This window comes from Notolepis coatsorum (assembly GCF_963971535.1).
Source record: "Notolepis coatsorum genome assembly, chromosome: 18".
Taxonomy (NCBI): domain Eukaryota; kingdom Metazoa; phylum Chordata; class Actinopteri; order Aulopiformes; family Paralepididae; genus Notolepis; species Notolepis coatsorum.
In genome coordinates, this window is record NC_140182.1 from 96,979,671 (window position 1) to 97,051,759 (window position 72,089).

General features: G+C 42.2%; 3 protein-coding genes across 3 annotated transcripts; all 3 read right to left on the bottom strand.

The window, feature by feature from the left end:
- Nucleotides 1-2,655: 2,655 nt before the first annotated feature.
- LOC311245456 (AT-rich interactive domain-containing protein 3B-like) lies at nucleotides 2,656-33,533 on the bottom strand (the record flags this gene model as incomplete). Its single annotated transcript, XM_084335298.1, has 9 exons — nucleotides 2,656-2,804; nucleotides 4,437-4,529; nucleotides 5,176-5,436; nucleotides 7,457-7,707; nucleotides 7,969-8,152; nucleotides 18,210-18,282; nucleotides 18,387-18,461; nucleotides 31,588-32,313; nucleotides 33,498-33,533. The coding sequence occupies 9 exons, from the start codon at nucleotides 33,531-33,533 to the stop codon at nucleotides 2,656-2,658; spliced, it is 1,848 nt and encodes a 615-aa protein (XP_084191424.1).
- Nucleotides 33,534-34,798: 1,265 nt separating this feature from the next.
- Nucleotides 34,799-41,072, bottom strand: LOC311245027 (cytochrome c oxidase subunit 5A, mitochondrial-like). The gene is made up of 5 exons (XM_084334783.1): nucleotides 40,918-41,072; nucleotides 38,700-38,816; nucleotides 37,586-37,707; nucleotides 36,309-36,426; nucleotides 34,799-34,952 (listed from the first exon to the last, which is right to left on the bottom strand). The coding sequence occupies exons 1-4, from the start codon at nucleotides 40,997-40,999 to the stop codon at nucleotides 36,313-36,315; spliced, it is 435 nt and encodes a 144-aa protein (XP_084190909.1). The 5' UTR covers nucleotides 41,000-41,072; the 3' UTR covers nucleotides 34,799-34,952; nucleotides 36,309-36,312.
- Nucleotides 41,073-54,861: 13,789 nt separating this feature from the next.
- On the bottom strand, nucleotides 54,862-55,494 carry LOC311245457 (ribonuclease P protein subunit p25-like protein; the record flags this gene model as incomplete). Its single annotated transcript, XM_084335299.1, has 1 exon — nucleotides 54,862-55,494. The coding sequence occupies one exon, from the start codon at nucleotides 55,492-55,494 to the stop codon at nucleotides 54,862-54,864; it is 633 nt and encodes a 210-aa protein (XP_084191425.1).
- Between the last annotated feature and the right edge of the window lie 16,595 nt (nucleotides 55,495-72,089).

The following is a 72,089-nucleotide window of genomic DNA, read 5'->3' on the forward strand; positions in this document are numbered from 1 at the left end:
GGTATCTGTTATAAGAGGCAATGGTGCCCCCAACTGGCCATGCACATGTGGTGCATTTAGATATACAGTACATTTTCTTTTTACAAAAATTGCACACATCAATGAAAGAGAAGATGATAAATGCAAACTTCAAGGAGCATCACATCAGTTTAAATTTTTCAAAGAGCCTAACGGTATCTTCCTCGGAATGATTGACGAAAGCAATTCCAATCATTTCCATGAATGAAAAAACAAATGGCATGGGGAACTTCGTAAAAACACGGAACACAGGCTTTGTAGGCTTTTTTTTTTTTTTTATTACTCATGGCCATGCCCACATAGGAAATGCACTGAGCAAACAAAACGAACAAAAAAAACAGGCCTCAACATCAAACTTGGATTTCACAGCGGTTCAGTTCCAAGACATTTGTGGTAATGTGAAAAAACGGGATGGCGGCCCCATGATTGTACAGCAATACTGATAGTGGTCGGAGAACTCTTCAGCTCACGTGACGCAGGTGACGCGCCACACGCAGCGCTGTGTTAAGCAGGCCATCGCATTGGTCTCTAGAAAAGTGAGGTTGAACTATTTCGGCGTTGTAAAAAAGAAAAGAAAAATTAACACGATCAACACCTGAGGCCATTTACATACATTCTTTGTGTTTGGATACAGTATGAAATACAATACAGCAAATACAGTATGCAATTGATTAATTAGCATGCCTGATTCTTTCACCCTGGACCAGAAGACGTTCCTGAGAAACTTGCTTCCCAACATGGAAAGTCAAAATGAGGTAATTGGTCTTATCACTTCCATTCAATATTAGTTGTGTATTATATAAGCCTTGCATTCCCTACTTTCATTTTTTTTTTAATATATATATACCGTGTATATATATATCATCTCCCGCATGTATGAATGTTTCACAATTCTGGGATCAGGCAAAAATTCATGAATCATCTTTTTGTACAATGTCAAAACCACATGAGCATCGATGAAAACATTTAACCAGTTTCTCTTAATACCCGTTTTGACTTTTGAGAAATCTTAAGCTTTCTGCAGGACAATGACAATATACATCATCCTCTAAACTGTAACCAAAAGCCTGCATTGCTTTTACTCCCACCATTCCTTTTGCATCCCCAGTTACAATGCTCACTAGGAGGGGTGCAGTATTAACACAGAAACATGGGCGCAGATGGGAGCTACGATAAAGTGAAAACTCAAAGATTCTAAGTTTAGTTTCTTTTTTGGTCATTATTAGCTGCTGTACGACGACTACAGTGTTCTGTTGGAGGCTATACAGGACTGGCTCGCTCACTACAGGACTGGCTCGCTCACTACAGGACTGGCTCGCTCACTACAGGACTGGCTCGCTCACTGCAGGACTGGCTCGCTCACTGCAGGACTGGCTCGCTCACTGCAGGACTGGCTCGCTCACTACAGGACTGGCTCGCTCACTACAGGACTGGCTCGCTCACTACAGGACTGGCTCGCTCACTACAGGCTCGCTCACTACAGGACTGGCTCGCTCACTGCAGGACTGGCTCGCTCACTACAGGACTGGCTCGCTCACTACAGGACTGGCTCGCTCACTGCAGGACTGGCTCGCTCACTGCAGGACTGGCTCGCTCACTACAGGACTGGCTCGCTCACTGCAGGACTGGCTCGCTCACTGCAGGACTGGCTCGCTCACTGCAGGACTGGCTCGCTCACTACAGGACTGGCTCGCTCACTACAGGCTCGCTCACTACAGGACTGGCTCGCTCACTACAGGCTCGCTCACTACAGGACTGGCTCGCTCACTGCAGGACTGGCTCGCTCACTGCAGGACTGGCTCGCTCACTGCAGGACTGGCTCGCTCACTACAGGACTGGCTCGCTCACTACAGGCTCGCTCACTACAGGACTGGCTCGCTCACTGCAGGACTGGCTCGCTCACTACAGGACTGGCTCGCTCACTACAGGACTGGCTCGCTCACTACAGGACTGGCTCGCTCACTACAGGCTCGCTCACTACAGGACTGGCTCGCTCACTACAGGACTGGCTCGCTCACTACAGGACTGGCTCGCTCACTACAGGACTGGCTCGCTCACTACAGGACTGGCTCGCTCACTGAACTACTCTGCACAAGCTGCTTTTGAAGAACCCTACTGAAGCTACCCGGTTAATCTTCTTAATGAAGCAGTATAAAACAATGGCGATTTAGAGTATTAAGCCCTTTTTTTGACATGAACATCCACTAAAAAAGTAGCTTCTACGAGGCACTAAAGGTAAACCGTTATCTAGTTACTTTGGAAGCTTTCCCACACTGATATTCACATCAACGTTCCCCTGATGTTGCTCCCATTGAAAACATAATGTACATAATGTGAAAATAAAGGACAAACGAGAAAGAAACAAATAAAATCACTAGAAGAAAAAAATAATAATAACTAAAAAATTCAAACTGTTTAAAGGTGATACATTTGATTTCCTAGGCCGATTTCCCAAAACGGGCTGAGGGGGGGGGGGGGGGGGGGGGGGGGGTATCGATTACATTACTTGCATATATGCAACATACTGTAGGTCAAGTTTGGACTACATATCAACACAGAGACAGTTCATTCAGTTCTTATTTGACAAGGGAGGTAGAATACATGACAACAACACATTTTGAACATCAGGAGTGAACCTCAATTTGGTCCCTTTGAGGAAGAGGGGGACGAGGAAGAGGAAGGACTGTGTGAGGAGGAGAGGGGGGTAAAACCACTGGTCCCAGCAGGCGTGATGTTCTGGGAGACCACAGGAGGGGCAGCAGGCGGCTTCTGAGCAAACAGCTTCCCTACAGCACAGAGATGAGAGGGTTAAATAGAGTGTGGGGGGGGGGTATTGGTACAGAAACTATCTCTGAACAATCCGGGTCAAAACCTTATGTTATAGTGATAGATTAGCCTCATATCAACAGTGGCTGCTGGGTTAAGTGATCGTTTGAACCATGATTTGAAGGTAGAACCCGCACGCTGAGGTATAATTTTGACTTTTCCATCCATGATGGATCTTTGTCAGGAATTGACCCGACGATATCCAGTTGAAGGAATTTGAGCCGACGATATCCAGTTGAAGGGAATTGACCTGACGATATCCAGTTGAAGGGAATTGACCTGACGATATCCAGTTGGACCCGACGATATCCAGTTGAAGGGAATTGACCTGACGATATCCAGTTGAAGGGAATTGACCTGACGATATCCAGTTGAAGGGAATTGACCCGACGATATCCAGTTGAAGGGAATTGACCCGACGATATCCAGTTGAAGGGAATTGACCCGACGATATCCAGTTAAAGAGATTTGACTAAATTATACCTGGGTGTGCGGGTTCTCAAGTAAAACATTTAATTTATTTTTTATATTAATATTAACTCTTTGCCCGCCAAACTCGAGAAAATTCGGGTTATCTCGCCATGTGTCGAGTGCCAGAAACCCGAGATTTCTCTGGTTTTGGTCCTTTGATATTTTCCTTTGATCCCCATTCTATACGGTCAGCCAGAGCCCTCTATGTGTCTCTGATTAATCTGCCTACGTTGAAATTGCAATGACGATCGAATCTCACCAGGTGGCAGTATCGCCTACCTTTTGAACTCAGATTGTCTGAACTAAACCGTCTCTGTCCTGCTCCCTTTCTTTCCTGACTCGCTCTGATCTGCAGAGCAATCTCTAGGAGATCTCGCCGCAAAACCTAGTTTCCTGTATACAAGTAATTACGAGAAATCGCGATCGCCGATGGGATCATTGGAATTATTCTTTTTAGAGTACCTTCTGGCTAAGGTAAGGTCTATGTCTATTTTACAGAACCTGAAACATGTTTCTGTAACGATCACAGTGTCGTATCTTACCGGACCTAAACCAATCTTTTAGTAACTATCGCATTTTGAAAAAAGACTGGATTATTTTGGAAATGGTGTGTAACAAACTACAGTGTGTAGAAATGAACTGATTAGTCAGTAATGGACTATGAACAATGCCTGCAAAATGAGCCATACTATTGTCTCCATAGCTATAATACAGAACACACAATGGGTCTGCAAACATCGCTAAAATAGTCAATAACGCTGGTGCCATTTAGTAAAGATAGCGAAAGCTGGTGGCAGTCAAAGAGTTAATACCCTTGGGGAAATTCAGGTGTCATAGCAGCTTGGGGGGGGGGGGGGGGGGGGGCAGGCAGAATAGGTAATAATAATAGTTTAGTCTTCTCTGTAGTGGTTTTGTTTATCTATTATTTTTTATTTTGATGAAACAGTGTCGTCTACTGCTGTACTACCAGCTGTCAATCATGGATATGGAAGTTACGCCCCTGCTTTCACTTCTGCTAAAAGGCCCAAAGGTGTTCTTCCCCAATTCCTTTGTGCCAAGTGCCAAACCTGGAGTGTCACGGTGGCTGAAGAGAGGCCACAACAGACATCTGAAGGGCTCACCTGAATAGAGCGTGCCGTTGACTTCCACTGACACACTGATGCTTGCTGCTGCTCCATTGGTGGAGATATTCACAGACAAGTCTTGTTTGCCCTCTGTGGTGAGAAAGAGAATTACAACTTTGAGACACTGGGAGACCAAACCTGCATCCGAATCAAGCATCCATTAATAAAACAATTCTTGTCCATCAATAAAACAGCATCATAATTCAATAGACGTGTGTGGGATTTAATCAAGGAGAAATAAAACATTACAAGCTAAAAAAAATATATATATGTATATATATATATATATACAGGTGCATCTCAATAAATTAGAATATCGTGGAAAGGTCAATATATTTAGCTGTATTGATGCAGTAATTTGTGCAAAAGGAGCCCCAACCAAGTACTGAGTGAACATACATGAACATCATTTTCAGAAGGCCAACATTTCTATATACATTTTTTTTTTTTTTTTTTTCAAACGTTCAAACTTTGAGATACTGAATTTTGGGCTTTCATGAGCTGTAAGCCATAACCATAAAAATTAAAACAAATAAAGGCTTGAAATATTTCACTCTGTGTGTAATGAATCTATAATATATGAGAGTTTCTCTTTTTGAATTGAATTACTGAAATAAAATAACTTTCCCATGATATTCTAATTTATTGAGCCGCACCTGTATATAGAAATAAAAGTAAACACTCCAGCATCATAAGAGAAGCGACAGCGTACTGCACAGTGTGTGACGTCACTAACCATGGCCATTGTTGAGTTTGAGGGCCATGGGGTTGAAGTGAGAAGCCATGGCCAGCAGGTTCTGCTGGAAGGCTTGTTGCATAAGACGCTGCTGCTCCTCTGCCAGCCGCGCCATCTTCCTCTCTGGACCCTCGGCAGAACCGAGCCCATGACCCAGCTTGTCCCTCAGCTGGTCCAGGGTGGCAGCTTGGGCCAGCTGCTGCCTCCCCAGGGCCAGGGCCATGGGCAGCCTATTGGGTAGCATGGGGGTGGAGGGGTCATCTGATACTGCAGAGGTTAAAGAGATCAGAATGTTAGAAGAACATCAACTAAACAATAACATGTGTCCACAGATGGTGTAGTAAGACCCCGGGCTCTGGAACCATCGGAACCCCTACTGGCATAGGACGACTGAATCCACCACCAGAACCTCCCCTAATCTCCCCTGTGTCTCCTCGACGCCGACACTAAACCACCTGCCTAGTGTCTGAAAACATTTGACATTAATATGCATCCATAAATAAAAACAAATCAATTTGAAATGTGCAGATGTTATATCAACTAACCTTACTGTCATGCACAACTAACCTTACGGTCATGCACAACTAACCTTACGGTCATGCACTTGTCCTAATATACTAACCTACATTGTAGCGCTCAACACTTTGATGAACATTGTTACTCAGCTGATAGAGTTGTGCCCTTCCTGATGACTTGTCGTACAGAACTTGTAAGTCGCTTTGGATAAAAGCGTCAGCTAAATGACTAAATGTAAATGTATATCAGAAAGAACCGTTGTAGACTGGATGAAATGTGTTGAAGGTGTGTGGAAGTAATACGCCAGCAGGGGGCACAAGATCCTACATTGGTCTCTCGTCACAAGGTAGGTAGTCACATGAAACAGAAGCCTGGTAGCAGGTCACCACATGGCTCTGGCATGAATCATTTACCCGTTAGAAAGCCAAACCAGCTTAAGATTTGATGAAAAAATTACTTCTCTTCCAATAAGAAAAGGACACATTTCAACTTGGAAATTGCTACTCATCGACCTAGAATGGAAAAGTGATTTTGAATTGGAACCCATTTTGAAAAGTAATTGTATTTGTATTTGAGTGCTTTATTTTTCTTCAGGAAGTATATCAATTTAAAAAGGTTATAATTTAAAAACTATACAAATCTAAATTGAACGCAGAAACTGGTGGCATTGGAGTGGTTAGAATTTAAATATTAAGTATTTATGATTGCGTATCTGTATGTAAACTCGATGTACTGTAACTGTAAAGGAGGTATAAATATAAATGAAGTATAAATAAAGGTTTGAAATTAAATAGAAAAAAAACAATAAAATTCATCCAGTGCCACTTTTGTTGAATAGAGAGATATGTTTACATCACCATGTACCAATCAATCTCCCTGACCAACACCCGGTATTTGACATTGTTGGACATTGTGTTTAAAATTTTCCATGTTCCATTTGTAAAAATAAATAAAATAAATAATTAATACATCGTCATTTAGTCATTCCAGCACATACCACAGTGCAGTGTGCATCCAACAGTTTGGGTTCAACCTATTAGCCTTTTAATGCTCAGTAAAATAGTAATGGTAAAAAGTTGACAGTTGTGAATGTTGACATATTATAGTACTTAACCCTTTATATGTTGCTAAATATAGTTCTATGAAAATAGCAAGTACTGTATTTAAATGTTAAAGCTTGAGTTTTTGTGTGGCTTACTATAAACCAAAAAAGCTAACTCTTTCTGATGTCAGACAGATGAAGACAACATTGAAATTAATTTAAAAACAAATATGAATCAATCTTTATACAAAGTTGTTAGTTGGCAAATGAGTCTGATTAATTGAGAAACTGCATGATATGAACAAGTCTGTTAGTTTTAAATGTTAAACATTTCTGCAAGATGACTTTGCTTCTGTCCGTTTCTCTTTCAATTCTGTTACATTACTGTATGCTGCACTCTACAATCTACATGCACTCTAGTCTGCTAATGCAATGCAAATGAACGACTAAGTGATCGTGTGTCTCCACGTCTCACTTTCTTTCTTTTTGTTTGTTAAACAGCTTCACCATTTAACAATTTGTTAAGTTGTTAAAGATACAGTATAAGGCAAAAAAAAATTATCTTATATATATATATATATATATATATATTGGAACCATTGTTATGAGATATTTATTATTATTTACTAGATTATTATTATCTATTTAAAAAAAAATGTAAGGACTGTTAACTGAGCAAGGCGTTCCATAAGTCATGTTAAGTACACACACACACACACACACCTGTGTTTCTCTTGAAAGATGGGCTGGGGGACGTGTTTAGGCCATTGTGTCCCGTGGAGGAGGCCTGTATCTTGGGGGAGGAGAGGAGGGGGTGTGGGCCAGTGGTGGGGGAGGGGGAGAAGCGGTACAAGCTGTTGGTGTAGCTGGGCCGCCGGCCCTCGCGCCGGTTACTGTCGATGGCAGCCTGGAGCTCACTGGGAGCGCTCAGACCCTTCTTCTCACACTCAAACCCATACAGGTACTTCATATACCTGCACACAACAGTTCAACACACTCAAAAACCTGTACAGGTACTTTTTCATATACTGTACCTGCCCAAAACAGGTCAGAACCAGATAAATCTAGATTGTCAACACTGTCAAAATGATGAAATTTCTTAGTCTTGAATAAATAAAAAAAAGTGGTGTTTTAATTTTTTTTTTTACACACATGTTTCACAGACTCAAGGTACATACTATGCATAATATGTCCCTTTTTATAGATTCCCTGTCAGAAACCAGAGAGACACGTACTGTGTGCGGAGGGTGAAGGCGGCACTGGTGATGGAGGTGGGCAGGTTGAGTCCTTTAGTGATCTCCCTCCAGATCTTTTTGTTGATGACCTCCACCAGGCCTCCCTTCTCCGTCACCAGCTTGTACAGCATGTACAGGTCCAGCACCTGCTTGGCCATGATGGGGATACGGTTCACAGGAGTTCCTGAAATGGTAAGAAAGGTGGACAGGTGTTATTAAGATAAACACAACAGAGGGGTTTAATTTTGTGTTCCGAGAGCCGACAAGACAGTCCATCCTTCTTCATGTTATTTAGCCTGATGTTAGAAAGCAGAGACCCGGGCAGACAAAGGGATGAGGAAAATACAAAAAAGAATTACATTAAATATAAATTGCCACAGACAAGATGTTCTTTAAAAAATAAACAATATCAGTAAAGCATGAGTCACTGAAACTGATGTTCCATAATTTCAAATCCAGATAATTAAGTACCTCAGACAAAGAACCACGTAAATCCATTTCAAGTTTTCGGAGGAACGTTTAAGGTTTATGTTGTATTCACTCATAGTTAAAGACAGTAGAGGTAGAGTAATTTATTATCTAAAGATGGTAAGTTAGAGTGTTGTGTTCACTCATAGTTAAAGACAGTAGAGGTTGAGCATTTTATTATCTAAAGCTGGTAAATTAGAGTGTTGTGTTCACTCATAGTTAACCATTTCACTGCCACACTACCAAACGGTTAACCCTTTCACTGCGACAATACACAGAAGGTTAACCCTTTACTATCACACTACCGACGGTAGTTAAAGACAGTAGAGGTTGAGTACTTTATTATACAAAGATGGCAATTCAGAGTGTTGTGTTCATTCATAGTTGAAGACAGTCATGGTTGCATAGTTTCTTGTTATATACTTCCTTGTCTACTTCACAGACAGTTACACTCGATGTGATTTAGATTAAATTCACAACTGCAAATACATAGGCTGTCCAATTTTTTTTAGAACTGGTTCTTCAGTGCAATGGTTCAATTATGGAATGAAAATGGAACTAGAGTGAAACAAGAGACGGGCAATATCGCTCGACTTCAATATCGATTCAATATCGCTTGACTTCAATATCAATTCAAAGACATATGTTTTGTATGTCTGTCCTCTTAATTTAAAGTGCCTGGTCTACTGAATGGGCAAAATTAGCAACTAAAAAATGATATATGTAGTTGACTGAATTTATTTATTCATGCATGATACTTGGTGCATTTAAAATGCACATTTCTGAAGAACTTAACAGAATGTGTGCGCATGCACTTTCGTATTTTAAATACGCTTTGGTCCAAAATCACAATTCATTGATCTGAACTGCTCATGAATATCCTCCCTTCCCATGGGGTAGGTAGACAAACGAGGTTCTTCTACAAACGAATGTGTACTGCTATCCACACACATGGATGGGGAGGAATGGATGCTGCCGATATGTTTAAATGATTCGGTCCACTAAGGGTGCAAGAGTTGGGAAATCTCACGATTCTAATTGTGGGTAATCGATTGAATACATGCACAGATTTGATTGCCATTTTGAGTTACTATTCCCATTTGACTGTGATAAGACACTTTATCTCAAAGAAAAATAATTGAAGGAATACATTTATTTTCCAGTTTAGTCCACTCAATAAGAAACATAAACGCAATAATTTGAACAGAAACATGTTACTGGTAGTCATCTGCAAAAAGAAAAAAAATATATATAGTATATACTGTATATAAAATAAAAATAAAATCTCTTCAGAATCGAAGAATTTTGAATCAGTAGATAGAAAATCCTTACGTTGATTTTGCACCCCCCTACAGCCTGAGGTTAAGAGGAGTTAAAGTGGGGCAGTTTGTAATCTGTGTGCATATACCTCACTAATGAAGCCTATTTGAAATGGATGGGGGTGGGGATAAATCCATACAACTGCTCTGCATTGCTTTTACAGCTGGGGGGGATGGGCAGTAGGCCCAGCAGTGCCTGCCAATCTAAGGATTGACAGCTTATCCTACCAATCCTGTCTTGGAATAAAGCCAATTAATGAAGGGGGCTCAACAGAAGTTGTAGGAATAAGATTATTTCTTACTTTAGATGACCACATGGCATACAGCCACCAACGCAGACATAAACACACTTAACCTGCTGTAACATCATCACAACAACAAAAAACAACAACCCAGCATTCTGTTGCTGAGGCTCCTTCACACGAGAGGGACGGTAATAACGGTGGTGGCGTTTTGTGAGAGTCGGGGGGAATTTCATGTAATTAGTATGTCAAGTACGTCAATTCCCCCTTTCTTCTCACATTATTTTGCAGCTAGTCTCCACCATACAACAACAGGACACAGTCTCTCTCAAACCCATTCTACCACCACACAACAGGACACAGTCTCACCAGTGTCTCTCAAACCAATTCAAACCTTTATTTATTCTTGAAAAGGACACTTGAGGTCATTCTCATTTTCAATGTCGTCGGACATTTCAATGGATAATTTTTTTTTTTCTTTTTTACATAATATATAATTATTATATATAATCTATATAGCACCTTTCACACATGGATCGCAGCCCAAAGTGCCCCACAGCAAATAGCATAAAATGAACATAGACATAAAACTAGCATACAGTTTAAATAGAATAAAAACAATGCATAAAGTGCAGACATAGGATAGAATAGGTATAAAAGACAATAAAAGTAGTGCAACGTAGAACGTGCAGACATAAGAATAGGCATAAAATAAGTACAATAAGTACAGTGTTGCTCGAAGGCATGTAAACCCCCCCGGAACAGCCAGTCCCCCAAACACATCAATCCCCACCACATGCTCATCCAAGACCCCTGATAAAGCACGTCATGAGTGACCGAAGGAAAACACAAACAGCCCGTGTGCCACTCACACCGCCATGCACAGCAACGGGAATGCCACCCCCGCGGGCCGCTACATCTCCCCCGGTCCCAGTGACCTCGCCACCACACAAGGAAACCAGCGAACACCGCGCCCCCACCCCCAAACTCTACAGAGGAATGACAGGTCATGCGCCCCAGGGCCTGCAGCCACGCAGCAAGGCAACGACTCCAAACACTCAAGCAGACAGACACAACAGCAGTCAAATGAAAAGACGGACACGGGCGGTCTGAGACGACACCGGGCCCCTGGGACAGGGACACCCCAAAACACAGCAGAAGCCGCAGTGAGCCCCCCCATGCAAGGAATCCCCAAAACGCCAGCGAACCGAGGGAACCCCAATGATGAAAACCAACCAAAATCCTGGGAAAAGCCCAGGAGAAGCCGTAGGCTCCAACCAAACCCCCCCCAGAGCTCTCCGCGCCCCAACGGACCCTGGCCAGTCCCCACCACTGAACTCCCCCAACACACACAATGCCACACGCCCCCCGATCCAACCACCACCATGTCCATCCGCCCGAACATCCAGAATCGGCACGGACACGGAGCACACGACCCGTTATCTTTCATCATAACCAAAAGGAAAGTCAAACCCAACTCTATACGCACACTCATAACAGAAAATAAAAAGGCAATAAATGATTGTGTGTTATGACAACAAAAAGGTAAACCTTTTCATTATCTAATCAGAAAACAATAAAATATGTGATGACATTCGTTAAAGGAACACACAAACATTTTGGGAAATTAGCTTACCGTCTTCTCCAGAGAGAGACAGGAAGATAGATACCAGTTTCCTCTGTGCGTTCAGTAGAAAGCCATCTGGCTGCACGTTAGCCTAGCTTAGCACAATGAATGGAAGCGAACAGTGCCGGTTAGCCTAGGGCCCTAGGCTTTGTCCAACTAACACCTCTACCGAAGGCCAACCGGCACTGTCCGCTTCCATTCATTGTGCTAAGCTAGGCTAACATGCAGCCAGATAGCTTTCTACTGAACGCACAGAGAGGAAACTGGTATCTATCTTCCTGTCTCTCTCCGGAGAAGACGGTAAGCTAATTTCCCAAAATGTTGACGTGTTCCTAAGAATAATTGAAAAACAAATGTTTTATGTAAGGGTTTGAAAACCTCTTGCAATGCATTCTGGGGATTCCGGATAATTGTGTCAAACTTTAGATTCAATTTATAAAACGTACGTTCTATGACACATTAGAAGCTGACCAAGCGGATGACACCCGCTGTTGGCATGAATGGGTTTGTTTTGGTTTACTGGAAGCCGAATCAAATCTGACTGGTCGACCAGTTAACATGAGCATGCACACATCCAGACAACATGAGCAGACAAAGGGGGGGGGGGGGGGGGGGCATCTATTAAAAGACGACAAACTCACAACTAAACGCCTGAAAACACCTCATTCTATTCGTGTGTAAAAAAATTATATATAAAAAAAAAAGGCTTACATCCCAATTCAGTAACCATCCACACATCAACAAATATTAAATAATTCTCAATTTTCCAACTAGGGCAAATATGAGTTACAGTCCCAGGACACTATACTTATGACTGATCCTACAGTTCACACTGAATTAGGAAAGAAGGCCTTTATGTTTTTTGCACCATCTGCATGGAATCTATCTATCTAGGTCGTCCTCGGACGGGCCCTCCATCGGTGCTTCCAGTCATCCCGATCCTCCATGCATCTGGCTAGCTCGACGGTGCTTTCTGTTCCCGCATCTCTCCTGAGTACGTCCACGTAGGTTAATGTGGGACGTCCTCGTGATCGATGCCCGTGTGTTGGTTCCCACAGCACAAGTTTGCTGGTTGGCATCTCATGGTGTCTCTGGCAGTGACCTGCCAGCCTCATTCTCCTGACTGCCACTTTATCGCTCACCTTTAGCACCCCCCCATACAAGATTGCATTAGTGACATGCTCATCCCTGTTGATGTTGAGCACCACACGCATCATTCTGGTGTAGCACCCATCCAAGGACTTCTGCAGGGTGGGCTTCAAGGTCCAGCATTCACTGCCATACAAAAGGACAGACTCAACTGTTGCATGAAAGAAGTTGAGCTTGATTTGCATGGAATAGTCTTGTCAAATTAACTTAAACTCCAGGATCTAGTCACACTTTGAATTAATTTAAAGGCATTTAAAGCTATAGAAGCAGACTCAATTGATGTTTCTAATTGTTTTAATTGAAATAGGATGACATGGCTTCCCTGCACCGTCAAACACATTTGATCTGTTTTTAATGTGTGTGTGTGTGTGTGTTACTGTTAGGGATTATTATTTTATTTTTACCTTTTTTTCTTTTCATGTCAACGTTCACACGCACAATATATGCTTACCTAGGATTTTACTTGATTCAACAACAAAGCAGCCGGAGCAATGGCAAGCCGAAAACTGTCGAAATTGTAGTTATTTGAAGTTTGGATTTTTTTTCTCACAACTGAGGTAGGTAAATTACATTTCTTGAGACTAAAGTACCGAAAAAAGGTACCGTTGGGTACCGGTATCGATTCACAGGTACCGGTACTGTATCGGTTCAAATGTGAAAGGTACCCATCCCTAGTTACTGTATGAAACTGCTGTAAAGAGCTTTTAATCTCAATGGGTCTAATCGGGTTAAATAAAGGTTAATGAAAATAAAATCAAACTAGAAGCCTACAGTAGTCTTTATGGCCGAATGTGCCATGAACAAGACTGATACAAGAGATGGGCAGGAGCCAGTAACATGTGATGTACAGAAGGGACAAGTTGCTGAACAGTAATTCTGTGTGTAGTGTGTACACATTTTATTTTGGTCTGGCCGAAATCTTACATTATATTAGACCGTAAAGAGAAGTCTATGACAGTCTGGTCTACTTGTTATTTTAGTCACTGTTGTTTTAGTAAGACATTGACCTTTATTTTTGAGTCAGTGGATCTGTAGGGCTTGGAATGTGTACACATTGTTGTTGTTTCCGTATTTCTTTTTAAATACTACTATAAAGTGTTTTTTTTTTTAAACAATGCACATTGCTCATATATGTATAGGTCAGAGGAAATGAGAGAAAAGAAGAGAGAAAGAAGGCCTACGTATAAAGTATTTACATCCATAGGTACATAGTATAACATGTAGGTTAAAATGTAGGATGCAACAAACAATAGTTGGACATGCGTTGTCATTTATAGCCTGAGGAAAACAATTATAAAAGCTCTCTTTTTCTTTTTTAGATCAAATATCAATGACATAGGGCGTGTCACATTATCGCAGCCTAATTTAACAAGTGTTTACTAAGCAGTTAGTGAATATGGTAATCAGCTTGGTCGTGTATTTGAAGCATGAAACCTAGGCTGGTGGTTTCCCTGCCATAATAAGAACAGGAGTATTCTCCTGTGTGAGGTCAATTTGAATCATTCATCCCTATTTGATATAAAAGTACCGTTTCATTCTCATGTTTACTGTACAATTAATGCGTTGAGTAAAACATGTGAAGATCAGTTGCCATGTAGGCTATGTTATCCTAGAAAATATTGAGGGGATGAGTTAAAAGTATTACGCACGACGCATTTTCAGACTAGAAGATTGAGAACACAGGAATTCCATGAGCAGCCCACCAGCAGAGATAATAAGGAGGAACCATGGTCACTCATCACCATCTTCTTCTTGGTGTGTCCACAAGGCAGTCAATTACAAGGCTTGGCTAGACGTGGTTCAACCACAGCTGAACACATTGCTGTCCCTTCTCATTGAACTCTGCCAAGTCTGATGCTGTGCAGGGCTGTTCTAGCAGGGGGCATATCAGGACAGGAGGTGCTGCATGGTCTGCGTTTCAGTGCCACAATCACAGACAACGTCCCCATCATTTGTATCCCCATTTGGCGAGAGTGGCTTTTGAACGTCCAACACCAGATCTTATTCCGTTTAGGCATTTCCACACTGCATAGTTGGCGTCTGCTCCAGGGGGCAGTGCCTCGCTCGCCTTTAGCTCCATTGTTGTCACTGGTGGGAGGTTATCAAGTCATCACTATGAATGGAGCAGGCTCCCTGCAGGGAAGAACGGGGGTTGTGAAGGAAATCTCTGTGTAACCAATGGTGGCAAGTGGTCTTGTTGAAAAGATTTAAATGGATTTCATGAATGTATTCATGTTCACACTTCACCACCAGTGAACAGAAAATGTATCAAGAAAATGGGCTGAATATAGATGAAAACCTTTAAAATAAGATAAACTTGAAGGTAGGAGAGAAGTAAGTTTAGGTGATAAAAAAAAACAATGGAACACAATTGCAGACAGGCAGAGAGACTCTCAAAAAAGCATTGTATGAAGAATCTAAACATTTTTCCCTCCAATCGATGCTGTAATAAACAGAGGCCCACCCCTACTTTATCACAAAGCCCTTATTACACAAAGTACAATACGCTTGTAGTTAGTTGTCTAAATGGACACATTCAATTGATCTCAATGAAGCCATTGAGCTCATCATGTAACTGACAGACATAATGTGTTAATATGATGAAGGCACAGAGGGGGATAGTTTGAGCTCCTTCAACGGCTCTGGGTCTGGACACAAAGTTAAGCACTGAGCCAGATATCTACCAAAGCCAGATGTCTAAAAATAAGAAGCTAGTAGGCAATAGCTAAAAGCCCCACCAAGATGTAAAGAAATAATGTGAGTTGCACATTATCATTGAAGCCAAAGTTGAGACCATTATGGTCCATACTGTAACTACCATGTACCATGAAAGACTGATCCACCACTACAGGAATCATCTTGATCCACCACTACAGGAATCATCTTGATCCACCACTACAGGAATCATCTTGATCCACCACTACAGGAATCATCTTGATCCACCACTACAGGAATCATCTTGATCCACCACTACAGGAATCATCTTGATCCACCACTACAGGAATCATCTTGATCCACCACTACAGGAATCATCTTGATCCACCACTACAGGAATCATCTTGATCCACCACTACAGGAATCATCTTGATCCACCACTACAGGAATCATCTTGATCCACCACTACAGGAACCATCTTGACCTTGAAAAGGGAAGATCCCGCACACCGCTCTTGTTCAGCATCACAGCTGATTGCTCTAGCCACCCAAACAACTGCCTCTTTGCACTGCTGCGGTCAGGCAAGCGCCCATGGCCAGCACAGAGAGACTCAAAAGGAGCTTCTATCCCCAGGCCATCAAGATGCTCAATGACTATGAATCACTAACCATCCAGCATTCAACACATGAACTTCATAGTAATCATTTTAATAAAAGTATACTTTTGGGGAAGTTGGGTTTCATTTACTTCATCCACAACATCTTCTTCATGTGTGTTCATATTTTGATGAGAAAGCCATGACAAGATTGTAGGGCTATTGATATTAACACTTTTTTTTTTATTTTGTATTATTGTAAATTAACAATTAATCGCATTCACTTTTTTACCCCAACCGCCTTCCATAGTTTTGACATGCAGCCAGGAGGCTGGTGTGTTTACTGTAAATTATGTAGTGATGAGTAACGCTAAATGGTTCGAGCTACATTAAGCTTGCTGATTACGGCAATGTTAGGTAGTGGCACAAGGAATACTAGTAAAAATTAGGGATGGGCATTTGAAGGCATGTCAATTAAAAAAATACCTACTTTTAGAATATTTGAATAACGTGCCCATCCCTAGTAAAGATCCACAGAAACAGCATAACGGCACCGCAAGCTTCCGCCATTTGATTTGATTGACATTTGATTGACGTAAAATACCAGAGCATTGAAGGTCGCGGTTCAAAATCTAAATGTATTGAGAGATGTCACTCATGGAGTAGGTACGTTTTCAGGGGAAGAGGAAACAATGGATTTATTTATATGAAAATAAAATAAAAAAAACTTGACAGTGATAAATAGATGAGAACTAGGTAAAATTATAATTGGATATAATAGAGGAAAACACCTTTTTTATTTAATGGAATCTTTAATGATCACTGTATATGAAGTGGACTAGAGCCTGTGTGATAGGTGGGTATAAGAGTGTGTGTGTGTGTGTGTGTGTGTGGTGGGGGCTGGCTTACTTACAGTTGCGTTTTAGCCCTCTAAAGTTTAATAGTGCACTGGCGTGCCAGCCGACATCACTGGCATACAGGGAAATAAATATTGCTCTATAGTTAAAGGAATACTTCAGATTTTTGTACATTAAGTTGTATGAAATACTTGCCAGTAGTGTAGTGGATGCAAAGTATCTTACTTACCAAGTCCCGTGGTCGGAGTTCTGGTCGTTTTCCGATCGAATCGGAAAAGCAAACCGGGTCTTGAAACCATATAGTTTTAATCCACACCACAAGATGCAGGCAGAAGGGTTATCAACTCAAAACCATTGTCCTCTACTTTCCTTGGAAAAAAGCTATGTATTACTAGTACGCACTGGAGCCATTATAATCACAGGTAATGCAGCCTATCCCCGTTTCACAATTCTGGAGGAGCGTGGTTTTGTTTTGGAGGTGGCTACCCCTTTGCCTGCATGCTGTCGATCTTTTGGTTTCATGACCCCCTTTCTGCCATTTGCTGCCCGTCTAAAGCTTCCCAGCTCACTCGGAACCCGTCCAGAACTCCAGACCACGGGACTCGGTAAGTAGGCTAATAGCTTTGGCTTACTGGCACGTATTTCATACAACTAAAATGTCCCAAAAAAAATCTATCCCTTTAAGCAACATTTTTACAGGAAAAATCGGCATAGCCATTTTCAAAGTGGTCCCATGGCCTTTTGCACAATAAAAAGTGGGCTCAATTGAACCACAGGAATCTCAGTCATGACCACTTTCTGCAGGACCCATGCAGGTTAGCAGCAGTTTAATGCGATGTTCCGTCTAATACAAAAACATGGCCCAATGTGTGGAACCACACGAGACCCGTCAATGGTAAACACTCAAGTGTCAAGTCAAGTCATGTGTTCCTTTATTAATCCCTTTGAGGGAAAGTTCTGCTGTCTTAGCACTGTTGGAGGTACAGGCAGAATAGGTATAATAGAAAATAGAACAAAGTAATAATGGTGATAGTGATAATAGTAGTGAATGGCAGGATTCAATCAGTCAGTAGTAATAGTGATGATAGTATACATGGTCCATAACGTAACACACTGCGCCAGAGTCCGTGCAGTGTTTATTATTAAGAGTCAGACAGTCCTAAGAGTTCTCAAGTTCACCAGCCGTTTGCCACTAAACTAATCTCAGATATCACCAATTTATAACAGCGAGGAATACAATGGGGAATCGTCTCACATTCCCAGTTATGCAAAAGCAAAACTGTTAAGATATACAGGTACTATCAGAATAAAAACTAATAAATTATTTACCTCGTTTTTGCATAAAGATGAACAGCTGATCCAGAAAGTCCTTACGGTTCGGGTCGCCATCCAGTTCATAAAGCTGTCAATTGAAAACTGGTGTCAACATACTAATGAAGTTTCAATCTGTAATAATTTCAGGCGTACATTAGCTTGTTTCCGTTTACAACCATCAGACCAACTGACCTTGGCAAAGTCCCTGGATGGCTCTCCTCTTGCTCTCCCTCCTTCATTCTCCTCTGTCCAGCCAGTACTTCCTTTCTGTAAACAAACCCATGGGAATAGAAGGGCTCAGTAGAGGTTGGGTGTTTATCCTCTACTACAGAAATTCTTAGTCGACTAACAAGTCATAGGGATTTTGTCAACGAATCGAGAGGTTTTATATACATTTGTAAAATGACGTCAACGCATTATTGTCCTTCCAGAAAGGAATGCAATCATGCAGACAATACTTCTTTAAAAAGGGGAATATCCACTGCAAAGCGACATTAAACTAATTTACGAGATTGAGGCATAACGGTTGTATGTGGCGATCTCTGGTCAGAAAAACTGCTAATTTGATAGAGCCAGATGCAATGACACATAGCGATATACATCACTAAAAGAACTACAATGGCCAGGTAATGTGAATTTCCTGATACCTCGACCTCTCTGGATCAGCTTTCCGCTCTCACAAGGTAACATACCTTGCATTCTAATTTTACATTGTTATTTAGCCGACGCTTTTATCCAAAACGACTTACAAGTTTTGTACAACAAGACAGCAGGAAGGGTACAACTCTATCAGCTGACTAACACTGTTCATCAAAGTGTTCACAGTTGAGTGCTGGAGTGTGGAGTAGGTCTGAGGCGGCCAGAGGATGCAGAGCGTAGGGGTCTTGAGGGTGTGTAGTTAGAGACCATTGACCGGAGGTAGGCGGGAGCCGCTCCCTTCGCCGCACGATATGCCAGGTCGAGGGCCTTGAAGCGGATTCGAGCGGCCATGGGGAGCCAGTGCAGGTCCCTGAGAAGTGGGGTGACATGGGCAGACTTTGGTAGGTTTGAGATCAGGCGGGCCGCTGCATTCTGAATGAGTTGAATAGGCTTGGTGGCAGTTGTCGGAAGGCCAGCAAGCAGTGTGTTGCAGTAGTCGAGGCGGGAGATGACTGTTGATTGGACGAGGAGTTGGGTGGCTTCTTTTGTCAGGAAGGGGTGGATCCTTCCGACATTGCTCAGGAGGAATCTGCAGGTTCTGGTTGTCGCTGTGATGTGAACGGAGAAGTTCAACTGGTCGTCAAGGACAACACCAAGGTTCTTGGCGGTCGGGGACGCGGTCACAGTTGAATTCTCGACTGTGATTGAAAGGTCGGTCAGGGGGGAGGATTTGGCCGGCAGGTGAAGCAATTCTGTTTTGCTTAGGTTCAGTTTGAGGTGGTTGGACGTCATCCAGGCGGAGATGTCGGACAGACAGGCCGAGATCCGCTCAGAGACGTGGATATCTGAGGAAGGGAAGGAGAGGAAGAGTTGAGTATCATCGGCATAGCAATGATACGAGAAGGCATGAGACGTGATAATGTTACCCAGAGATTTAGTGTAGAGGGAGAAGAGAAGGGGTCCAAGGACCGAGCCCTGGGGGACACCCGTCCGCAGGGGGGCGGGTGGCAGACAGGGTCCCTCTCCATGATACTTGGTAGGAGCGGTCATTGAGGTATGATGTCAGCCATGTCAGCGCAGAGCCAGCCACTCCCATTCCTGCGAGGGACGCGATGAGATTTGATGGTTGACTGTGTCGAAGGCTGCAGATAGGTCTAGGAGAATCAGGACAGTAATGATACTAACCAGTAACTAATGAGTAACCAGAAGTAAACTCTGACCCTCCCCTCCTTGTGTGTGTTTGGTGGGAGTGGCAACCTTTGACTGCCGTTGTTTGTTGTCCTTTTCAGCCTCAGTGTAGTTCTTTGTAAAGCCAGAAGCTGGAGCATGCTCAGTAGTTCAGGGCTATATCCCTGGCCTGACGATATGTACAGGGCTGTCTGTGGGCTCATTTTACTCTGTAGTAAAGTAACTCCTCTACAAACACAAGAGAGACAGAGTGGAATTCACCTTTAAATCTAGAACTTAAGAAGAAAGCATATTTGTGAACATTCTACTTGATGATACTACATGATACATAATAATAATAATAACCTTTATTTGTATAGCACCTTACATATAAGAATTGCAGCCCAAAGTGCTTCACAGCAGTAAGAATAGACTTAAAATAGACAGAATAAAAGCAATGCAGAAAATAACAATACAATTATTGACTACAAATATTGTTTAAATCTCCGTCTTGTCTAGCGGTCGCAAAACATGTTAGTTTGAAGTAACTTTTTTTGTCCGTTTTGATTGATTATCCTCCTGTCAATCTGAATTCCATTGTATATTACCCCGTTTGTTCTTTTTTGTATTTCCTGTAGTATATTGTTAATCCTGGTTTACACTCATCCACAATATTTAGCGCTGCGCTTGTGTCATTATCAGTCTTTGTGTTCATTAACTCAATAGGACAGAATACGCTGATCCTGAGATTGCGTTCGTCACCAATGCCGGAGACGCTGGATTCGCCTGTTCGAATCCAGCTCCCGGCGTTGTCACCAGTTTGGCTGGCCGTTCACACTAATACAATTGGCAGTATTAGAGGGTGGGAAAGCTGGAGGGGTGGGTCCGGGTCGTTGTAAACAGCGACTCCTACAGTTCGGTTCGGGCGCCTGCTCAGCGCGGATAGGATATAAGGGGGGGTAGTGTGATCCTTCCACACGTTACACCCTCTCAGTGAGAGTCCGCGCTGCCAGGTGAAAAGAAGCGGTTGATTGGCTAGACGTGTGTCGGAGGAAGCACGTGATAGCCTCCACTCTCCCAGACCGACTGTGGGGGGTAAGTGCGCAGCGACCAGGAAGGGGATTGGGAATTGGCATAACGACTAACATTGGGATGGGAGAAAATCGGAGGAAAAAGGAGGGGGAAAAAATAAAAATAAAAGAATACACTGATCCTCTCTTTAGGGTATGCTGAATCGTTTTTCATCAAACTAACTTTTAAATATATCCGTCCCGGACCCAGATATTGTGAATGTTTATCTACCAAGATCACAAGCACACAAACTATTTCTTGTATATTGAAGAACGGAAGAGGGACCATATTAGTCCTATTCTAGTCTCTCTCCATTCACTACAGGTACAGTATAGAATTCATTTCAAGGTTCTCCCGGGCAGGCCCCCTCCTACATCGTTGTGATTTTACAACCTGCACTGATCTGTACTGATCTGTATCTTTGTTCAATGTTTTTTTGTTATGTTTAATGTGCTTTATAAATACATTTGACTTGACTATTGTTAATCCTGGCTTACAATCATCCATAATATTTGGTGCTGCGCTTGTGTCGTTATAAAATGTCTAGTAGTATAAATCCAGGTTTCTTGACCTTCTCAAAACCTTGGTTAAGCATGAACAGGGACCAGACCCTGATATTGTGAATGTTTATCTGCCAAGATCACAACAACTATAAAACGTGTCGTCTTTGGGATCATACGACGGGAATCCCAAAATTCTAGTTTGCACATGATACACAGGATGCGCCCCGGGCCGATGTAACTATTGGTTGAGGGGCGCAATATAAATAAATGTATCATATCATACTAGAGATACTAATCATTAATTCAGCATAAATAAATAATAATCATCATTATCATCATTGCCCCCTACACTGCTTTTTCTGTCTACAATGGTCTACTATCTCTGGGAGGTGATCTGCTGCCATTCCTAATATAACTTTTTGCTCCAGGGTAACAGCACTGACTGGGCTGCAGCAGTATGTGTAAATTCTCTCCTAAACTAGTGTGTAAAGTTGACACTAGACACCAACTACTAAAATTGGTTCCACCACGATTATTTGGGGGCATATCCTAACTAGTTTGGACATAAAGCCATTACTAAGGCAAGTGGCCAATCAACAATCAAAAGATACAGAATCCCATCGTCATGGATACAGTGTGCATTCACTTTCTGGCTGGCATGAGCCACTTGTTGTAGCACAACATCATAGTAAACTAAATCAATACTGAAATCACATCAATAAATTAGGTCTCTACTGGATTACGGTGTTGCAGAATGCTGTGTGGCAGAAAAACAGCAGTTTTATAATTATGTGCGTTTTATGATTTACACCTACCCTATAGCCAGCATGTGTAAGTCTTCAGTTTACTTGAAGAATTACAGGTCCATAAATATTTGGACATTGACACAATTTTGGCTCTGTACACTACCATAATGGACTTGAAATGAAACAATCATGAATCAAATTGTCACTTTTAATACTGGGTTGAAAATCCTTTGCAGTCAATGACAGCCTGAAGTTTAGAACCCATAGAAATCATCAGAGGCTGGGTTTCATCCCTGGTGATGCTCTGCCAGGCCTCTACTGCAACTGTCTTCAGCTCCTGCTTGTTCTTGGGGCATTCTCTCTTCAGCTTTGTCTTCAGCAAGTGAACTGCATGCTCAATTGGATTCAGGTCAGGTGATTGACTTGGCCATTGCATAACATTCCACTTCTTTGCCTTAAAAACTCTTTGGTTGCTTTCACAGTATTCTTCAGGTCATCATCTATCTGCACAGTGAAGCGCCATCTAATGAATTTGGCTGAATATGAGCAGATACTATTGCCCGAAACACTTCAGAATTAATCTTGCTGCTTTCGTCAGCAGTCACATCATCAATAAATGCAAGGGAACCAGTTCCATTGGCAGCCGTACATGCCCACGCCATAACACTACCACCACCATGCTTCACTGATGAGGTGGTAAGCTTTGAATCATAATCGGCTCCTTCTCCATACTCTTCTCTTCCCATCATTCTGGTACAAGTTGATCTTTGTCTCATTTGTCCATAGGACGTTGTTCCAGAACTGTACAGGCTTCTTTAGATGTTTTTTTTGTGCAAAATCGATTCTGGTCTTCCTGTTTTTGAGGCTCACCAATGGTTTACATCTTGTGGTGAACCCTCTGTATTCACTCTGGTGAAGTCTTCTCTTGATTGTCGTTTTGTTTTGTTTTGACACAGATACACCTACTTACTGGAGAGTGTTATTGGTCTGGCCAACTGTTGTGAAGGGGTTTTTCCTTCTTGGTGTTGCCGAGCTCACCAGTGCATTCTTTCTTTTTAAGAATGTACCAAACAGGTTGATTTGGCCACACCTAATGTTTTTGCCATCTCTCTGATGGGTTCGTTTAGACTTTTCAGCCTATAATGATGGTTTGCTTCACTGATAGTGACAGCACATTGGACCTCATTGAGAGTCGACAGCAAGGGATTCCAAATGCCACACTTGAAATGAACTCTAGACCTTTTATCGGCTCCTTGTAAATGAAATAACACACATCTGGACAATTACCGTTGGTCCATTAAAAATGGAGGCACATATAGAAATTGTTGTAATTCCCACACCGTTCACCTGAAAGTCTGCACTTAAAGCACATTTTTAAATCCATTGTGGTGGTGTACAGAGCAAAAAGGATGAAAATTGTGTTGATGTCCAAATATGCATAGACAACTGTATGTTGTAATTTACCTCTGTGGTGCAGCCACTTTAATTTCAGTAACGCGTAAATCACAACTTAGTGGGAATTGGCGTTATGACCAGGCTAAGTTTGAACCCACACACAGCTGGTGCAACAGGCTGCTGGGCCTCATGTTGACACCTGGGGTGTCAATGTCATGGAAACCTGTTCTCCACCACCATCTTGTCTGTTTTTGTGAACAGCTGGACAGTGTACGAGTCTCGCTGAGCTGATATCATCTTAGCGAGAGGCCTCGATGCCAGTGCATCTATTAAATAAATAAGGTTCGTTATTGAATCCTGAGATTAACGAGGAGCAACATGCTCATTAGGCTTTTTTTTTTATATGACACGTTAAGCCTCTATCACCGCCAACCCCCCCCCCCCCCCCACGATCCCATCTGACAGTTAAAGGTTGAAGAATGTGAGAGGAGAGCAGTGGGAGGGGAGTGTGCAACAGTGTGGAAAAACCTGCTGAGATGCATTGTCCTTCTAACCAGCACCAGGAGGACTGTCATAACACGTGAATTAAAATTGGAAAATTAAAGATGATTGGTAGAAGAAAAAAAATAAAAGGGTGTGCCTTCACCGTTTAAAAAAAAAGTTAACAGAATTACATTAAAAATAAGGTAGGGATACGTTATTCCTACGGTCTCTTAAATGTATGTGTCCATAGCAGACATTCCTATTATTATTCTTTTTTGTTTGCATTGTATGTGATCTCGTCAATGTGCCTGCTTAAAACAAGTTCAAGTTGTTTTATTTGTCACATAAAAAAAAGGTACATGCACATTATATTGAAATGCTTGGTTCTGTATGACCCTCCAGAGATTGTGCTTCATACAGTAAAATTGTCAAAGAAAGCTTTTACTCTCGAATAGAGAACTACACACAATTATTATCTCGTATTGTTCTCTGAACCCAGCCTGTTGTCATTGTTATTCAGCATCATCGCTCACTTACGCTACAAGCACAGTTCACATATAAAAGAAAATATGCACTCGGCTTCTTCCCCCAGGCCATCAGAACACTGATCTCTCCACAGTCCACACACAAGCACACAACACACACATCCTCACTTACACTCTCTCACACAAATACATAAAAAAGGTCACTTTAAAAACAGATCTGTATATTTGTATATATTACTCATTGCCTTTATTCTTAAGCTTAGCATTGTATTTTAGTCGTATTACTCTTTTTATCATGTCTACTACTTTATTATTTGTATTTTTGCACAATTGACGCGGGCATGGCCACCTACATTTCACTGCATGTGACAAATAAAACTCTTGAATCTTGAATGTGCACAATGAACATGTGTTTTCCCCCCCTCTTCTTTTCCCCCACACACACATTCAATTCATACACTGTGGGCTAGATCCACAAAGAATGGATTGCACGGAGCAAGTTGCACCCTTACTTACAATTCATTATGAATTAAAAATGGGGGACCCTGATGTAAACAAGACGAAATTCTTTCTCTGGTCTGCATCCCCTTAACAAGTGTGTATTGAGCCACTCTGTATTGTACCCATTCTGCAATCTGTTAATAAAACTTTCATTCAATCAATCAATCTGCACGGTGATTGATTGAATGAAAATTGTATTACCAGATTGCAGAATGGGTACAATACAGAGTGGCTCAATACACACTTGTTAAGGGGATGCAGACCAGAGAAAGAATTTCGTCTTGTTTACATCAGGGTCCCCCATTTTCAATTCATAATGAATTGTAAGTAAGGGTGCAACTTGCTCCGTGCAATCCATTCTTTGTGGATCTAGCCCTGTGTGTTATGAGAAAATACTTTGTTACTCCTTGTTTACTTGCTAGAAACTTTCCATTTGTTAAAGCGGCAGGCAACTTTGGAGGAATTAGCAAGAGTACGTTTACCTGCCCAGCAGAACTAGAGCAAGCTCTGTGCAACAAAGGTTCTCCAGACTCCCAGAGACACCAGCAGCTTCAAGCTAAACATATTTCCCAGCCTCTGATGAGCAGGTGGTTTTGCACAGTGTGTACTTTTTGACGAGGAACATGCCCATGAGCAGGTGGTATGCCCATGCGACCGTGGGAACACCACTTGACAGGGCAAAAACATCCGATGATGCAGGGAGCATGTGATGGTTTTGGCCAATCAGATGTTTTTGGCCAAAGCCAGCTAAGTAATCATCTTTGATTCTATTTATAACCGTTTACACTAGAAACACCATTCATTTGCAAAATGCTTACATCGATGTTTGCATGATGCTAATGGCTGCATTTACACTTCTCAGTTACAAACACACACGAGAAAGTCACCTTGGTGGTAGTGTTGTTGACACGTGCAATGGCTCTAGCTTGGCTACTCCCCCCATCAAACAACCCATTGATGGAGAAGGTAGATATCTCTGTCTTTTTAGTCAAGTGAAAATAAAACCCATCCCCCTCTTATTGATGAGCAAGTGAGACCTTCTGTGGATCCATTAACAAAGACCTTTCAGTTAATTGCTCACAGGGCTTTCACACATCTAGCCCTGGGAGTCCAGATAGTAATCAGTATAGCAGAATAGAGAACGGTATTTTTGGTTTGGTTTGAAAACGGGTTGATACTTTTGAAAATGTTTAAATCTAAATTTTTTTTTAATCTTAACAGTGTCGAGTTAAGGAGACTGTTTTAAAATTTAGCTGAGTTTAGTGCACATATGGCCCTGGGATAAAAACGAAACTTCAGTCTGTTAGTCCGGGTGGGCATGACGCTGAAACGCCTGCCCGAGCGCAGCCGCACGAGGTGCTTGTTGCCCGGGTGGTTATAGTCAGCTAGGTCAAGAATAATCAGTTGTTTATAGTCAGCTAGGTCAAGAATAATCAGTTGTTTATAGTCAGATTGGTCAGGAATAATCAGTAGTTTCAAGTTTGTGGTCAGCTAGGTCAGGAATAATCAGTACTTTATAGTTAGCTAGATCAGGAATAATCAGTACCTTATAAACTACTGATTATTCCTGACCTAGCGAACTATAGTCAACTAGGTCAGGAATAATCAGTACTTTATAGTATAGGTCAGGAATAATCAGTAGCTTTGCAGACACTGGCTATGGAACCTCTTGGTTTTTCCTTAGTAAATGTTGATGTGAACAACGGGAATGATCGTGAATATAGTAGTAGAGAAAGCGGAGAAAGCCTTTATTTCGATGATCCATAATCATCTCACTATAACCACAGGGGGGGGGACACACAACATTTTAAAATCCAAATCAAATAAATGGGCCTCCTCTGTCAAAATAATGTATTTGGCACCTTGCTGTTCTGTGGGCTTTAACCGTGACCAGATAGGTCTCTTTATCCGCTGACCAGTCAGATCTCACTATGATAATGCTAAAAAAAAATGGTAGTCCAGCATAGCATATTGTAATCCACATTTCTTCAATTATCCAATTCGAAAGTAAGATGAAAATAAAATAGATGAAATAGATGAGTACAAATAAAATGTTTTTTCCAACTAAGCTATTCACACAAGTCGTGGTAAAGAAGAGTGGTGTGTGTGATTCAGCTGTGCTGCTGGCCCATCTAGTAGGCCACTCTACAAAAAAAGTTTTAAGGAAACAGCCCTGATTTCAAAACCTGACCTCAAGCAAGCTGTAAGGGATTAGACCTCATGCAAAGAATTGAGACATGAGGGAAACACAAACACTTAAAATTTTAGGCAAAGTGGCAAATGGTTATAACAGTGTGAAAAGAAAAAACAAGAGAATTTATGCAATTCATGTTTAGGGTCAAAGACAAAATGTAGATAACACAAGCATGACTGCCGTTATCATTTGTTTTATTGGGAAGCACCAGGTTTCCTTATGTATGAAATGTGCTATAAATGTAATTACTTGACGCGGTTGCTAAGCAGATCCGCACAATACAACCTCTTCTACAACAATCCTCACCGCTAGCCAACACATGTTGACATGACAACAGGAAATTAATTGACACAGTTCACAAATCATTACCGGTATATGGGCAGGAGAAAACACGTTCCCCATGTTCTCCCATGCCCCTTACGGAGTTATACTAAATGATCATTCTGATTCCGTCACAGAACTTGCTGTGGTTGGAGCAAGTAGGGTAGGCAACCGTCTCCAACAACTTGTTGGAGTTTGGAATACAATTGCTTTCTCTCTACCCATCACTATTCTTTCTCTTCCGAAAGAGAAAGACTGATTTGAATGCTGCCGAAGGTATGTGTGCCAAGCTGAAGGGGGGGGGGCATTCTTACTCCAATAGCAGTATAATCGCTATTGATTACTTACAGCTGAGTCAAGCTGCCATTAAGGGTTGCCAAGCGACAGCTAAATTATGCAAGGGTGGCCAATGAGCTGAAGCTAGAGCAGCAGTGAGTTGTTCTGGGCCTGACAAGAAAATGGCACGCTAAAACTTATTTAATGTTGAGTGTGGGGTTTAGCCTCTGGCATATGATCAAAACCAGTGATACAAAATAGAAAAGCAGACAAACGATAATAGACTAAAAGCAGGAAATTAGGAATAACCATTAGAAATAAGAGAGTGACATGACGGATATTAGTTTAATTATTTTTGTCAATGTTTAATCAGTTAATTCACTGAAACTAAAAAGGCAATTTCCAAAAAAGAAAACATTTCATTTACATTACATCTAAATGGGTAATTTTGCTTTCATTTCAATCATTTGGACGAGTAAAATAATGTAGGAAAGGGAGCTGGGCATTTTTACCGGTTTGTGGACAAAATAGACTATTTTAGTAGACAAACATCTATGGTTATTTAGTGAAATAAAGAGTTTCTTTAGTCAAGGCCCTAAACAGAACTAGGCCGCAGAGCACCAGGCCTAACTGCCCCTTTGGCCGCAGCCAGGCCTCATTAATTACAAGGGGCCTGTACAGGGGGTAACGCTGCAGGAACCAACCGGGGCAGCCTCCATAAAGATGTAAAAAATAAAAGACACCCATGTGGAAAGAGTGCCGTTACTACTAGTGCAGTAGGGCCGGGGCGATATGGCCGATAATATCATATCAGAATATTTCTCTTTGTTCCGACAGTATTTTGTTTTCCAGTACAATGTGATACGAGGTCTTTATCTTGTAATGTTCAGTTAAAATGGTCCGTTTCCCCTTTACGTTTCCAATACTGCTTTTACTTTTCTTTTCTTACATTGTGGGGCGACTGTGTAGTAAAGATCCATACTTTTGCATGGATCCATGACAGTACACCATCTTTCAGTATACCTCCCAGTTGTAGTTGTAGCGACCACTGTGAACCGTATTGGAAGGCATGCAAGTAAAGCCTTGAACTTGTTCATTATATCATATTTACATTATATATTTATATATATTATATTTACATATAATGCGGTTACATTAGGGCCAGTTTCGTTTTCAGTTTAGCCAACGTAGCATTTATTTTTCAGCCAAGAAAGTGCAATAAACAAAATGGATACATTCACTGTGTGTTCTGGCTCTCATTTGTTGATGAAACAAAACCAACAACAATACAATTTACCACCAAGAGCGGATAGTTTAGTCTCACATGCTAATGTGAATGGCATTCTCCATGTATATAGTTAGCATCGAGGCTATTAACGTAGTAACGTTAACGCTAGTAGAAATGGATGAAAACTTTATTTAACAGATTGCAGAATGGGTACAATACAATACGGCTCAATACAAACAATTGTTAAGGGTATGCAGACTGTTGTAGTTTGGAGTACTGGGTTCCTTATAACAATAACTTGACAACACGTTGGTAGCCGCAGCTACTTGGGACAGCTCTGCTGTAAACACTGGAAATAACCGTGCAGGTCTCTACTGCACATGGGGCAGAACGGCTCCGTATCCGGCTTGCGCAAATTACATGGAACCATTGTCTGTGAGTTTCGGCGAGTTTCCAAAACGAAAACACCTTTTGAGCGTTGCCACTAGGAAAACGCGTTTTCCTGCCAAAACTGCGTTTCTTTTTAACTTGGACATGCAAACGTAATCATTCAAAAATAGAACGTTGCTGTTTTATCCCAGTGTAACCATGGCCTTAGTCAGTTACGCACATGTTTCTGTATTAGCGCTGATATCACAGAGGCGCCATTTTGCGAGTATAGCTAACTGGAACAACGTGGGCTAACAGGACTGAAGTCATAGCCCCCCCCCCCCCCCCCCCCCCCCATCTGGTGACCCAATGCAACAGGTTAAGCCAGAGCCAAAGTCATGTGTATGAAGCTACTAGGCCCCTGTGAACCCCTGTTCTCGGTTTGACCCCGTCTAGTATGTGTTACACCTCTCAAAACAGCTGCTTTTGAACAAGGTGGTTTGGACCTTGGCCAATACCAATTACCTTTGCCAGGAGGCAAGGACCCCTTCTTCATATGTGGCACACAGAGTAAGGGCCCTTTAAGAGCACAGCTGAAGGACGGATTCCCAGTCAGGCCAGTTAAATAAGCACTGCTGTTGGGCTCTCTGCCAAAAGGACACGCTCCTTCCTTCACGTGTGAGAATGCATGCAGTGCAGAGTGGTGGCAGCGGCAAACCAAACACTCAGGGACAAGTCGGCAATGACAAGGGGACAGAACATGCATACGAAAAGGAAAAGAAAACCACAGATGGTCTCTCTCCGTAGCAAGACGGTATGAAGCACAGGCTCAGTTCCAACTTTAAGCCACACAACGCAACCTTAAAATGCTGCACCGACAAGCCACGGTGGATGGAAATTATAGCACAAAACTAAAATATTTATCCGTTAACAACACATTGACCGCCAGCAGCAGGGGGCACTGATCCCCCTTCAGCGCCAGATCTTTATTCAATGGATATAGTTTTAGACTGCGACATTTGCGAGTGCTTAAAATATATCTTATATTATATCTATGGGTCTAATAACGCCGTCGACTGTCGGTGAGTTGCTTCCAGTCAACATGCCCAAAACAGATTGTTTTTTCATCCGTACATTTCCATTTTATACCATTTTGAATAGAGTATGGTTTGGGTGCTTTTGAGTAATTCCAGGAAAAAGACGAGAAAAAGGCATTTTAGTGTAATCCAGTCATCACGTTGTAATGTTTCGGCTGATTATCTAACCATCCTGAAATCAAACGCTAGATTATCATTATTATATCTCATCGTGCATACATGAAATGGCCATCGTAGCGCGGCGCTCCCCCCCCCCCCCCCCCCAGTCAACGGTAATAAGCACATACACCTACACACAGATAGCTTTGATTGCGGTAGAAAGAAATATCAGATCAACGCAAGGTTTCATATATAGAGTCCTTACCTGGTATCTGATTTAATGCAAAAAGAAGAATCCAATTATCTGATGGCCATTCCAGTTATCCACAGCGATCATGTCCCCGACATTACCGAGCGTTACACACGGACGGGCGGGGTTAGTATTCCATGCCGTCGTTGTAAAGGCCTGGCTCGCCTGAGTATTTAAACCGCGCCCGCCCGGCTCAGATCGGCTCCTAAAACACACCAGCCCATTTCCAATGGGATGCAATAGCTCTGCAAGGCAGTAGAGGGCGGTGTTGACCGTCTGCCAGGGTCTGAAGAGTATACAGAGGCTGCAGCTATGAATTATGAATAGATATAGCGAATAAACTAAATAACGATCCCAAAAACGAGTGCGCTGAACGCATGGGGGGCAATAACGAGTTAACTCGTTTTTGGCGCAGATTGTGTTAAGGACGATCACAAAAGGATGTGATATTCTGATTCTTTGTAACCAATATGTTAATATATTTGTGGCAAAGTGCTATGGACCAAAATGTTAAGACATGGCCAAAGAAAATGATCTGCCCCCTCCACAGACATTAAAAACAAACGTACCTGTTTGAAAAGCTCATCATAGCCCCAATCTGTGAATCCATTGGGTGAGGTGAAGGAGTGCTGGCTCACAGGAGATGGCAGGTCCTTGTTTTCAGGCTCCTGCTTCACAGAGGGAGGTGGGGAGACACCAGGTGGCTGCTTGACAACAGGCGAGGGGGACGTGGAATAGGGGAGCGAGAAGGTGGAGGCGAGATCCTGCTGGAGTCTAGGCTTCTTGGTCAGGTGCAGTGGCCCGTCCTCTTCGTCTTCCCCCTCGTCTTCATAGGGGAGCGAGAAGGTGGAGGCGAGATCCTGCTGGAGTCCAGGCTTCTTGGTCAGGTGCAGTGGGCCGTCCTCTTCGTGTTCCCCCTCATCTTCATCTTCTTCAACCTCTGCCATGTCCTGGTCGTCACCGTCTTCCTCTGAGCTTCCGTCCTCGTCATCCATCTCTGGATCCACATTGCTCAGATTTCCATCCACCATGTGTTGCCTCGTTTGATAAGTCTCTCCATCTTCCCTTTGGCTGAGGACCCCGGGGTCCAGTCTGGACCCAGAAGCCCTGGCGGAAGCAACATGTTCGGCGAACAGGAGCTGGGCCTGACGAAGGTGCTTCTCCTGCCGGTCCATCTCCAGCTTGGCCTCCTGCTGCCTCTGGAGCTGCTCCATCACAGCCTCAAGCCTCACTCCAACCGGGCTCCCCTGGTGGCAAACCCCTCCTCCGACACCACCATCCTGGGGCAAGCTGGACTATATGGGCAATAAAATTCATTGAGGAAAAAACTATTATTTGGAGATCAAATGTTTTGTCCTTTTAGCCATGCTTAGACCAATGTGACTTTCTATCTTCCCTACAGTAATGTTGCATTGACTGTGATGATCCACTAGTAATAGTTTTAAGTAGGATTCAAACAGGCTGATTTGATTACTAAATTGTGGTGATAATGCATGAATGAATGAAAACTTTATTTAACAGATTGCAGAATGGGTACAAAACACAGTATGGCTCAATACACACAATTGTTAAAGGGATGCAGACCAGAGAAAGACGTTTGTCTTGTTTACATCAGGGTCCCCCATTTTCAATTCATAGTGAAATCAACACCTTGTCAGTCATTCAAAACATAACAGTTTGCTTTTGGCTCCAAACAAATTCAACCTCAATCAAGTGAACACTGCCGACAGCCTGCCTCATACACATGGTGAGTAGAGCAATATGGCATAACAATGTTTGCTGGCGTTTAAATGGTATTTTTTTTTTCTCTTTCCCTTCCTTACAAATATACGAATTAACTTAGGCCCACTTTATTTTGAGAATATGTCTATTAATAGGCCTGCATGTCGCATGTGTGGGCTTGTGATGACAAAATAGAAAATGAAAATCGAGCGATTGAATTGCCGTTCAATTAAGACGAGCCTCCAAATCAAACAAACAATCGACCAAGTTTTGTCGAGGAAGAAGAAACTCTTAACTGTTCAAAGCTGATAAATGCTAACGTAACGTGTAGGCTACGTTGATTTGTGGGGAAAACACAGATATTCCATAATATAACTACGGCTACTCAAATTAAAACAGAAAAACCTCTTCGGTAAAAAGAAATCCGTGTAGACGATTCTCCCTAAAAATGTGTAAACTATTCCTGTAACGTCTTCTGCACGAATCGCTGCTTGCTTTGTTACTGTAACAAACTCAAGAGTAGCTTTGCCCAACAACAGTCTGTCGACACACTCACCATTTGCGTCTTTGAATGATCCATCACCACCACCTACAGACCTTATCTAATCCTTACGTCTTTTGACCTAGCAAATAAATCTCGTTGCATGACCAATTATTAGTCGACTTAATTCTTCCCGACTAAATGCAATTTAAAGTCCCAGCAGTGACGAGGTAGGAAACGACTGAGGCCAGCAGAGGGGTAAATGACAAAGCTCACCTCCTCCCTGGTCACTGCGCATGGAAACTCAAACATCTCTTGATTGTCTGTGGCTGAGTGGCCTGCAGCTCTGCTGCTACACCCTAACCTACACCCCCAACTTAGATGAATGAAAAACCCGCCCCATCCGTAAAGCTCGTAAAGTGGGCTTTATGCAGCCCTGCCCTTGTCCCCCAGATTCCACCCACTCTCAGTCCACACACAGGATGTTGGAAATGTAAACTTACAAGCGAATCCTCTTGTTATTGCTATGATCCTGGTGGTCAGTTCACTCAAATATTTTAGCATAACAACTCTCCCAAAGCTAGTTTAGCTGCTTCACAATGACAATACAGTACGCCGCCTACCTCCTGGAGTGTCCTTGATCTGGCCAACTGTTGTGAAGGGGGTTTTCTTCACCAGGGGAATAATTCTTCGGTCATCCACCACGGTTGTTTTCCGTGGTCTTCCATGTATTTTGGTGTTGCAGAGCTCAGTGCGTTCATTGTTTTTTAAGAATGTACCAAACTGTTGATTTGGCCACAGATAGTTTTTGCTGTCACCTTTTGCTGGGGTTTTCATTTTTCAGCCTAATGATGGCTTGCTTCATTGATAGCGATAGCTCTTTGGACCTCATTGAGTTGACAGCAAGATATTCCAAATGCAAATACAACAATTTAAATTAACTCTAGACCTTTTATCTGCTCCTTGTAAATGAAAAACGTTCTGATATGGAACTATTAGCACCATCATAAGCTTAATTGATATACAAGTTCAGTCAAATATAATTCCAGTCAGCATCTTATTAATTTTCAATGTAGCAGGGCCATGGTGCATTGTTATGACATCACAGATTCGAAACAGTTCTCCCATTTCTAGTTTTGATATGTTTTAATGCCCCCCCCCCAATAATTAATTTGAACTCAAGTTGAGTGGCAATCATCTTTAATGAACTTCTTGCAATACTCCAATCAACTGGTGGTAATAGTAAACCTATAAGCTCATAGGTGTCGTTCATACAAGTTAATTTCATCCGCATTCTGTATATTTGTCATGAACTGAAATAAACGTGACATCCTTTTCAGAATGAACTATAGTAAAAAGATATAATTTTTTTTCTTCTTTTTTTAAACATTCGTGGCTTAATGCTGCTCTCTGGTGGCAAAACATAAAAATAGCCTGCATGGTCAGATACAGTAATAAGAGGCATACTCCACAGTACAGTATTAAAACATATGGTACAGTTTGATGAGTTTCAGGATGACACAACTATACACAACTTAAACTGCCCCCCATTCTCCCAATCACGTGTAGACGCTCGATAAAGATAGATTTTCCTTTATTAGGTTCATCAATATATTACAAGCAACCGAACTTAATAAAGGCCAAATTAAATATCACACACAATATATACGAGGCATTGATTTATAAGTACAGGGTGTCCGTGTCCGGGCGACGTCCACGGTCAGTAGAGAACTGGAAGAGACACATGAGACAGTTAGAATGAGATCTTCTCATGAGGCCCGTCATGGAATGTTTAGAATGACCATTTCCCCTCCATTCCGAAAGAGACAACGGTTGCTATGGGCCGATATGAGAAATATATAAACGAAAATGTAATAAATTGGTGTCTTATTACTGGATTGTATAAACAAGTCACAGTGGAACAGTAATATCAGGCTTTTCCAGTGTTTTACCTACTCTACCACTGCACAGAAATTAGGCGTTTTCTTTTGAAAGTGGTTACCAGGGGAGGAAATTAGGCCACTTTACCCGCCAAATGCGGGTATTTTTTACGTTTGGCTGGTAAAAAAAAAATCAGATACTCGCCAGTTGGCTGGTAAGCCAAAAAGTTATCGTAGTTTCCTCCCCTGCTGGCGAGTATACAAAAAAATAAAACATTCTGCAATCACTGCACTGGCAAACGGTGCGCGTCTTCTGAGTGTTCGCTTTAGTTGACAGTGCCATGAGAGCACTGCACAAGACCACCCGCGGACATATAATGTTTAATAAACGTTTGCGCAGTACTGGCCAACCCGCGGACATATAATAATAAAAGTCCCGCGGTACTAGGCTAGCCATCAGGAGCACTCGCAAACAGATAACGTTAAACACAGCAGAAGATGGAAAACAGACAGACTGACCAACGGGGAACTGCATCCAACCCTAGTACAACCCTCGAGTATAAGTTACTAAGGACACATTTAAATCACAGAGGTGTAATGTTAGTCTACTGGAACTGTATACAGTGGTTAGCTTCTAGTTAGCATTTTAGCTATAGCTGCTTGCTAGCTAACGTTAGCCCCGTGTGCTCAAAGCAGCCAGCTAGGTGTATCTGTTATGACTATGTTTCCAAAAAAGCACCGGACTACGACGTAAGGTTAGACATTTTATTTCATGCTCAAAAGCCCCTGGCTTGCACATCGCAGTCACGAAAGGGGCTAGCTCAACCAGTGCACTGTGCACAACAGCACACCAACCCAACTGACGTTACCACAACACTTGACGGTACTTCACAGCACTGTCATAAGACCACCGTACTGTCTTAAAGGCACAGTGTGCCTACCCAGATGCATACACAACATTGACGCGGCTTGAAGTAATTATCACAATTAGCGATTTTTTTCGTCTGTTAAAAAATCTGTTTGGCTGGTAAAAAAAATCAGATACTCGCCAGTTGGCTGGTAAGCCAAAAAGTTTGTTTCCTCCCCTGGTGGTTACCAATGGTTAAAGGCAGTCATGCTGGAGGAAATAACTACACAAACATTCCCTGCAAGGCATACATTTGATAGGTATGAAAATGTTTGCTAGGCTGTCAATCTCAACACCTACCGGTCTATACTTTGTCAATGCCCAGTTCTTCAGGCGTGGCGATTCCAAGCTCATCTAGGGTTGGCCGCAGCTCTTGAATCAAGTAGGGGTAGATTTCTTTGTGGGGCCCGGATTTGTCCTGAGGAAACAGCAGTATGTGATAATAATCGTCTACAATGTGTACATAGTCCATTCACCATAATCAACTACATGTACATTCACTCAACATAATCATTCAAAATTCAAGATTTGTCATATGCAGTTAAACCGTACAATGGAAATCTTACTTTGCTAGTGCCCCCCTTCACACAGAATCACAAAATAGACTTAAACTAAAATTTAAATTATTGAGGAAGTTTAATGGTAAAATAAAGAATCTTAAAAAAGTAGAAAAAGAAGGCACGAGTGACATAGTAATAGTATGTCTACAGCATGTACATAGTACACTCACCATAAATCATCTACAATGTGTAGTACATTCACCATAAGGCCTAACAAAAATAACAGTTGGTTTCAGGTTGGTTGTCAGTTTGGCCATGGGTAGGTAGGGAATTTTTTTTTATTTTTTTTTTATTTTATTCTTTCCCACGGCGACTATGGATAGGGAATTTCTTTATTTAATTAACCCTTTCACTGCCACACGACAGAAGGTTAGCCCTTTACTATCACACAACCGACGGCGATGCTCCATCATTAGCATCATTAGCTCCGCGGATGCGGAGCTAATGATGCTAATGATGGAGCATCGCCGTCGGTTGTGTGATAGTAAAGGGCTAACCTTCTGTATTGTCACAGTGAAAGGGTTAACCGGCTGTCGTGTGGCAGTGAAAGGGTTAAAATGTTCACAACAACATGGATGCATGTACTCTGCCAGCATGTTTAATATCCATAATACTAAATGTTTGACTAAGATTTCTATGAAACTTTATTCTAAAAAAAAAAAAAAAAAAAAAAAAAAAAAAGGATTTTTTTTTTTTTTAATATATAATTTTTTTTTTAAAACTCATAAAATATATTGGGTCGCACCTAAATCGGCAGGGTCGGTCGGCAACCTGAAACCAACCATTATTTTTGTTAGGCCTAATCAACTACAAGGGGTGTAACAATATCAATACAGAATCCAATATTTGAAAAAAATGTATGTTCAATGAAATGTATTGCAAATCAAATTGTGACCTCAAAATGCAAAATTCTATTGCATTTGAAAATGTGTGCATCGCATTACACCCCTAACATCTACACTAAAGATGCTTTTGGAATCAGTGGTTGTAACTTCTGAGCAGTCATTCAACTCTCACCTTGACAGCTTCCAAGATTCGGATGGCACTAGCCAGATCATTTAACCTCCGACAGGCTTTCAGAGCAGCTTCAAGAATCTTTGGTTCAGGTACCAGATCATACCCGATCAATGTGTTCATTCCTGAAATTACATCAGCAATTGACGTTATTAGTCAGAAATGCATGGCAATAAGAGCTTGTTTTAGCCTCCTTTCCTACATTACAACTCTACTTCACATTAGCAGACATTTCTCCAAGCTTAGAGGGGCAGCTCACACAGCAATAAAAAAAAAAAACGAGTTCCCCCTTACCCAGAGCGCTATCTATCCATCTAGATAGTTTGTTTGCCGATTTCTGGAGATATCTGCCATAGAAATGTGTATGCTGTTTTCTACTGAAGTACAAAATAACATTTTTGGAGGTACTTCGGTAGAAAATAGTGCCTAAATGGAACTGTTCACAACAGGGTCTGCAGATTATCTTGAGTAACCGTGTCCTGATTTCTGGAAAGACACATTTTTTTCAACTGTATTTTATTGTGCTTAGTGCGAGATACATGAGTTTTTCATATGTATTGCTTTTTTGATGCTTTGAGTGCCATTCAGCTCCATTGTATTGGAGTGAAGTTACAGTTGTTCAACATTTATCAATCAGCAGTTAAAATGCAGCCCCATCATCTTTCTGACAGAACTCTACTAGTCTGATCAGTCTAAATCCCCACAGGCTCCATGTAACATCTGTATAGTCTGGGACGGCTGTTCATTTGATATATTAATGAATTACCCTCCATCTGTCATTCAACACTATTAATGTCCAACTGTCATCAGATCTTGCTGCTCTCTATCAACGGTTGGTTACATAGTCATAATCTTACCCTCAATATCCATCAACCTATAGAAATAAATAAACATTTTGAATAGTGAAACAACTCTTAGGACACTGACAGTACCCATGGTGATTTTATTGTGATATGGGTAAATATCACAGGATACAAAATGTCAATTATCATTTCTAATTCATTAAATTTGAGATTTGATCATGGGTCTGAATATCTTTGCACAGCATTGCATCTTCTCTTCACCTCCTAAATTAGATGTTTGTTGTGTCACCTATTTTTAATATGAGCACAGGTACCTTTTCTCAATTCCCATGCATCAATATCTGGCTTGTTAAAATATGTTATCCAGCGGGCATCAAACTCCTCGTCTGTCTCCTGCTTCCCATGCGAGTAACACCTCAAGGCCAAAGGAGCTACAGAATGAAAACAAAGATTGCATTACAGGTCAAAAGGGGGACATATTGTAGTCCTTTTCAACAAGCGAATATAGGTCCCCTAATCTAAACATGTCTTTGTTTTTTGCTGGAAAAGAAAACACTCAAGAGATTATTACGCATTCTAGCAGCCTCTATACGAATATGACAATTATCATACATCTAGCAGTGGTGCACAAGCCTGTACTGTACTGTCGAAAGAAATTCAGATCAAACTGTCAGACTAGATGTTGCAGATAAAATGACTAAAGATCCAGCAATAGCATAGCAATTTTACCATTAACATTTTTTGTCAGAAACACATTAGGTTCAACTTTAGGTAGAAAAGAGAAGACTTATGGCGAGCCGCCATTTTGTACATTAGAGGCAGGGTTCTTGTCACAACTGAACTGCATAAAAAGGCACAATGCACATATTTCACAGTGTTGGGACAACACCTCTTCTGTTCAAAACAAAACCCCTCAAAACAATGCAAAACACAGGAAAGCAAGTTTCACAATGGGGCCCCTTTCAAAAAGGTACCTGCAGTTGCATCCAGTGTCAACTATTATGGAAGAGCAAATAGCACATAGTCAAAGGTATCTACCCCCAGTGAAGCGGAAAAGGTTGCTTGCTGTGTCTAGAAATGTATTCCACTTGGCCCGCGTGCCAGTGCACTTACATGACCTCAGGGGAGCATGTCTATGTTCCCCGGGTCCTATGTTCCCCGGTAGCGATAGATAGTCGGTTATGCTTAGAGTGTATCTTTAGAGCAGGGTGATAGACCACCAGCCCTGATTCCAAACTCTAACCTTAACCAACTTCGAAAGAGTCGCCAAGCTTAATCAGTTCGAAACAAGGCGGACATTAATAAAATGTTTAATCAATCAATCAGGGAACATAGAACCCGGGGAACATAGGGATGACCCCGACCTCACTACCCGTCTGGGTAACACTGACTAAACAGGGCCCTTCAACTTGTCATATTAAAACTGGGACACAAGGAGGACACATTGAAAGTGGGAAAGTTCTTCGCCAGCCGCAAAGACAATATAATCAGATACAAATATTAAATGCAGCGTTGGATACGTTGCCAAGTCTGACAAATTCAATAAATCTGGCCTTACGTTAGAGGGTTAAAGGGTCACGTCACCAAAAAACAATAACTTTATTTGTATAGCACCTTTCACACAATGCCGATTTATTTGGCACATAATCTCACCAAAAAATTTGGCATACATTCATTTAGTCTAACAAGTTATTGAGAGTTTAATGTCCTCCAGTGATGCCATCGGAAGACGCTGAATTATTGTGTTGTGTTGATTAGGCTATGCTTATTGAAATGATGTTGTATCACGGCATCATCTAGGCTACATCATTTCATTGAAATGTACTTAACACAAAAACATGGATTCAGTGTCCTCTTGATGGCATTACTGGATGACATGTTCAAACTCTTAATAACCAAACTAAATCATTTTGGGATGTCTTGAGAGTTGAGATTACATAAATCAACAGTGCTTTTCAGTGATAGGACAATCAATGTCGTCTGAAGAGTGTCATTAGTTAGCCAACACAACTGATGTCTGACTATTGTTTACAGTACTCAAATAAACAATATGGCTTAGTCATGTATCTATATTCAATTATAACGAGAATAAACCATGTATTGGCCATTGTGTTAGCTTGCTTACTGTGTTAGTAACAAGCTCTTGGCTGTAGCCAGGTTATCCTCCTAACTAACGGTAACCAACAGGTTAAGCTAGCATTAGCACAGGGCCCGAGCCTAACAAGTGGGTCATGGCAAGGACACCGGTACAATTCATCACAATACTCGAACGTGGTTTGAACAATACACACTCCTGTTAAGTAAACAAGAGATATACGACGGTACCAGAACCAGTTAGCGTAAGTAATCCAACGGAGCTTAATTTAACTGTGTATGGAACGTTTGTTGTACGTTAGCTGAGCTGTTACAACAAGCCAACTAGCTAGCTTGCTAAGCGGTTAGCCAAAAAAGAGGCGTCGCAAATGTGCCGACAGTCTGACACTTTATCAGACAATAAATCAGTGAAAATGTTGACTCAAAGTGGATAGATACCTTGACATGCAGGCCGTGCACGTGTTAAACTCCGGGCACTACTAGAGAGTGAGACTGAGAGTCGGACGGCGGCTCTGAACATGATGATGTGGATAAAGTCAGCAGCACCAGCAGCAACTAGCTAGCCAGCTGGGGGGACGCGCACGGATGGGACTTCTTCTTCTTTAATGGGTTTAATGGCGGATCGCGACCACAAAAGGCGCATACCGCCACCTACTGTACGATCCATTTTACAATGTCTTCTTCTTCTTCTTTGGAATTAATGTCGGGTCGCAATCACAAAAAAGGCGCATACCGCCACCGACTGTACATCCCATCAACTGGCCGGATAGCGTGAATACTTTACCCAAGTCAGTTGTCCTTCCGCGTTCGGTTTGCGCGCCCTGATTGGCCTCTCAGCGCCCAATCGCGTTAGCCTACACAGAGCTAGCAGAGTATCGGGAGAAATGTAATATTACTGTGAAGATAATCACGTCTCTGCAGATTGATTGATTGATTGAAAACGTTATTAACAGATTGCAGAATGGGTACAGTACAGTACAGCTCAATACATACAATTGTTAAGGGGATGCAGACCAGATAAAGACTTTCGTCTTGTTTACATCAGGGTCCCCCATTTTCAATTCATCGTAACATATATGATTGATTGATTGATTGAAAACTTTATTAACAGATTGCAGAATGGGTACAATACAGTACAGCTCAATACACACAATTGTTAAGGGGATGCAGACCAGAGAAAGACTTTCGTCTTGTTTACATCAGGGTCCCCCATTTTCAATTCATCAGGACATATATGACATACATGACATACAGATAGTCAGTACTGCTACATCTATACATTTATGATGACATACCAGATTTGCAAATACAGTACTGTTTGTGATACAGAAGGAGTCAAGAAAAGGGAGTATATACATTTGACGTAGAAACTGTACATTGGAGGAGGTTGGGTGGGGGGGGGGGGGGGGGTACATTGGGATATTGACAACCATACTGGGTAATTTACATTGGTGGTGGTTGGGGGGGGGGGGGGGGCACACTGTATAAACAAGCAAAACTGTACATTGAGGGGGGGGGGGGGGGGGGACACTGTACAAACAAACAAAATTGTACATTGGACTATTGACAAAACCATACTATGTAAATGACTGTACATTGGAGGGGGTTGGGTTAGGATATTTACAGGGGCCAGTGTTGAATTGCAGTCTCCCGTAGGTGTCCCTTGAGAGAGGTTTTGAAAGTGGGTAGTGATCCACATTCCTTTACAGCTTTGGGTAGGGCGTTCCACATTAATTGCGAAACGTGTTTAGTCCCTTATTTGAGCCGAATCTGGGTTTAACATGATTTGTGGAGCTCCCTCTGGTGTTGTGATCGTGGTATTCACTGACCTTTGGGAAGTATTTTGACATGTACATGGGTACCTTGGTCGTGTAGTGTATCTTGTAGACCAGGCCCATTGCAAGTTGCTGTACTCTGTCGTCTACTCTAAGCCATCCTAGGTTGTCAAAGTGGGCAGGGGTGAGGTGGGTTCTAGGAGTAAGGTCAAGCAGTAGTCTGACCAGTTTGTTTTGAGATGTTTGTAATTTTGTTTTTAGCGCCTTTGAGGTGCTTTGGTACCATGAGGTGCAAGCATAGTCGTAGTACCCCTGAATGAGTGCTCCTGCCAGAGTCTTCAGGGTATTCTTGTTTACCAGAGAGGAGATCCGGTACAAGAATCGAGTTCGTTGGTTGACTTTTTTTATTACATTGGATGCCATTTTGTCACAGGAGAGATTAGCCTCTAGGATGGAACCCAGGTAGGTAATTTCATCTTTCCTTGTGACAATATTGTCACCCACTGTAACTGAGAAGCCGTCGGTCTTGCTGAGTTTGTTATTTGAACCGAAGAGAATGGACTCTGTTTTGCCCATGTGTAATGATAGTTTGTTATCAGCGAGCCATATGCAGATTCTGCCTAGTTCCGAGCTGAGGGTTTTTTCAACCTGTAACTTGTTCTTGTCAGAGACCAGCATGACATACATGACATACAGATAGACAGTACTGCTACATCTATACATTTATGACATACCAGATTTGCAAATACAGTACTGTTTGTGATACAAAAAGAGTCCAGAAAAAAGAGTATATACATTTGACGTAGAAACTGTACATTGGATTGGGTAGGTGGGGGGGTGGGGGTGGGGGGGACTGTACATTGGAGGTGGGGGGGGGGGGGGGGGGGGGGGGGGGTAGGAGTGGGGGGGAGGTTGGGTAGGAGGGGTGGGTGGGGGACACTGTACAACTGTACAAACAAAACTGTACATTGGAATATTGACAAGACCATACTTGGTAATTTACTGTACATTGGAGGGGGTTGTGTTCGGACATTTACAGGGGCCAGTTTCGAGTTGCAGTCTCCCTTAGGTGTTTTTTGAGAGTGTTTTTGAAAGTGGGTAGTGATTCACATTCCTTTACAGCTTTGGGTAGGGCTCGCAGTTAGTTGACCATGGAGATGGTAAAGTACTACGGATGTAAAACATTTGGAATTGTTTACAATAAAGCTGTGATTGTACAACTTCAAGGCTCCTTTCGATCGCCGTGCTGCTGCTAGGAAGGAGCAATAAGAGGAAAACAATGTCAACATAATTGTACTTACAGCTGTTGTGGTGTCCACAGTCTGATCTGTTTCCACAAGAAGAAGGTTTTGATCCAGATGTGAAGTCTCGGTCTGCGTGAATACTTTACCCAGATGAATAAATACGTTATCTATATTGATGCATGTGATGCCGATTGATATGAATAGTGCGTTACGTTAATATAGAGATGAAAACAATACGTTATTTATATTGATGTGATGCCGATTGATATGAATAGCGTGTTACGTTAATATAAACAATACGTTATTTATATTGATGTGATGCCGATTGATATGAATAGCGTGTTACGTTAATATAGAGAGATGAAAACAATACGTTATTTATATTGATGTGATGTCGATTGATTTTTTTTCAGACACCGAATTTATAGCATTGAAAATAATTACTTTGAAAACATGTATCTGAATTTTTTCAGACACCGAATTTATAGCATTGAAAATAATTACTTTGAAAATCATGTAACTGAATTTTTTTGCTCCGAATTTACTTATGTGAAATAAAAATTCAATGTAAAAAATTCGAATGCATAATAAAATTCAATGTAAAAAATTCGATGCATAATTGCGGTGGATAAAATTCAATGTAAAAAATTCGATGCATAATTGCGGTGTATAGAATTCGATGTAAAAAACCATCATCCGGGCTACCCAGACAGGATAAGCAATCGAGCCTGGATGCAATCGAACTGACTTCTGGCCTATCACTGCACAGCTTTGTCAGTCATGTGATCACACCAACCCGGGAGAAAGATGGCGGTATATATACATACGGTGGGGAGAGAATATATACATACGGTGGGGAGGAGACTGTACATTAGGAGGGGGTGGGTGGGAGAGAAATATACATACGGTGGGGAGAGAATATATATATACGGTGGGGAGGAGACTGTACATTATATGTATATTTCTCTCCCACCCACCCACCCCCTCCTAATGTACAGTCTCCTCCACACCGTATGTATATATTCTCTCCTCACCGTATGTATATATACCGCCATCTTTCTCCCGGGTTGGTGTGATCACATGACTGACAAAGCCGTGCAGTGATAGGCCAGAAGTCAGTTCGATTGCATCCAGGCTCGATTGCTTCACATTCGGGCTTCCTCGGGCGTAGTGGGGCTTTCCTGCTCCACATTTGTGGCAGGCAGGTGAGCCTCAGCGGCGCCCGGAGGGGAGTGCGCGTCGCTGGGCAGTTCCCCCGCCAGCGGTGCTCTCCGGCTGTGTAGCTGGATACTATTGCCGCGGGAGGCAGTCGGCTGGTCCGACGGTCTCTTTGGTGGTGTCTTGCGGCGCAGGCTCTCCGCCTCTGCTCGCTCACGTCAATTGGCGGTGAGTGGCGGGGGCGGACGGTCTAAACAGATGTGTCAGTTGTGCGGGGTCGGCTGTTCAGGCATACGGCCCCGCAGAACAGTCGGCTCCAGGCGAGGATTCCTCTGTTACCTCTCCATCGCGTCCGATACAGCTACAGTAGCTAGCCGTTAGCCTGTAGCTAACCATTAGCCGGTAGCTAACCATTGGCCTATAGCCAGCCATTAGCCTGTAGCTAGCCGTTAGCCTGTGGCGTCCGATGGACAATTAGGATTGCATGGAGGGGGCGGGGAGTTCTTGTTTGACGGCCCACGAAGACAGAGCTCTCTCCCCTCGGGCAGAGTGTGCTTTGTTTTCCTGGGAGCCCCGTACTCCGAGTCTGGGTTCAAGTCCCACCTCCGAGACGGGATGCCCTACTGCCATCCGCACTGGACGTTGGCTCCCGCCTATCAGAAAGAGAAAGTGAGTTGAGCCTCCCACCATGACGGAGGAAAGTACGCAAAGGAGTTGCGTGTTTTTTGTCCCCGAGCTTAGGGCGGCAGCGGCCCGTACAAACGGGGCTCCGCTGCCGACGCCACTGTATCTCTGTCAACGCCGTCCTGTGAGGGAGGCGAGCGTTGTCTGCCCTTTTGGGCTAGGCAGTTGGCTATCTGGAATGACCAGGCCTGCACTCCACCTTACGCAGCTTCAGTAGCTAGCCGTTAGCCTGATATAGCTAGCAGTTAGCCTGTGGCTAACCGTTAGTGATAGCCGTGGGGAGATAGTGGGCCCTGGACACTCTGATTCGGCGTCATCTCTGGCAGAAGATGTCATCGGCCTGCACCACGGCCGGCCGCAGGATATGGGCGAAACGCCGGAGCAGGACTCCAGCCGTCGCCACTACTGGCCCCGCCAGCAAGAGGCCTCGTCAACGGGGAGACCACCATTGTTGCTGCCAGTCGTCCTGCGACCCGGGGGTACAGGTAGGACACATGACCCCTTCTGCTTTGGTTGCTGTTTTGTATAACTTGCAAGGCCTGTATTTCTAGCACTTAGCCAAGGGCTTATGTCTTTTCTCTCTACCTAAGCCAGTGTTCTTTCTTACGTGGTAAAAGTGAACTTGACGGCTTCATTGTACGATGAGGGTTGTGTGTTTCATGTAAATACGTTTTAGGATCAAACGTAGCATTGAGTCCGCAACTGGTGTGCTATTGTTAGCTTACAGAGTTGTACATATGTAGCATGTAAACCAAGGACTTTTTGAGTCCCTCTCTTCAGTCTGATATTTTTTCTTTGCTTAAGGGTAAAGATAAAAAAATAGTGGGTAGCAAGTTTTTCGCACGTAGGCCAGAGCCGTGGATAAAACCTGTTTTTTACACAAACAAGGTTATCTGTGGTTGGCGTGCAGAATGTAAAGCTATTACACTACAGGTGTATGTGCTTTCATTTAGCGCACTATACAACTTTCATAAATCAGCGTTTGGTCTTACGAGACCGATCAGCGCTGGCCCAGGGTGTTTTTCAATGATTGAATCCGCTTTTTGGGACTGGCGAGCCTTGGTTGCCTAACATCATAAAAACAGCGTTTTTTATGCGGTCGACTGGGAAGGAGATTTTTATCTCTACCGAGCGCCAGTGCACTAGGTTAGACCCGAGGACTTGCGTACATCTCCGGAGGGAGATGACGGAGTAGATCAAACATTGGCAGGGGGGTTTCACGGCCGATAGGTGGGCCACCGGGAGCGGTGCGTTCGCGTACTGACCGTCTTGGTGGCGCCCCCTGTGGTGTTTTGGATCGACACGCGTACTCTTAGGACTGGGGGCGGCAGCGTGACAAGGGCACAGGACTTGTCCTGGTCACGCCTGACCGGATCAGTTTAACCCAGTTGTCCGCCGGGGCGCAGACAAGTTCTGGTACCCCAAAAAACCCTGAGCTTTTCCGGGGGGGAAATGCCAGGGCGGGCCGGACGTCACAGGGGTTGATGTCATGAATGTGTGTGTCATATAGATGACACTACGAGTTGCCCTTAACAGTGGTGTGCATTGGTCCATACTGTTTTTTTTTCTCAGCTTTTTTTCTCATTAATTTCTATTTTTCTCCCATCCCAATTTCGCTGTTTTTCCAATTCTCCCCTCCCCTGTCTTGAACGTTGCTCGCATATGCCCCCCACAGGTCGGTCGTAGGGTGAATAGAAGCCTTGCATCACGTGTCCCCTCCGGTACACGAGGAGGCAGCCTGTCACATCTTTTCACCTGCCAGCGCGGACTCTCATTGGCGAGGTGTAACGTGTGGGAGGCTCACACTACCCCTGCTATTTCCTGTCTCTGCTGTGCAGGCGTCCCCCAACCAACCTGTAGGAGTCGCTGTCCACAATGTTCAGATTACCACCCATCGACTTCCACCCGCTGACTCTGCCAATTGAGCCAGTATGACGGCCGGCCCAAGCCGGAGGCAACGCCGACAGCCGGATTTGAACCCGGTGTCTTTTGCGTTGGTGACGAGCGCAATGTCTGCTGCGCCACCCAGCCGCCCTGGTCCATACTATGTTGTACCTTTTTGCACAATGTTAGGTGGGTTGGTCCTTCTCCATTCGTTTCACCCCTCCCTCCCTGCTAAACCGGGGATGGGAGGGGGCTGTCGGGGAGGCTGCTTCTGTCAACTACTCTATGCATCCCTGTGTAGGTCCCGGTCCTCCAGGCCCAGGTCGGGCCTTGCCCTCGTTGACCTGTTGGCCTGGGTTAACCCTTTTTAAACCTGAAACGCCTTGAACTGCATTGTATAGCCTGTGTATACGCGCAGTTATGTTTCCGGGGTTTCTTAATGGTTTAAGGGAGCAACCATTTTCTGTTAATAAACATAGGGGGGTGGTTGTCTCCCCGGTGTGTTGGTAGCAGAGTCGACTCTCCGGTTGAGCCTGGGTCTGACCCCGGCTGCCCGAGAGTATGCCCCCGCATGTTTCATGACGTCTGCCAATTGTGTCAAACTCTTTCTCTGAACCTCGACCCCGCGGGATTAATAAATTGGCAGGGTCAGGGTTTGTGGTGGAATCTGTTCGCTGGCGGAGTTGGTTAACTCCGACTCCGCGAGGTTCGTGACCCCATGAGATTGTGACATGGTGCACGGCATACCGAACACCCTTTCCGCCGGGATACTGTTCTTACAGTTAGCCCCTTAGGCGCCTGTCTAGTCCGCAGTGCTCCGGGCGCAGGTTGAGTTCTGCTCTTGTTAAGACCTGTCGGCCTGGATTGAGGGATCAACCTCCTTGGAGGGTTGTCTCCCCGGTGCGCCAGCTGGCCCCACGACATTGTGGTGGGGAAGCCTCCTTGGAGCGCTTTGGAGCGGCGTGCCAGGTGGAGAAGGGCCTTCACCTATTGTAGGCCCTGTCCGATACGCTGGTGATGTGGGGGCTGGTGTCACCAGTGACCGTCTGGTGGGGTCTCGATGCCACGGCCTCGTTGACCTCGCCAGGCCCCTTTTTCGGGGGGTCCTGTCCCCCGGGATGTGGCCTGGGGCTGGGGCCTCCTCCGAGCCCGCTGCTACGGCCTTGCCACGGGGTCTGGGCTTTTTGACCCTGATCCCGCGATGTTGGGGGCTGTGACGTGTTTTTTTTGCTTCACGTCCGTTCCCTGGTGGCGTGCAGGATGCGCAACCGAGTAGTCGCGGGCCCTTCTAAACAAAGGTAAGTCCCACGGTCTGCTCACCCTGTGCGTTGAGGTACTGTTCCCTCTTCGCACAGTCGGGTCCGGTCTCCCTCCCGTCCCTCACTAGGGGGGGGGGGCGGGGGGGGCCCGGATCCTCCCCGGTATTCTGATGGTTGTAGGGGACCTCAGCGGGTACATCTGTCGGACTCTCCGCTCTGCTCCGCTCTTGTGTTCTAATAGAGCAGAGCGTAAAGCCATATGAAATATAACAAAGGTTATCCTATAACCCTAGTTATATGAATATGGCGAGCGCTCTGCTCTGACTCACTGAGGACCCCATGTGTCTTCCATTTCGGCGGTGAAAGACTGGGGAAGGAGCTGGTAGTATGGCCATTACCCCGCTTATATGTCAGCGGATGTGGGCGTGGTCAGGCAGGTGTAGGTGCGTGCACGTGGTTGAAAGTTTTCATGATAGCATATGATTAAAGGGACAGTTCCAATAGAGCAGAGCGCTCGCCATATTCATATAACTAGGGTTATAGGATAACCTTCGTTTTACTCAACAGCATGGTGATAAATCAATATTTTTTATATTATCACTTCCAGTGTTAATTTTGTCAACTAAAATGATGACGAAAGATGTTCGTCAATGAAGGTTTTTTTCATGACGACAACGAGACGTGACGTCACGTTATTGAAAACCATGTCACGCTAACGTGACTAAATAGTTAATTAAATATCGTTGACCACAACTGAGGACACAAAAATGTAATTTACAAAAACCAGGACGAAATTTCTCTTCATGTATGTTGATATTGTTGACTAAAACAAGACGAGACAAAATAATTATAACTTTTCAGCCATCGTCCAGAGTAGAGCAGTGTGACGGGGAGCTCTGTTATTAGCATTAGCTGAAGAGCTATTTGAAAAGCTAGTTTTAGCTTAACGTTACCTTGGCTAAAGTTGGGACTATTCATAATCCAGCTGCAGACCTGCAAGCAAAGTACAGCAAGTTGACAAAGGAGTATTCCAAGGTAAATCACTTTTTCACCAGTAACGTTACATTCTTTCGATCTAGCTCGCGTTAACTAGTGGCTAACCTATAGGCTAGCTCACGCTAAGTGGTCACTGATCGACCTCTCGCACACAATTAATGACATAATGCAGACGGTGACAATGTTTAGCTTTTAGTGCCAGATGATAAGAGTCTGAGGCGGAGTCTCAAAAGAGAATGTTGAATATTTATTTTGCATTAAAAATAACAACAGAGCCTCTGCTACTAGCTAACCTAAACGGAGCCTTCTGGTAGCAAGTGCAACAACGTATAACGTCCGTGTGGAACCAATGTGTCAACAACCTTTCCGTGGGTGAACTCATTGAGCTTAGTTGTCAATTAATGATACTAATACTAATCTATACAATCACCTGTTGTTGAATAAATACCATTACGTTCTAGTTATTACTAAAAAACAGTATATAAAACAGTAGCTGTAAAATAGAAGAGAAAAAAGTTTTATAATTTATATAATATATAATTTTTTTTTATGTATGCACTGGTATCGGATCAGTATAACCAGACCTAGACCACCTCTAACTCTAACCCCTAACCAGACCTAGACCACCTCTAACTCTAACCCCTAAGTTAGGGTTGTGACTTAGAGGTGGTCTAGGTCCGGATAGGGGTTAAGAGTTGGTCTAGCCCTTTACATCCATCTATCTAAATAATAATAATAAATTATAATGAATGCTTAACTACCCCTAAGTTACCCTAACCAGACCTAGACCACCTCTAACTCTAACCAGACCTCTTCCATGTGGCACTTTAACACTGACCTCAGAATGTGATTTTATATAATATTTTTATGCAAGCAGATTGCAATCAGTGTGTACTACTACTAGTACTACTGTGTATTCTGTTTACTTAGTTTACATTATCCTGTTGTTATAGAATAAACCGCTGCCAGACACAGCAGAGAAAGAGAGAGGACAGACATGACAGAGGACAGACACAGCAGAGAGAGGGGACAGACATGGCAGAGAGAAAGGAAAGACACAGCAAACAGAAGACAGACAGAGTTCAGCGTCGTCTCTCTGGTCAGAAACAACGTCACCACATCCGTAATGCTCTCTTTGATGCATACATTGGACCATGTACACCAACATATACTGTAGGAGCAACAATACATTGGACCATGTCTACACCAACATATACTGTAGGAGCAACAATACATTGGACCATGTCTACACCAACATATACTGTAGGAGCAACAATATATTGGACCATGTCTACACCAACATATACTGTAGGAGCAACAATACATTGGACCATGTCTACACCAACATATACTGTAGGAGCAACAATACATTGGACCATGTCTACACCAACATATATACTTCCTGTGTATCACTTGTGCCGCCGACTCAGATTCCCCTAGGTTAAAAAATAAATATGCAATTTAAATCAGAAAATGTTCCATGTTGACTATTTCTGACTTCTGACAAGTTTTTTTCCACTAACTAAAAATAGACAAAAATGTCATCCGTTTTCGTCGACTAAATCTAGATTAAAACAAAGACAAAATTGAGACAAAAACGGACTAAGACTAAAATGCTCAGACATTTAGTTGACTAAAACTGACTAAACGAAAAATAAATGAAGATGACTAAATATTATAACGAAAAAGGAGCAATTGACACATGACTAAGACTAAAACTAAAATGAAAATAACTGCCAAAATTAACACTGATCACTTCACCCTGGTGTTGCACGTCATTATGTCTGTCAACAATCATGGGATGGTCATTACTCAGAAGAGTATAAAGGTTTGACGGTTTGAATCAATGACAATATTTCTCTATATTGTTTGAGGGTTGTAGTGATTTTGTGCTTAAACACATTGAAGAAAAACAGGCTGAAATTAGGGTTAGTGGCAATCAATTTAATGTCCGTTTGACAAGCGCTGACTTGCAAAAATACTAGAGTTGAGTAGAATATTGAACGGAGGGCTTTTGTTTAAAGATCTTAACCTGCTGTTTTTATCACATCTTTCAATACAGACCGTATTAATTAATGTTGTGTTTCTTTTTCAAATGTAGCCAAGAGTAAAGACCTTAACCCTATAAAAACAGCAGTCAAAGTGTATATTTTCAGCACTACGTTTGTTTACAGATGTTTTTAAGATTTACCGAAAATAATAATATATCGGAAAAATGCTAATTATATCTCTCTTTTATCGTAAAACCGAGAGGAAATGACTAAATTCAGATTTAACACTGCCATTGGAAAGAGGAGCCTTCCCCCCATCCATAGATGTATGATTTGGCCATAATAAGGTTAATAATTCAAATGGATTATAATTTATTACTGTATCTACAAATCCTTCTGTTTAATCATCGTCCCTTTATTCATTTGCTGAGAATCTTTGTACACTTGATCCCAAGAAGGTGCTGAATGAGCTCAGTGAGAGGAAGGGGGGATTTTTCCAGGCCTCCTAAAAGATTCTCCAGTAACCAAGGACAGTTCAGCTACAGTGGTGTTTCCCAGTGGATTACTTCTTTTTCCTTTCCTTTTCTAAGATGTGGATCAACCCAGGACTTATCACCTTTTGGACACTCAAAGGTTTGAGTGTTGTTGGACACTACTAGCTCTAACATGCAGGCTGCATGGTCTGGTAGGCCTGAACATTACACATGGTAACATACATGGTAACATACATGGTAACATACATGGTAACATACATGGTAACATTAGACATGGTAACATTGTACATGGTAACATACAGGGTAACATTAGACATGGTAACATTATAAATGGTAACATTATACATGGTAATATACATGGTAACATACAGGGTAACATTAGACATGGTAACATTATAAATGGTAACATTATACATGGTAATATACATGGTAACATACATGGTAACATACAGGGTAACATTAGACATGGTAACATTATAAATGGTAACATTATACATGGTAATATACATGGTAACATACATGGTAACATACAGGGTAACATTAGACATGGTAACATTATACATGGTAACATACATGGTAACATACAGGGTAACATTATACACGGTACATTATACATGGTAACATTTATGTTGGGGCTAATGGACTGTAAAGCTGACAGGACCGTTCTTATTGGTGTGAGATGATTTTTGTTGTACCATACGTTGCTATGGGGTGCCCCATTTATTTTGATCCTCCTTTTGTTTAATACAACACTTTGAGTTTAACACTGTTCCAGTACTCTCATTCTTTATTGCTGAACAGGTTTGTTTATTATTTCAAGCTTGTTACAGCTTGTAGTTCATGGTGTTATTCACTGGCAAAGATGCAAAAAATAATCATAATTTATATTCTCCTTTGTTTCATCACAATTTACTCAAGCCCAGTAACAGACACAATATTTCTGACAATGGGAATACATACCCCCAGGTCCCTAGATGTTCCTAGATACATGCAAATTGACCTTGTAGAAGTGGAGCAATCTTCCATTTACTTGGGCATGTACCTTTTAACAGGTTTTAAAAGGATGGTTCGGATTTTTGGAACTCCGACTATGGGATTCTGTAAGTAAGCTAATAGCTTTGCATCGTTACTGCAATATAATCACAATGGGCAAACATGCACAATTATGTTCACTAAAAGAGCTTGTTTTTGCCACTGACAGGCTCAGACTGTTATAACAAATATCTGAAAACTCAGTACAGCCTGGCTCAAATAGAAGATATATATATTTTTTTATATACAGCTATTACGTTACCATTGACAATTAGCAGGCTCGATGTCGGGTCAATGTAACATAATAAGGAGACGGTAGCCAAAGTAATCAACAAAGAATATTTAATGATTAATTACCATGGTTTTGAATAAAGGAAATCTAAAGTAACGACAGACAAGAACACATACTGCACAGACAGGATCAGCATCAGACAAAGGGGACGACAGGATACTTATACATGAGGGGATGACGAGACAAGACACACCTGGGTTAATTACAAATGGGCACAGCTGGAGGCGAAAACGATAAGGACTACAAAACCACGACAGGGAACTACAGCTAGACACGACAGCTAGCCTGATCAGGCCACAAAACACATAACAACAGCAAATACATTAGTTGGTGAGGAAATGTGTTTGTCTTGTTGGAATACATATTATCTAAAATATATAAAACAATGTTGTGCCACACACTTCACACAGTTTTCATAGACTACCTTTTTTGGATAGGCACACGCTGAAAGTGTGGCTGGTTATTATGCTACAAATGTATGAAAACACTCCTCCGTATTACCCTGATGACTACTGCCAGTCCAAGAGAAGAAATCCTATACCAAAGCACCTTTTCCTAAAGAAAAATGCTGTTCAGAGAGACCTGCTGCAGACAGAGTGGAGGTAATGTTATTAGCTAAGTTATTGTGTTGACCTGGCATCAGTACACACAAAAGCTTGGTAGGAAAACAATAACTCAAAAAGCCAGGAGTACAAAATATCAACTGAGTCATGATCGATTATAAAATATCTATATAGATTTATTTCCCTTTTGTAACTTATTTTGTAAACATCCAGCCGCAAATAGTGGAATGGATAAACAGAGACTGGAAGAAGCATAAACACAAAGGTCTATCTTTGTAAGGATCCTTTACAAAATGTTGGCAGAAACTTATTATAACAGTCTGAGCCTGGCAGTGGCAAAAATTAAGCTCTTTTAGTCGAAATACATTGACGTGCATGCAGTGTGATTTCATTGCAGCCCATTTTGCGGCTGCCGGCTGAAGCGATCTCCCTCAATACTGGACCAATTACAAAAATATTTGTCTCTATTATTCATTTAGACCCCACATAACGGAAAAATAGGGTCCAGGTTTAAAAATACAGAAGTTATCCAAAAATATATACATTCTTTAATGTCCAAAAATCCTAACCGATAACAGCTAGCCATACTTATGTCTTTATTACCTAAATCAAAGATGGATTTAAGGTTACAATGTATATCGCCAAAAAAAGAGGATCCACCCCCACTCCCAGTTAAAACCAGGCCAGAAAGGGAAAAAATTCTAGCTTTTCTTTTTCCAAGTCGTCAATTTAGAATATTACTGTGCTTTCCATTCCTAATCGTCCTGGGCACCACCACCTGTCCCAACGTCAACAGTTTATTCTCTATGTAGCTGTGTGTTAGTGTGAAATCATCACAGATTAGATAATGCAGCAAACTCTTTTCAACTCTGGCTATAAGACTAAACAGTAGTAAATGCCTACTAATACACACCCAGCTGACCTAGAAAATGTGAATAACATATTTAAAGCTGAAATTCAGGTTTAATCAACCCCTTGGTGAAACTGCAAAAAAACAAAACAATGTTCCATCATACTGAGGAGGTTGAGGGTGAGTCGATACCCCAGTCTTCCAGACAGGCTCTCTTGGCATCACACAGCTGTGTGAAGGGACTGCAACATGGCCTACGCAGAGTTCCACCTCTCACCCCGTCCTCTTGGCGTGTTTCTGTTTCGGGGGGCTGGTAGCCAGGCTCCTGGTTGTCCAGAGGGTCTTTGGAGAGCAGAATACTGATGGCAGGGACTGTCCTATGCATGGTTACACGCGGTACTCCGTGTTGTAAACTCTCCCAGACTTCATCCACCGTCTTGTAGTAGAGCTTGGACACCTGGTGCAGCCCTCCCAGCTTACGCTTTAGAATCTCGACACATGTGACGGTCTTGGTGATCCCTCTGCCGGACCCTGTGAAGACCACCTGCCTCGGGGCCACCCTACCCCTGCTCGTTCCCTCCCCCTGCATGCGAGCCGTCGCAAACCCCAGTAGGTTTCGGATCTTGCTCCCTTCCTTCACTCGCATGTGCAGCACATCCACCGCAAGGCCAGGGATGGGGTAGGGACCGCTGTCCTCTGTGCGACTGACCCTCCTGAAGTGGCTCTGGTCCAGTTTAGAAGGTGACGAGGAGGGTGGGACAGTTGGGTCGAGTGAAGTCGACTGTGGTTCCATAACAAACCTTTGACCTTTGCTTTGGCTGTTTTGAGCTCACCTGCCCTCTGGTGTGTGGAAGATATCTGGGTTAACTTATTTCCAAAGCAGTGATAAAAAAAAAAAAAAAAAAAAAAAAAAAAAAAAATGCAGATTATTAACTGTGTCTGTGAAAAAGCCAGAATGTGTTGTTGTTGTTGTTGTTGTTGTTGTTGTTGTTGTTGTTGTACAATATTAACAGATAACTAGAAAAGCCTCCCTTGAGATGTGATGAATTCTTTAAAAAAAAAAAAGAGCTTGTTCTCTCAATCTTCTGGTTCCTCTCCTGGATTTTATTCCATGTATGTCCGTGGATCACAGTGATGAGAATGTCTCCCTGTCTCGCCCCATAGAGGTAAAGGAGAATGATGCCCTCACCGTTCCAACGCAGAGGACAACTGATGCCAACAAACACACATTAGGCTCAGTGAGAAGTGACATGTAGAGTGGGACGTAGTTCTCTTAAAGACACATGCAGCGCTTTGTGATTCATTCAGTAATGTCTATCTTGTGTCCTGTTTGGTGGGTTTTAGGGAAGAGGGTTTGTGTGTTGGCCCTTCAAGGGCTTAGAGAGTTTATTTATCTGTGTGTGTGTGTGTGCCTGTTTGTATGGCTGATTAAACATGGCTTAATGTGATTTAACGAGGCATGTAGTTGAAACAATTGTTTGTTTGAATGGAATCGCATATTCCTTTCCATCCATTTCTGGAGACATTAGGATTGTGCTTTGTTTTGTTAATGTCTTTGCAGAGGTTTTTACTGCAGAGTACAATCTCAGCCATGTTATTAAAAGCAAGACTTATCTGTCGTAACAGTTAGGTTGACACAGCCCGTGGCTTTCAAGGCAACTTTCCTCCAACACTATCATCAGAGAGCCATATGGTCTTGGGGGAAGATGTCAGCCTTTAGGCCGTCACACCAACTCCACACTTCTCCTCCCCTCACCCCCACAGCCCACTGGGATGACCCAGAAAACGCTTGGCACGTCATTTGCATCGTGTACAACTTCAAATACCTCCTTCCAATCAGTGATGTCTAGTGAACAAAATGTGTTCCTTTGACATGTTCCTTCTGGTGAAAACAACTCACTCAGGTAACGGCGCCCGACCCGTGAAGGAAGACTTGTTTCAGATGCTGCTAAATAGCTTGTTTTCATGTAGTCTGTTGAGAGAAGCGGAGAGACGAGGGAGGAACAGAGGCGGCAGCTGCAGGGCTCATATGGAAGCAGTGCACTGATATAATGCTGCATTTCTGCCTCACAGAGTACAATGGACCCCAAGTCATTCACTGATTGTCACGCTGTGCACACAGGTCCTTTCAACACAAATCCAACCTACAGTAGCCCTGCATGCATTTTTTGCACTCATGGAGACGATGATGATGCACACAAATATATGTCTACACACCCACACAGATAGACAAACACACAGCGTGTCACCCACACACACAGAGCTGGCCACTTGTCATCACAAAAACAATGCTGATTTATTTTGCACATAATCTCACACACAGCCAAAACCTCAGTGCAAAAACTGTTTTGCACACATTCATTTAGTTTGACAGTTATTAAGAGTAAATTGGTTTGAATATGGCTACCAGTGATGTAATCAGGGACATTGAAACATTGTGTTGTGTTAATTACAGCACCATGAAAAAATAGCAATGCCATGTCTTATAGGGACTGCTGCCATATAATTTCATTGAGCTGTAATAAACACAATACAAGGATTCAATGTCCCCGATGACATCACCGGTGGTCATATTCAAACTCTCTCAATAACTGTCAAACTGAATGAATGTGTGCAAAACTGAAGACTGGGCATATCGTTAGGATTCAGAGCTTCAAGTCAAGTCAAGAGTTTTATTTGTCACGGCATACAAGTATACAATGAAATGCGGGTGGTCTTGCCCGCAACGATGTGCAATACAGTAGTAACAACATATAATAGAATCCAATAAAACAACATTGTGCAATAAACAAGTAACAGAGTGGGGCATCTCGGTATTTGTACATAAGTTATTTACAGAGCATGGAGGACATGCTAGGTCCTTTGGTAGTGCAATACACTGTTAGCTACGGATGAGGCACTGGGTCTTTCTGTACATGCTATTTTATACAATCTCAGGTTATACTATACTATTTTTAAAGTGACCTTTCCTTAGTGGCCATAAGTGTGGGCGTGTGCAGCATGAGTGTGTGCTTGCTCATGTTAAAGTGGCTGCTAGTGTGTGAGCGTGTACAGTGTGTGTGTTGTGTGTGTGCTCATGTGTGCTTGTGTATGGAGAGTTCAGTGTTCAAGGCTCTGATGGCCTGGGGGAAGAAGCTGAGCCGAAGTCTCTCTGTCCTAGTAGCTGGGGTTCGCAGGCGTTTGCCTGACCGCAGCAGCTTGAACAGGCTGTTGTTGGGGTGGTGTGGGTCTTTCATTATTCTGCAGGCTCTGGATTTGCACCTCTTGTTGTATAGAACCTGCAGGGGTGGTAGTGCAATACCCGTGGTACGCTCGGCTGAGTGCACCACTCTCTGTAGGGCCTTCTTGTCCTGTGCCGTGCTGTTTTCATACCAGGCAGTGATGTTTCCAGTCAAGATGCTCTCTACAGCTCCGGAGTAGAAGGACTGGAGTATCTTCCCAGATACTCTGAACTTCCTTAACTGTCTCAGGTGGTAGAGGCGCTGTCTTGAGTAGATCTTAACACACAACATTTTAGAACGGCTGTTGGTATAATGCATGTGGGGCATATATCTGGTAGTAAGGACACAGAGAGACTGTTATTGGTGATCAGCAGCCCCATCTTGTGGTAAAGTGTTAAAATATCATAGAACAAACTAATAGGCCGGGAGCCAGGTCCACCCCTCAGGATGTTTTTTGCTACCTTTTTTTCATTATGATTTCCAGCTAGCCCCGTTTGGCCTCAGGGGCCAAAAAACCCTCTTTTTGGGAAAAGCTTCTGGCGAAATGATCTAATTGCAAATATGAGGGTACTGCAACTGCATAAATGGTCAGATAAGTCTGAAACTTTGCATGGTGTATCCTGACACATAGGGGAAAAGTATCATAATAATACTCTGGGCTTACTACCTTCCTATTGTCAAATATCACACTCAGAATACCCCAGAAGACAAAAGAAATTATGTCCGCCTGACAAATTGTCATCAAAAGTGATAATTTTCAAGTATTTTATTATACATGTTGCTGCTTCACATGTATAATAAAATACTTGAAAATTATGCCCACGTTTATAAGCTTCAATTCAAGTCCAAGATGACCTTTCTATCTAGAATAGTACACCTGCTATGACCAAAGTTCTCCATTGTACCTCAAACCGAGAAAATAGAACATTCTAGCATTACCCTTATTTCTTCTCTTTTTTTTCCTCCCTTGTTTTTTACATCTAAAAAATATATTAAACAAGGGTTGAGACTTAAGTAATGTAATGATATACTATCTGAAGTTAATTACATGAAAAGTGAACAATGTTACGCCCCCTGGTGGACCGGGGTATCACAGTGCAACATAAAGCAGTGCTGACCGGGTTGCGTACACACACCAACCAACCAAAACCCTAACCCTGTTTCATGTCACATGTCAGTTATTCAGCAAAGACAATGTTGGGTAAGTTGATCTATTATTCTGGCTGTGGGAAGAGATTGACTGTCCAATATCTTTTTACATGAAAGGTGGTAACTCTACTTCTAGAGTGATAACATTAATGTTAGCTTGTAGATTGTTAGCTAATATAGCCAGCCCAATGCAGCTAGCTAGTGAGAGTAGAAGTGGGAGAGAAATTATGAAATTGAAAATTAATTATAATTATTAGCAACTCTACTTCTAGAGTGATAACATTAGCTAGTTAGCTTGTAGATTGTTAGCTGCTGCCAGCCCAATGTAGCTAGCTAGTGAGAGCAGGAGTGGGAGACTAGTGAGAGCAGAAGTGGGATATAAATGATGGTGTGTGTGTGTACAATATTTTGCTGTTGTAATGAATATACTGACTTTCTGATGGTTGCAATGCTACAGTATAGTCAAGGTGTCAAAGAGACGACAAGATGCCTGGATACCTTGCCAGAGTGCTTCAAAGAAGAATCAGCCACGCCCCCAGTCTGGGATATTAGTCCGTGTCTGAGGTTAGATGTCAATGAAATGTGAAACATTGGGTCTAAATGAATGTATATTGGCACATAAGCCTGTTCAAGCTGCTGCAGTCAGGCAAGCGCCTCTGCATACATGCAGCAAGAACAGAGACTCAGACTCAGCTTCTTCCCCCAGGCCATCAGAACACTGAACACTGATCTCTCCACAGACAAGCACACAAGAACTGGGACAGAGCGATGAACATACACAAATCCATGCTGGAAGCTCTAGAGCAGGGGTAGGCAACCCTAGGCATTTGCATAGGCACAGGGGGCAGCAGTAAAAATATATATATATATATATATATTTTTTTTTTAAATATTATAGTGAAATATTTTGCACTGTTGTCGCATTTATCTTGTTGAAATCCTCCCACAGTTTCTTTTTACTACCACATATTTAATTGAGACCCTTTATTTGTTTATTATTTCAATTTAGCTGGAAATACATTGCTATATACATTCAGTAACATTTGCAGATCCTTATAACAAAAACATTATTACGGTCACTGTTGTGACCAGTGGGATTAATCAACAAATTGTATTATTTATTTTTCTATTTCATTGAACATTGCACATGTTAATAATAATATTGTTAATAATAACAATAACAATAATGATGTAATAATTAAAAATACCTGATTATGAAAAAAAAAATTACGATGCATGGAATATTGTTGAGGCACACTAGTTACAACTATATTTCAAACAGGCACTCCATGTCAAAAAGGTTGCTGACCCCTGCTCTAGAGTATTTTTTTTCTGATAATCAGGTATTTTTAATGATAATTTTTACATTATTACATCATTATTGTTATTGTTATTATTAACTATATTATTATGATGGTTGTATCAACCCTAAATCTGAGTTGGGGGGGGGGGGGAATGCAATGCAGACAAACAGCTGCATACAGTGCGACCATTTCACTCACATTTGCCCATTCATTTTTGGACACATCACACACCATCGGTGTGTGTACTGTACGTGTGCTGTCATAGCTCCACCTACAGGCCTAATGGAGAACACCAGGAGAACACCAGGATGTGAATGGAGGGTGAATGTGAGGTATATCGTGTAAATAAGTTTTGATTGATCGCAAGACTACACTGTAAAAAAAATTATAATAATAAGTTACCAGAACTTAAAAATATTGAGTTCAGTTACTGTGCATTAAGGTTTTCAGTTTTCAATCCATAATAAGTTAACAGAAAAATAAGTACACAACCACATTATTTCAACCTAATAAAACTATGTTTATTGTCATTGTTTTAAGAACACAAGTTGACTTGGTAATACTCACATTTTGAGTAAAAAAAATGGCTTTTAACATGTGCAATGTTCAATGAAATAGAAAAATAAATAATAAAAATTGTTGATTAATCCCACTGGTCACAATGGTGACCGTAATAATGTTTTTGTTATAAGGCTCTGCAAATGTTACTGAATGATGTAGCAATGTATTTCCAGCTAAATTGAAATAATAAACAAATAAAGGGTCTCAATTAAATATGTGGTAGTAAAAAGAACCTGTGGGAGGATTTCAACAAGATAAATGCGACAACAGTGCAAAATATTTCACTATAATATTTCAGAGCAAAAAAGAAAAAAAAAAAAAATATATATATATATATATATATATATATATATATATATTTTTTTTTTTTTACTGCTGCCCCCTGTGCCTATGCAAATGCCCCCGCGTGCCTATGCAGGCACGCGTGCCTAGGGTTGCCTACCCCTGGTCTAGAGAGACTCCTCTATGACAAGTATGTTGAAACTCATGAACCACTCTCTGCAGAATGGACTGCATTTTTGGAAAATCTCACTCCGAATGAATTTACTCTTGATGAAGTGCTCTCATCAGAAGATGTATCTCACCACATGGCAGAATATCATGCATTCAGAGAAGCCGTGAGAAATGGGGAGCTGGGAGAAACTGTACAGTTTTGGATGGAATACATGGACTGCACCTGGCTCGTCCTGTCAATGAATAAGGCAATCAAAATGAATGACTATGAAGGATACAAAGCCACCCTAAACAACATGCCAGACCTTTTCTTCTGCTCAGACCAGCAGAACTAGGCTAGATTCCTCACATACTTGGGATACTATCTTGAACACATTGAGGAAATAATAATAATTGTTAGACTAGAAGTCTTTATTTGTCATGCAGTTTTAACACACACACACGAGATGGGCGACCCACAGGAACACACATGCACTGAGTCGCAGATGAAATGTCTCTCTGCACTTTTCCCATCCCGTTGTCCTTCCCCCCATGGCCAGCCGGGAGCAGATAGGGCGTCAATGTGAGCCGCGCCCCGGGGACCAATCCAAGTGCTCCTGTCCGTCTTCGTCAAGGACGCCACAGCGTTAGCGATCTGTTGTGCATGTTTTTCCATTGGGTTTATCTTATCGGGGGGAAACCCTTGCGAGCACGGGGAGAACATGCAAACTCCACACAGAAAGGCCTGTGAGATACCCCACCTGAGTACCTGGCATCATGGAAACCTGGTCCCCAAGCGGGAATCGAACCCTGGACCTTCTTGCTGTGAGGCGACAGTGTTAACCACTACACCACCGTGCCGCCACAAACACATCCAGGATCTGAGAAACGTTTGCGTGCTGGAGCAATCAGTGTATCCAGATCACATATCCCAGCCAACCGCTGCCACACTGACAAAACAATAGAAGAGACTGCTATGAAATGGCTCAAGTCAAACTCAGGGTCTGGAACATATTCTGCAGGGATCTGTGGAATCACCAGTAACTATGAAGCCAGCCAACGTCATATCCTGACTGCCCATGCCAAAGGAGGGTATGTAGAAGAGATGTGGAATATGACAAGCGGCCGAGGTGAACATACAGAGAAGCAGCAACGAGATCTAAGACCACGTGAAATCACTCTGTCTGAGAAGCAAGTCCAGCAAACAGTTAAAGCATTTCAGAGTTTTATCAACCCATTTCAGCTTGATACTTCTCAGCCCTTGACAAGTTTGACTTCAGGAGCAGCTATGCCAGAAGAGGTGCGCAATGATGTGCTGAATGCCCTAGGCTGAAAATGGTTAAACTCAAAAAGAGAAGTTCATCTGTGATCGACTTCAGACAAAAAAAGTCATTTTCTTTGAACCTATCAAGAGGAACAGATTCAAGACAATGTCATCTACCACACCTAAAAGGAAGCTTGTGGCATCAAACCAGAAAGGGATCCAGTACAAGGCCACAAGTGGGTTCATCTTTCAGATCTTTGTCAAATCACAACAACTCAAGTCACAAATAAGCAAAGATGCTGAGAATGCCCAACTTCCTTCCCTTCATGCTCTCATTCAAGTAAGTAAGTAAGTAAGTAAGTAAGTAAGTAAGTAAGTAAGTAAGTAAGTAAGTAAGTAAGTAAGTAAGTAAGTAAGTAAGTAAGTAAGTAAGTAAGTAAGTAAGTAAGTAAGTAAGTAAGTAAGTAAGTAAGTAAGTAAGTAAGTAAGTATTTATAAAGCACCTTTCATACATGTCATGTAGCTCAAAGTGCTGTACACAAACATAGGCATATATAACGATAAAAGCAATAAAGTCACAGTGATCAGTTAAGATCAATGTTTAAAAAAATAATAATAATAACGTAAAAATGAAAACAGTCATTTGCTGACCAGTTTGGGAGAACAGGTCCGCACAAACATGTCCGTTCAGTAGCAACCGGAAGTAGGAAATGCACTAAACCAATGCACTTGTACAGTAGGTAGCAATGTTAGCTCTCATAACGTTAGTGTAGTTACGTTTTTTATTAGTGGTCGCGTATTGTGTGCGTATGTACCCGTTCCCTCATCTAAAGAGTTGGGTCCATAAGGCTTTTCCAAGCCTTATGGATCCATAAGGCTTTTCCAAGCCATAGCGTCTTTGTGTTATGTCTCATAACGTTAGCCAGTTAGGAAGTAGGAAATGCACTAAACCAATGCACTTGTACTTGTTTAGCAGCAACTGGAAGTAGGAAGTGCACTAGACCAATAACTAGTAGGTAGCAACGTTAGCTCTCATAACGTGCACTAAACCAATGCTAAACCAATATCTAGTAGGTAGCAACGTTAGCTCTCATAACGTGCACTAAACCAATGCACTTGTACTTGTTTAGCAGCAACCGGAAGTAGGAAGTGCACTAAACCAATGCACTTTTACAGTACGTAGCAACGTTGGCTCTCATAACGTCAGCTAGCCAGCAGCTCCGGGTACAGAAGGTAGCAACGTTAGCTCTCATAACGTTAGCCAGTTAGCAGCTCCGGGTACTAAAAATAAAGCATCACATTAATAAGACAACAGTAATAAAAGTACGGCAATAGGCAAAGTACAGTAAAATAACATTTCAGTAAAAGATCAATACATAAAAAATATAAACATAATAATAAAAACATTTCAATAAGATACTCGCTTTCCCTAAGGCATGGTACACTATTTGTAAGCTAGACTGTATAGGTACGTTTTTAATTTTCCTTTAAAAATGTGTATGGAGCTGGCGTTTCTGATGTGTGTTGGTAGTGTGTTCCATAGTTTTGGGGCATAGTTGGCAAATGCCATACTTCCTATCCTCTTTTGGTTTCTGGGTGTGTCTAGTAAACCTGTAGTGGATGACTGTAGCGTTCTTGAGGGCAGATAACTAACTAGGGAATTTGCTATGTATTTTGAGCCTTGCTCATTAAGAGCTTTATATGTCAGGAAAAGGACCTTAAAATCAATTCTATGAGTTATTGGAAGCCAGTGCAGAGTGGCTAGGACTGGAGTGATATGTTCTCTTCTCTTTGTATGAGTTAGTAATCGAGCTGCAGAGTTTTGGATAAGCTGAAGCTTCCCAATGGTTGCTTTGGGAAGACCAGTGAACAGTGCATTACAATAGTCAAGCCGGCTTGAGACAAAAGCATGAGTCAGTGTCTCTGCATCCTTTTTATTTACGAAAGGTCTTACTTTCGCTATGTTTCTTAGGTGGAAGAATGACGTTTTCATGGCCTTATTAATATGAGACTTAAAGGTCAGGTCTGAGTCCAAGATGACACCTAGGCTTGTAACCTCAGTCTTTACATAGGATGACAGACTCCCCAGGTTTTCACACAGCACTTCCCTTTTCGCTTTTGGGCCGATCAATAGGATTTCGGTCTTGCTTTCGTTTAATTTTAGGAAGTTATTGTTCATCCACTTGTTTATTGCTAACAGACAGTTTGTAATGGACTGTATGGCTGTAGTGTTATTTGGTTCTGCGGAGATATATAGTTGTGTATCATCAGCATAACTATGGAAGCATACATTGTGGTCTCGAATGATGTCCCCGAGGGGCAGCATATATAGTGAGAAGAGTAATGGACCAAGGCAGCTTCCTTGTGCAACTCCAAAGTTGCTGTCATGTTTCTCGGATACATTGTCTCCAAGCTTAACATAGAACCTTCTCCCCTTAATGTATGAGCCAATTTAGTACATGATCGGAAAAGCCAACCAGTCTTTCAAGACGACTGATCAGGATATTATGGTCAATCGTATCGAACGCTGCACTAAGGTCCAATAGGACAAGAATTGAGACTTTGCCAGCATCGGAGTTTAGCCTGAGGTCGCTAACTATTTTAGTAAGGGCAGTTTCAGTGCTGTGATTTGTTCTGAAATTCAAGATGGAAACTCCTGATTCTACATGCGTGATGTGCCACGAACAATGAAGAATATATCAGAGCGCACCTTCAAAAGTCTACCGGCTGCAGCTGAAACAGTATTCAGTACAGACACTTACCTTGACCGTCTTCATTCACCAAAATCAGCTGAGAGGGATTGCAGAGGTTGTGGTGAACGTTTTATGGTGAAGGGGCTAAATGTTCATCGGCCCACTGATTGGAATGGTTTTCTCACAAATGATGAAAACAAAAAGGCCCTCATTCATTTACTTCTGGATCACTGGAGCTCTGAAGATATGATGAAAGACATCCTCCGAAGGCCTGTTATTTTCGTAGAGGCTGGTCAAGCATGCAATGCTGGAGTGATGTCTAAAGAGCTTCTACCTGAGATCTGTTCAAAACATGAAGAAACGGGAGCGGCTAAGTGGCGCAGTGGGCAAGGCGCTCGCCACTAATGCAGGAGATGCTGGGTTCGAGCCCAGCTCTCTGCGTTGCTTCCGGCTTGGCTGGTCGTTCATACTAATACAATTGGCAGTATTAGGGAGTGGGAAAGCCGGTGGGTGGGAATCGGACGTTGTGGACAGCGACTCCTACAGCAAGGTTGGTACGCCTGTACAGCAGAATCAGGAAGCAACGGGGGCAGCGTGAGCCTCCCACGTGTTACTCCTCGCCGCTGAGAGATCGCGCTGTACAGGTGAAAAGATGCGACAGCTGCCTCCTCGTGTACCAGAGGAGACACGTGATGCAAGGCTTGGTCCACATTGCAGCCGACCAGTGGGAGGCATGGTCTAACAACGTTCGAGACAGGGGAGGGTAGAATTGGATAATACGAAACTGGGATGGGAGAAAAAGTAGATAATAAAAAAAAATAAAAAAAACATGAAGAAACGGATGTGAGGGTAATCATTTACATGCAGTATATCCAAACCAAAAGGCCTCTCAACTGTCAACATCCTCTTTGACATGGGAGATAGACTTATCAACAACAACCAGCTGGCTGAAGATTACTCAGAGGAACACATTTCAGCTCTCCTGGCCTTGCACGCATTCATTGGTGCTCATTCATTGGTGCTCATTCATTGTTTCCATAAATGGCGATGACTCTGACAGGGCAAAGCTAGTCTGTGGGGTTCCTCAGGGCTCTATACTTGGCCCCCTTTTATTTTTGATTTATATAAATGATTTTGCTTGGGTATCTCCTAGAGTATTCTCGATCTTGTTTGCTGATGACACCAACATTATAATGTCACATGAGAATTTTGCAGTATTAATTAGGGAAGCAAATGATGGTTTATCTTGTGTCTCAGATTGGTTCCAGACTAATAAGCTATCGTTAAATGTAGAAAAATCAAATTTTATTGTATTTTGTAATAAAGGTAAAAGTTATTCGAAAAAGGAGGCAAAGATATTGATCAGTAACACCGAAATCAAACAAGTAACTTCAACAAAGTTTTTAGGGATCCTAGTTGATAATAAACTAAATTGGAAAAAACACATTGATCATGTTTGTAAAAAAGCAATGAAGTCAGTAGGTATAATTAGGAAGGTGTGTTCATTGATAAATAGAAGTTGTTTTTTAATCCTGTATTATAGTCTTATCTTTCCTTACATATCTTATTGTAACATAATTTGGGCTAGCACTCATTCATCTCATCTTCAAAAAATTATTTTACTTCAAAAAAGATTTGTTAGACTGGCAACCCTCTCAGATCGATTTGAACCATCTGCTCCTCTTTTCAAGAAACTAAACATTCTGACTGTGTCTGAGGTTAATTCTTTACAGATATGTATATTTGTGTACAAATGCATTCATGATCACAATCTACCAAATGGTTTTAATAGTTTTTTTTCTTTTAATTCAGATGTCCATTCATATGCTACATGTCAGTCCAGGGACCTGCATATACCTTATTGTGGTACTTCACTTAGGCAGTTCTCAGTGAGGTATAGAGGGTCCAATCTTTGGAATGCAGCTGATCCTATGCTGAGGAAATCTCCATCTCTGCTTATTTTTAAAGCAAACTACAAAGAAATTCTCATCCAAAAGTAGTAGATAGATAACAGGTCATACATGTAGGTATGCATTTGGTTATGTGGGTGGGTAGGTTTATAGGCAGGTGGGTGGGTTGTTATATATTATTATGTACACAGTATATCCATGTATGTACTGTGTGTATGTATGTTTGTATTAACACGAATCTTTTAATGTATTCTGGTATTTTATAATATGCATATTCTTGTATTTTTGTATGTTTGATTTTATAAAACGGGGGACGTTCTTGATAAGCCTCTAGGCTTCTAACTTCTCCTTCACAATCGTTATACAAAAAAAAAAAAATTGGTGCTGACTGCACATCAGCATTCAAAGGCAAAGGGAAGTGGCGACCGATGAAGATTCTGAATCAGAAAAGTGTATCCAGATCTTTGCTGAAGTGGGAAACTCTTGGGAGCTTGATGAGTAGATTCTCAGTGGTGTTGAAGAGTTCACCTGTCGCCTCTATGGTTTCAGCCGTCAAATCAAGAAGGTTGATGAGGCAAGAGAGATTAAAGTCTCAAGCCTTGAGCTTCAACAGGGTATCTCCGTTGACCTCTCCACCTTCCCACCTTGCAAGAGGGTCCTCTTACAGCACATGAGAAGAGTCAACTTCCAGGCATGTGTCTGGAAGAGGGCTCATGAGCACTACCCGGAGATCCCATCCCCTCTTGACCATAAATTTCACATTAACACGGAGACTGGCAAGCTAGAACCACTGTGGTTTGAGGGTGACGTCATCCCCAAAGCCCTCGTCGATGTCTTGGCAGAAGAAGAAACAGATGAAGATGACTTAGCAGATGAAATCCATACAAATATGGATGATGATGATGATGAGGAAGAGGAGGAGGAAAATGATGATTCAAATTATAATAAAAATTATCATCATAGTTTTATAGTCAGCTAATCAATGGATCACAGCAAATAGAGTAAGCAGCTAAAGGGGTCTAAGAACCAAACAAATGTATTCTATTTTTAGTTTGAGCTGTATTTTATTTTCTCCATTTGGCTGTATAGAATATCTATCTACAGTTTAGTCATGTTGATTCTATTTACTTCTTGATAACAGACTGCACACTAGAGTCATTGTAGTATATTCCTACAGAATCCTACAATAATCTAAGGTTATTGTAGTACAGTACACTGGGATTGCTTATCTGGAAGGAGGAGAAAGGGATCATACGTGATAGAATTGTTGGTCTCCTCATCTGACTTAAATGATGAAGAATAAACGTGTAGCCAGACAAACCAGAACTATAGTTAAACTCAACATTTATTTGAGCCAGGGCCAAGAGTGAATAGAAGGTTGCCTTTCACATACAAAAGATTATCAGACAACATTAACATGGCTGCTGTGTACAGGAATCAACCAGGTTTGCATCTCAAACCCCAATATGTACAGAAAACAGTCACTCGTTAACATAATTTGAACATACATTGACAATACTGTAAGCCCTTTTTGTATATAAGTAAGCCTGGTTTCTAAGCTAAGTTTACATTCTATTCTAACCAAACATGGTGGTTCCATTCGGCTTACTTACATTAAAACAGCTCAGCAGCAGTCTCTCGGTGGGGAGCCGTTGGAGCCGCAGACCTGGGTTGGGTCTGGGCTCCAGAATAACACTATGTCGGCCCTTATATCCTATAATTTCTAGCCAATAATAGCACATTTTCTTCTTCTTGTGGGAGGTTGGGTCTTGCCCCACGGGTGGGGGTTGGTGTCAATAGCCCCCTCCTTTGGGCTATGGCTTCTCATGTTTGGACAGAGAGGGGGCCTGCCTATGGCCCCCGTCGTTGTCGTCCTCCAGTGAACAGAAGGGGGGTCTTGGTGGCCCCCGTCGATGTGGTGGATCTTGACTTCCGTGAACAGAGGGGCCTATTACCATACAGTACTACAGTCTCATGTGGGGGTGGAGAATGGCTCTCTGTCACCCCTGTATCCATCCATATTTAGCACTGAAACCCCACTCTGCTTGTTGACAGAGTAGCTGTGATGACTTATACCAGAATTCTATAACAAGAGTGTAATCACCCTTCCTTTCATGTGACATTCTAAATGGTAGTATTCTTTGTAAGTTACCTACACCAACCTTTATTTACCAGATAATATAACTGTGATAAATATACCAGGATTTAGAGTGAGTCCCCATTTCATCTGTGGGGTGCAACTTATTTACATAGTCTTTGTTGTCCCCTGATTACATTAGCTTGAGGGGCTTTTTATGACCGCAACTGTTCTCCTACATACCATTTGGGTAAGCAGTCTTCTTATGAGAGGGGGTTGGTGTGGAATGTCTGTCTCTCCTACATTATGACTCTCTAATTATTCACACATATTAATTATGAAATTCAACATCAATATTTACCACATCATTTTGTTCATTGTGTTGCATGGACTTTGTTCTTCAATACATTTCATATTTGGTTACCGGGTTTTCTGTGACTGAACCCTCCTTTGCTCAATCTGTTTTATGTTGCCCTGTGATACCCTGGTCCACCAGGGGGCGTAACATTGTTCACTTTTCATAATTAACTCCAGATAGTATAGCATTACATTACTTAACCTGTTAAGCTGTAAGCTGTATTTCGCCTAAAGGTACATGCCTAAGTAAATGGAAGATTGCTCCACTTCTGCAAGGTCAATTTGCATGTTCTTGGTATCTAGGAACATCTAGGGACCTGGGGGTATGTATTTCCAGTGTCAGAAATATTGTATCTGTTACTAGGCTGAGTAAAATGTAATGAAGAAAAGGAGAATATAAATTATGATTTATGATTTTTGCATCTTTGATCATGTTAAATCTGCGGGGCACGAGGAAATGCTCACTGAGCTCATTCACCACCTTATTAAGAAGGCGAGTCAATCTATGAAGAAAAAGCACTTAACCCAAAAAAAATTGATACAAAAGGTTTTTCGATGGATTCCGATAGTATTGGGCGTGCTAAATAACATACTAAAAGTCGACCAAAATCGACCCCCCCGAAAGCCGCCATTTCCAAGATGGCGTCCCAGATGGCGGTGGAGATATTAAAATGGCTATATCTCAAATTGAGAATATGGTGCAAAGGATTTCTCAACTGATTCTGGTACCTCTGGGCATGTTCACTAACATACTAAAAATCTAGGAAAATACACCTTCCAGAAAGGCTTAATTTTCAAGATGGCGTCCAAAATGGCGGCAGACCAAGCTTAAAATGGCTATATATCTCAATAGAAAAAAATATATAACTATGATTTTTCACTTGATTCTGGTACCTCTAGACATGCTTGTGAACATACTAAAAATCTAGGAAAATACACCTTCCGGAAAGGCATCATTTTCAAGATGGCGTCCAAACTGGCGCCCAGGAGCTTAAAATTACTATACAAATACAAATAGCTTACTAAAAAAGGTGTTTGCACTCTCCAGCTCTCAAGCTAGCATAGTTGAAGCCTTCTTTTTGACCATTATAGTTGTTATAGTTAGAGGTGTTTGCACTCTCCAGCTCCCAAACTACCATCGTTGAAGCCTTCTTTTTCTGAATCAGTTTATTTAAATTTTTTAGTTTCTGACCAAGTCCTGTGTTTGGGCATGTCTGGGCGTGTCTGACCTGGCAGTGTTATTTAAGCCCCAGTTTCATTCTAGTCTTTGACAGAGGTGTTTGCACTCTCAGCTCTCAAGCTAGCATAGTTGAAGCCTTCTTTTTGACCATTATAGTTGTTATAGTTAGGTGTTTGCACTCTCCAGCTCCCAAACTACCATAGTTGAAGCCTTCTTTTTCTGAATCAGTTTCTTTCTTTCTTTTCTGACCTAGTCCTGTGTTTGGGCATGCCTGGGCGTGTCTGGCCTGGCAGTGTTATTTAAGCCCCAGTTTCATTCTAGTCTTTGACAGAGGTGTTTGCACTCTCAGCTCTCAAGCTAGCATAGTTGAAGCCTTCTTTTTGACCGTTATAGTTGTTATAGTTAGAGGTGTTTGCACTCTCCAGCTCCCAAACTACCATAGTTGAAGCCTTCTTTTTCTGAATCAGTTTCTTTCTTTCTTTTCTGACCTAGTCCTGTGTTTGGGCATGCCTGGGCGTGTCTGGCCTGGCAGTGTTATTTAAGCCCCAGTTTCATCCTAGTCTTTGCCAGAGGTGTTTGCACTCTCCAGCTCTCAAGCTAGCATAGTTGAATCCTTCTTTTTGACCATTATCTGATTTCTAAAGTGATGAGTGAATTCAGTGCCCAGATCTGTCCCATTTGTAAATTGGAAGATGGAAGTGATTTTGTTGAGATTCGTCAGAAAGGTGCCACTGTTCATGTGACTGCTGGCATGAAAGTACATTCAGAATGCCGCAAAATGTACATACATAGCCGAGATATTGATTTACATTTACAGAGGAAACAGAGCGGTGAATCAAGTACCACTAATAAAAGGACTAGTACTAGGCAGTCTGAAGCTCTATTCAATAGCCAAACTGATTGCCTTTTCTGCGGCACAAATGTTCATGAAGGACGTGCCGACTACAGTTACGTGAAAACAGACAACTTTGCAAAGTCTATATTGCAAAGCTGTGATAAACGAAATGATGAGTGGTCATTCAAAGTCAAAGGTAGAATTGAATACTATAATAGTGATCTACATGCTGCAGACTGTGTGTATCATAATGCTTGTAGCACACATTTCCGGTGTGACCGTGATGTTCCCATGGAATTTCAGCCTGATTGTAATCCAAAGCGGAGAAAGTCTGGAAGGCCAAAGAATGAGGACCAAGAACAAGCCTTCTCAAAAATGTGTGCTTACTTTGAAACTAATGATGAT

What these genes read in the sequence shown, in the direction of transcription:
- LOC311245027 (XM_084334783.1), bottom strand. Translation starts at nt 40,999, where the DNA reads ATGTTCAGAGCCGCCGTCCGACTCTCAGTCTCACTCTCTAGTAGTGCC. An exon ending in TGCACGGCCTGCATGTCAAG is followed by an intron (nt 38,817 to 40,917) that starts GTATCTATCCAC and finishes TTCATTCTGTAG; the next exon opens with CTCCTTTGGCCTTGAGGTGT. An exon ending in GAATCTTGGAAGCTGTCAAG is followed by an intron (nt 36,427 to 37,585) that starts GTGAGAGTTGAA and finishes CTGTTTCCTCAG; the next exon opens with GACAAATCCGGGCCCCACAA.